The sequence below is a fragment of the Brachycentrus maculatus genome, unplaced genomic scaffold, assembly GCF_059751285.1.
Source record: "Brachycentrus maculatus isolate JH-2025_06_01 unplaced genomic scaffold, ASM5975128v1 h1tg000144l, whole genome shotgun sequence".
NCBI lineage: Eukaryota > Metazoa > Arthropoda > Insecta > Trichoptera > Brachycentridae > Brachycentrus > Brachycentrus maculatus.
This window is the reverse complement of record NW_028280897.1, coordinates 2,617,070-2,689,158: the sequence shown is the minus strand read 5'-3', so window position 1 is coordinate 2,689,158 and position 72,089 is coordinate 2,617,070. Positions and strand designations below refer to the sequence as shown.

Here is a 72,089-nt window from a genome sequence, read left to right as displayed (position 1 = left end):
AAGAACTGGATAATCTGTCGTGTACAGACATTGGCCAGAGTCAAGCCATCCAAGTGTAGTTCCTGGCGAATGGACTCGTTAGTGCGTCTAGCTGTCCATGGAATTCGGATCATGCGCCTCCAACACCACATTTCTAAAGCGTCAATTTTTCTCCTTTCTTTTCTGCTGCTTTTTTGAAATGCATAAATGAAAATTGAATAAACAACTTACATATGTATTATGTTTAGTAGATAAAATGGAAATCATGGATCATGTAGAAAGACTCAACTGTTAATATGCAAGACATGTTGCAAGACCCCACAAGATGCACCCCTAAAATTCTCAGACGGAGACCTCGGGATAATAAAAGAGGCGTCGGAAGACCTCAAAAAATATGGTACGACAACATAGCCGCTGTGGGGGGTAGAAATTGGCTGCAAAGAAGGAAAAATGGAAGGATGGCCAACCCCAAGGTAGACAGACGACTCATGGACAGACCACCAAAGAGATAGATTGACTGCTGGGAATCGACATCGCAGGAGGCAAACCCTTCTTAAAAACAGGCCGCAAAGCCTACACCAAGAAAAAGAAGAAGTTTGTACTTATATGTGATATGAACCTTCGAGGCTTGCACACATACCTAAAAATATGGTAAATTTATTTTTATTCAATTTTATTACGTAACAAACCGATACGTTCACTAAAGTGGTATTGTTTTCAAAGAAAATTGTCCAATAAATCATTATTATCATCTAATAAAAACGCGATTATATATTTTTTGTAAGATAACGCGCACATAGAAATTTTTTTGATTATAACTGAATATGAAGGCGAATGGATTGCAATTTAGAGATACTTTTTTAAATTTGGTGCCAGAGGCGAATACTGGGTGTAAAGTGGTATGACGTCAGGAATGAGGATGTGAGGAGAAGAACCCATCAGAGCCTCATACTGGAAGTCCTGAAGAGGAGAAGGGGGACATGATTGGGAAATTTCCTTATAATGCAAAATAAAGTTTTATTTACGTTTTGATTAAGTTTTTTCTTTGTTCAAATTGTTGTTTTCACCCTGTTTATTTGAACAGAGCGCATTTGGACACACTGAAAACATTGTGAATAAAAAACGGCAATGAGTAAAATAAAAAATTGAAACAAATTCTCCGGCGTCTGGAAGCTAATAATCACCTTAAAATTCAAAGCAAGATATCCAAATAATGCTCTATAAATTTTGACTTTAATTGATGTACTTAAAATATCAACCAATGTCCCGTATTTATTGCCATACCTAGGATTCTCGGAATAGGAGAGAACATATCGCTCACTCCTTTCAAGAACGTCATAAATCAAACAATAAATAATAAATCATAAGTGAAACATGGAGTTGTCAAAAGAAGGATGAAAGTAGACTGAATGCAGTCAAAATGCGATCTCTCAGAAGAATATGCGACAAAACGATGCATGATAGATGTACGAATAGTGAAATAAGGAAGGAATGCAAAGCTGAGATAAGCATTATCGATAAAATTAAGAAAGGTGTGTTGAGATGGTTTGGACATGTAGAACGAATGAGTGAGGAAAGAACGGTAAAATAAATTTATGAGGCGAATGTTAGCGGGAAAAGAAGCAGAGGAAGACCGAGAAAAACATGGCGCGATCAGGTATGCCAAATACTTGAAAGTGGTCAGGTTTAGGAGTCGTAGGAGATGGATGAACGTGGAAGAGGCGAAGAATGTTTGCAAGGACAGAGTGGTGTGGCGCTCTATTCTCTCTGCCTACCCCTGTGGGGAAGCGGCGTGATGGTTAATTAGTTTTTTTTTTTTTTTTTCATAAATCAAAAAACTTGATTTTTCAGGAGAACGTTTTTAAAGTTTAAAAATATAATACAATGTATTAAAAATAAATATCAAGCCACTTATTGAACTTTTTACTGTGCAACAGATCTTTTTAGGTAAAAGCTGTAGGTTATTTTCACCATTTGAAAAATATTAGGATATTTGAAAAAAAAATTAAACAGTACCTTTTCTTCAAAATGCAAAAACAACACATTCTGTCCTGTAGCGGGTAAATATTAAGTTAAAATATGCATCTTTTGCTGGGATATTGTACATTTTCTGGGCATTCCGAAAACATACACAACTGAAAATTGATGATTTTTGATTTATGACCTTCTCGAAAGGAGAGAGCGATATGTAGTTAGTGTTCGAATGACTATACTGAAAAATAATATGTTGTCGTGTGTGCCGGGTAGGTATTTAAAAATTGATGAGTGACAGTAACTCGGGACTATCAATCATATTATAGAATATTTTAAAAAGAAATACTTAATCGAATAAAACTCTTCTGACACACAATCTCGTTAATTTCAATTCATTTAAATTTTTTTTTTTTATTTCTAGGAATATTTCTAATAATATATATTTCTAATAATAAAACTCTTTTTATTCCTAGGAATATTTGATTTAAAATTAATACACCTGAGGAATTTATTTTGGACTCTTTCAATTCCTAAGTAAGGGTAATATAATAAAGTTAGTGATTGTGTTTATTTAGTAAAACTTTGTATGAGAAACAAATTTTAGTTGTCGATCGCGCAATATTATTAGTATATATTCAGAATGTCAATTAATGTGGACAAATAAGCCAACATTGATCCAAGAGTCGTATTTGTCTTTCTATTCAATGGGGGTCTAATTTGAATATTATACTGAATAATTACGTTCATCATTTGACGATTCTCTTGGAATCAATGTAAATAATTAACGCTTCAAATATAAATGTTTTATATGTTAATTATCATTAAGAGGCGAACATAGGGGAAATGGTTGTACCATGTTGTTCTAGGAAATGCAAACCAAGAACAGAAAAGGAGATTATCGATCATCAAAATTAGATACCAATGAATAAGTAAAAGTATTTTGATGTTCGACTCGACATTGTCAGTGCTGCGCTGATAACTAACATTGTGCGTCGACATTGATCTTTCATTTATCCCCTTTTCCTCCCTAACGTACCTCTTCCAGGTATTTTTACAAATTAACAAATGTGTAATTTTGTAATTGAAATAGTACTAGTACTTATTTTGTCATTCTCTTATATGTGTATGACTTGATGTAACAGTTCTGTAAAATTCCCAAATACAGCAAGAAACTAACACACATCAATCTCAATCTCGCTACAATTTTCATACTCTTTTGCAAAATTGTCCAAACAGTTTAAACAACCATGGTGATATTACACAGTCCTGTTTAGCGACTTTTGATATCGGAAACCACGATTTATCTCTCTTATTTCTTATTTCTCATTTATAAAATTGTTGATTTACAGTTTGAACAACCATGGTGACATTACACAACCCTGTTTTGCGTCTTTTAATATCTGAAACGACTGTAATGGCCCCATTAATTATCAAACTATCTGTGCTGCCCTCGTAAAGGGAAACAAATATAAGTGTCAATTTATAATTTACTCCGTATTTATCAAGCATATCCAGGGTGAAAATAGACTGAATGCAGTTGAAATGCGATCACCAGACAAATGTGCGACAAAACGATGTGTGATGGATGTTCAAATGGTGATATAAGGAACGAATATAAGGGTGAGATAAGCATTACCAATAAAATTAAGAAAGATGTGTTGATATGGTTTGGAGATGTGAATCAATTGAGTGAAGAAAGAATCGTAAAACAAATATATAAGGCAAATGATATGATAAATGTTTGGTTGAGGAAGCAGAAGAAAACCGAGGAAAACTTGGTAAGATCAAGTATTTCAAATACTTGTGCGTGGTCAGGTCAGGAGACGGAATCATTGGTGGGTTTGTATTTTTGAGGAGATGCATGAATTTTGGAAGACAGAGTGGTGTGGTGTTATATTCTCTTTACCTATGATGGTTAGTTAGGTAGTTTTATATATTTTGCCATGCAATATTTTACAAAAAGGATGAATCATCCTGTCTAGTGTTATTTATTAGCTACTTCTCAATTAAAAAAAAAAATCTCGACCAAATTAAAATGATAATAAAAAAGGAAATTCAAGTACACCAACCTCCTCTTTTGCGGTGGAATATCTATGTAATTAATACATAATTATTATTATGTTGCGAGAACTCGTATCTCTTTGATAAAATACATTCACGATCCAGTATTATTAATCGTATTCGGTGCAGAAATATACATAGATGACTAAATTGTAGAATGTTCTAGAATTTAATGGTTCATTTAATGTTTAATCTTTCTTATCTTTTTTATAAAATCCGAAGCAGAATTAGATACACCCAAAAGATTCCAGCCCTGACCGCTTTCAAGTATTCGGAATACATGATCATGCCTAGTTTTCGTAGGTTTTCTTCTGCTTATATTACGAAATATATTCACCTTATAAATTTATTTTACTGTTCTTTCTTTACTCATTTCTCTACTCGATTCATTAGTTTGAAAATGCTCTAACTAGGCGAAACAATTGTTAGAATATTAATTTTGATGTGTTTTTAATAAAATATAACTAAGTGGACTCTAAAAATCTGTGATTGATTAAAAAATTGATTCATAAAACTCGATAGACCTTTATTCATATTATCGAAAATATCTCAGCCTTGCGTTTTTTCCTTACATCACCATTGGAACATCTATCATACAACTCTTTGCCGTTGTTGGTAAACAATTTTTTATAATTGTGGCGATTTTATTTTGTATGCCTTTAAATATATTTCATTTAGTTTTTAGTATGTTTGAAAAAATATGGATTTCTTTCCTGTACTTTTAATATATATGCTCGGTAAAACAGTTAATAGATTTCAAAATAACGGTAAAAGTATAATTTTTGAGGTGATAAAGAGCGAACGGACGACGAAAAAATGACAAATTAAGAAGTATACTTTGTAAATATGAACTGGAGAACAGAATGGACGGACAAAAAGACTTGGCACGACCAGATCAATTAGAGCTTTCAGTTTAGTCGCGTCAAAAGTCTACGAGACTGATGCTTGAATGTAAAAGAGGCTAAGCATTAAATATAAAATTAAGAATGGTGTGTTGAGAAGATTTTGGCATGAAAATCGAATGAGTGAAGATAAAATAGTAAAAAATATATATAATGGTAGAAACTGAGCCATTTCGTCGTAACGTAACCCGTTACGATGCGAGCATTCAGGCAGTCAGTACAGCGAGCCGAGCGCTCCATCCATAATTTCGGATGCTCACTGATGCTCGCCGCGAGCGATGTTACGACGTTACATTACAACGAAGTTCTCCGGTCAGTCCCTACCATAAGGCGAATACTGTTGGTTATATACGTGAACGAAGACCGACAAAATTGGCATGATCAAGTGATTCAAATACTTGGGCGTGGACAGGTCAGGGCGGGTACGTATAAAGAGATGCATGAATTTGGAAGAGGCGAAGAATATTTTCAAAGACAGAATAGAGTGGCGTTGTATTTTCTGTGCCTACCCCTATGTAGAAACGGCGCGATGTTCTATTTAAGCAACCAATGACCATGTAAATATCCAGACTTACATATTTTCGATTTGATAATAATCTTTATGTAAATTGCTCCTATGATAACAATCTGGCATTTATATAAATTACCATCGATAAAAAACATTTTTGAGTGTCGAATATCTACGGAAGAGAAAATTAATCAAGTTTCCCTTTGTAACGTCTATTATGTGAATGATTAGTATGCATGTACGTTGTACGTTACGTGTAGCTCATATGTAGCTCTGTACGCACTATTATCGAACGGACTAGTTCATAGATAGGAAACCCCACCAGGATATTCCAATTACCACCCCATAGATGGCACTCAGGCCTTTGTCACATTGAAGGGAAAGATACCATAAGTGCAAATAGTGACATTTGCTCTAAAATGTATCCGTGATATAAGTTTTGTAGTACATTATTTTTTGACATCTCAACAAAGATAAAGAAGAATAAGGAAATGGAAATGAATTGGAGATTTAACATATTACTTTTTGACATCTCAAAATGGATAAAGAAGAATACGGAAGTCTGGGCATATACGGGGTTTAAGATCGTCATATCTGGTTTAAGTGATCACTTTACACACATGTAACATTCATCAATCCTACTCATGATTAACAAACACACTATATATATATATATATATATATATATATATATATATATATATATATATATATATATATATATATATATGTATATATATATATATATATATCTATATATTCTGTTTAAATTCGAAACCCATCCATTATGAGATGAAAGAAACTTTTTTATTTAGTGGTTACTCAATGCTTACTACCAATAAAAAAGTGGTTAAAAACAAAGTATAAAGTTTATAAAATGTGCCACAACGAATCTGCGAAAAACATTCAAGAAATTTTATTTTAGCTCTAAAAAAACAGATATTTTCCCAACAAACCTAACGAGCGTTAGGTTCGTTGAATTTTTTTATAATTTATATTTGAAGCACTAACTTTGTGATTCTCCATTTTACAATTAAAATGTTACTTTATTTTAAAATCACTATGAATATTTAATTATAACATAATTATAATGTCTACCGGTTTCGAAGCTAACCGCTTCTTTAGAGTCCTGATTAAGAAACGGTTAGCTTCGAAACCGGTAGACATTATAATTAAGTTATAATAAAATGTTTATAGTTACTTTAAAACGAAGTTAAAGTTTACAATATACATTATAGATTTATAGATTTTTTAATTATATATTTTTTTATTACTAAAATTGATTCGGTATTCCCACATCCTCATCTCCCGAGACGAATTGCGAGGCTTCCCTGTATTATACATGTTAATTTATCGTACTTAGCAATAGGTAGACGTATTTCTTCGCCTGATAACCTAGAAACGAATTAGATCCTCTGGGATACAAAGAACAGACCGTTCGAGAAAACTGTGTGTGGCTTCTCAATTAGCACATATAAAATTACCCACATGAGAGATGCGAGTAGGTACTCCCTGATACATACGTTTTTGTAGAATAATACGTAATAAAATGAAACTTTTTCCTTAGAAAAACCTTCATGTTCTTTTTTTAAGAAATACATTCAATCACAACACTATGAGCGTGTCAAAATACTTGTTCACAGATTTAGGTTTTCTTCAATAAGGAGTTATTATTAATAACTCGTATTTTGGAACATGTATTTGGATTCACTCAATAAATACAAGCTACATAAAAAAATTAAATATCATGTCTTCAGGCGTTTCCTAGTATGTAAAAATAATCCGGGGTTCATACCTCACATACAAATAAAAGGATCTTTGCTTAGTTAAAGTTTTCTCAATCCAACAAAGATGGCTGTTGTGAACTCAAATGTACTCCATATGTGTCATAAAATTGATATAGAACTTCCAAGGACTTGAGTAGTGTGGTTATCGATCATGTGTAGAATGGTGAATGGTTAGTTAAACAAGTGTAAAATGATCACTAAACCAGCCTATGACAGGTCGTAAGCCATGCAAATTCCCAGAATTCTATATTCTTCATCATCTATGTTGAGATGTCAGTATTTAGACACACTCAACATGATATGTTAACTTTATTCTGGCATCGATAGCTCGTTTTTCTATTTTGGTAGATAACTCTAAGTTTGACTCCAACACCTTACATAATAAATTGACCACCATTCTTAGAAATGTTTTTTCAGATAATCATATACGTAGTGAAGAGATGAGTAATGCCTAAGTGTTTTACCTACATGTTCTTTATATCTTAGCAGTGCTTCTCAAATGTTTTATTTATTTGGGCCTTTCTTTTATCGCCCAATGTGCATTGTATTTTTGCATGTCAAGCAATTCTTTTACCTGTAATTAATCTGTCAAAACGTAAAAAAATATATTTTAGTTCATATCTTTATAATTCAAATCCATAATATTCCGGATCAAATCCATAATATTCGCCACATTCTACAGCAGAGCCAGGAATTTAACAGTTCTCTGGCGATGTGTTTTGTAGACTATGAGAAAGCGTTTGATAGCCCGCACAGGCCCACACTCTGGAAAGTACTGGAAGCTTATGGGGTGCCTGCGAAATTAGTGGAGCTAATTAAGTCCCTTCACCTCAATAGTGAATGCCGTATGAGAGTTGACGATGTTGTCACGGATTGGTTTGGGGTCTCTACCGGAGTCAGACAAGGCTGCGTCCTTGCACCGTTTCTTTTCATCATCCTCATGGATTTCATTCTTCGAAAGTCATTACCATCTGACCGAGGTATATCCATCTCCCCCTCCCGGAAACTCTGCGACCTAGAGTACGCAGATGATGCTGTTTTAATTGATAACTCCGTCGAGGGTCTTCAATTGATCGTCGACAGGGTAAATAGGTACTCTACGCACATGGGGCTTACAATAAATGTTGCAAAAACCCATGTGTTGTGCAACAGCTCATGCCTAGATGCCCAACAACCCTTGACGTTGAGTAACCAGCGCATCGAAAGGGTCGAGAGTTTCAAGTACTTGGGAGTGTACGCGACTGAAAATGGCAGCCTTCAAAAGGAACTGGGAGTGCGATTAGGACTCGCTGGGTCCGCATTCAACAGTATGAAGGCTGTCTGGAGATCGGATTTATACTCGGTGAAAACCAAATGCCGCCTATACAATGCCTGCATTGCTCCTGTTCTCTTATACGGCTGTGAAACATGGCACCTTACAAGGGCCCAGAGCAGCCGTGTACTAAGCTTTGACTGTGCCTAAAACAGGTGTTTGCGGAGAATCTTAGGCGTGCGGTGGTTTGACTTTGTGAGGAATGAAGAGATAAGGCGTAGGACGCAGCAAATCTTGGTCACAACTGTCGTCAAAAAAAGGCGATTCAGTTGGCTTGGCCATGTACTCCGCATGCCTCCTGAGAGCCTTAATCAAGCTTGCCTCTTTTACAAGGCATCAGGTTCGCGCCGCCCAGGACGACCACTGCTGACAATTCGTCGGCAGTTCTCGTCAGAACTTCACGACGCGGATCTGACTTGGGAGGATGCAAGGGAGCTGGCAGCCGACAGAAAAGCCTGGAGACAGTTTGTGGACTCCATATGCTCCACCTAGGGAGCGGATATGGTTATTATTATTATTATTATCTTTATAATTTCATAACCCTTTACTCCGCTTTCTGTCCCCTTATATTTTCTCGTATTTCATTAGGTTTTTAATACATTTTATGTTTTTTAATCATGTTACAGCTTTTTGCGAGGCATATTTATGATATTTATCAAGAGAATGTGGTAATAGAAGCAGAGGAAGACATGTTTGGCATGATCAAATATTTCAAATACTTGAAAGTGGTCAGGTCAGGAGTCGGAATCATCGTAGTGTATATATGAGAAGCTGTATTTATGTGGAAGAAGTGAAGCTTGTGTGCAAAGATTGGTGTGGCGTTCTATTCTCTCTGCCTACCCCTGCGGAGATGTAGCGTGGTGTTTAGTTAGTTTTTTTTGTTAGTTTATCAAAATAATGAAATTAATTGACATTGTAGATGTTTTGAAAAGAGTGATGGTTTTAAAATGTGTATCTTTCATATGTGCATACATATCGAGCCGAAAAGGTTTTTTTTTTTGTGAATGCGAGTCTAAAAGAGAGTCCCAGAGGACTCTAGAACAGCCTAGTGGTCAGCGAAATACTCTCACTTCCGTTTTTGATAAAAAAATCATGAAACAACCCATCGAAATGATGAAAATGAAATAAAACCTGTGTTGAAAAAACCGAAATAAGTAATTTAATAAAACGATGTGTTCCAGCTTACCGTGAGATGTTATCACCTGACGAAATATGACGATAGACTTAAAAATGTCATTTCATTAATTCAATGAGTTATGTCATTATTTATTTATTTTCTTTTTCTATAAAAAAATCATGTTTCGTCCGTTCATCTAACAAGAAAGAAATTCATTCGAATAAAAATAACAATATTTCTCATTTAAATATGTAAAAAGTACATGTATAATTCGTTGTTACAATTTAATTTCTAGTTTTAATTCAACATTGATAATCGGATTAAATAATCGATAAAAAAACGAGTTACAGCATGAAATTTGTATCTATTTTTTAGATTTTAGATTCGATCATTTAAAGCTGAACGCGTTAATCAGGACACAAACTTGCTTGTGTATTTCTAGCTCCTAATATATTTGACATTTAAAAAAAGTTACGATTACCACTCGAATCGCGTAATCGAGAAAGTTACATCTCTAGTTCCAATTACACTTCGCGACTCCTTTCTGCCTTTTTTTATATATTTTTCTTAAATAAAGAAATATCTAAAGGCAGCGTGTCCCACAGTTCGTCAAACACCGGATCACACTGTAGCTCGTATACTCCGTCCATACACTAATAAGTTACTATAGACATATAAAATAAAAAAAAGTAAATTGGTGTTGGTGGACTTTACTTTCTCTGTTCAGCCGAAAAGAAGAGATGTTGACCGTTAACTTTTAACATTTCGCGAGCTCCTTGCATGTGTTATGCAACAGATCAGAGTTGATTCAGAGATTCTCAATTTAAATTTATTTCTCCACATCAAAAACAAAAAAGATAAATCGTTTAATTAAAAATATTCACAGAGTGAAGAAATATTCGAACACGAATACTGTATGTATAATATTTAACATCGTAAGAGGTTGTTTTTAATTTTATTTTAAAAAGGAATCTTAAGATTCTAGAAGCAGTTGATTTTACGCATTGCCCTTTTTGCATTTGTTAACGATTTTGTCATTTTAGAATTACAAAATTGTTTTGTGAAATTTAATTGAAGATAATCTCCATTAAGTTTTTTATTCGTTCATCAGTTTGTATTATTATTCTAATAATTTAAAAAAGGAATTATGGGTTTATGATAGCTGTTGTATGGTATAACTAATTAAGACTAAAATTTTCTAATTTCAGGAATTGATTCGGCAGTCACTTTGTGATAAAATTTTCCATTTTTAATTTAAGTTTAACTTAGTAAATACCACTATTTTTTATATCCTAAATTTGGAATAAGCTTCACATACGGTCTTTGAAAACGATGAGAAATGCATCGAAATACGTGTTGCAATAGATTTTGAGAAAAAGTGGTATTTACTAAGTAAAATTAAAAAACAAATTAAATAATCAAATTTTTAAATAACGAGAGAATACAACGTTGATGTCAATATTCAATTTTAACTTGAAATTTTCATCCGAAAATCTTATCAACGTTTGAGCTTCATCCGAGTTGAAGATGATATTGAAATCACCACTCGTCAACATTTTGTCCAGCACTTTCCCAACAATGCTGCACCTTCAACAGTAAAAAATAATAAGCTAATGTACTGTATAATATGCAAGCGTCTACTGATTCATATGCTACGTAATAACACAGTCTTGGCTGTCTATTACGTATGTGATGGAGAGAACAGAAACGATTCTCCGACTCTTTCCTTTCAACTGGTTGAATTCCGAAAAGGGGAAACGTTTGACTTTTTGGTCTGATCCAATTTGCCTTGCTGCACTCAAATAGTTTCACTTCAAAATATTATTTAATTACTTGTGTGTGCAATAACGACATTGTGACTCTAGGATATGGAGAATGTATGTGTTAAATACTTGGGTTTCCGTGTGTATACTATAAATGTAGGAACATATTACATTATATTGTAGGTTGGTAGGGGAAAAATAATGTATTCCAAACACGCAGGATACCCATAAATTAGGTTTCTGTATGCGGTACTAACGTATACAGATTTCTAACGAGCGATAATTCAATATGAAAAACTTATAACAATGCCTAATTAAATTAGGGAAAGAATTTTTATATTTTAAAACATATTTTTATGGCTTATGTAAGAAAAATAACACGAATGAGGCCGTTTATTACCCTGGATGACGTTATAAATATTTCAATGTTTTAATTCGGATGTTTCGGAATGGGGTTCCGACACAGTCGCTAATAGATTGTCAATGTTTTACTTAGTATTTCTCATTTACTACAAAGTGACTGCCGAATCAATTAATGAAAAGATTGTCAATGCTTTGAAATAAACAACCTCTTAAATGCGTTCAAATCTCTTTTTTACAAATCTGTGTTAATTTTCAGCCTATGACAGGTCAGAAGCCCTGGAAATACCCAGATCATATTGATATTATATAAAGGCTATCTATTGAAATTAATATTTTTTAAATACACAAAATCATACAATTTATTTTTTTATTATTAAATCTTACAGATGTTATATGTTATATTTGAATACAAGCCATTTTTTTATCATAAAATTGTGCGGTAAAATAAGGCAGTAAAAAAACATTTCAGGTGACTGAAAATTTAAGAAAGGTACAGAAAACTGGGCTTAAGTAGAGTTGTATCTTTGTTGAATTAGACAATAACAATTTGGAGTCAGAATAAGTATGGAAAAGAGTGTTTTGAACAATTCTCAAGTATTCTTAAAAACTCGTTTTAAAGTAAATTAAATTGCTTTAAAACTTTGTTGTTTTTACAAACTCGGCATTTGAGTTTATAAAATAATTTGCTTTGTTTATTTTTTATATGAATGTTCATTTTATTACACTGTTAAAACCCTTTTAAACATGTAAAAATATATGAAATATATATAAATTAAACGTATTTTTTCAGTCAATTTTCACACATACATAAAAGCATGCCTCCAGAACACTACGCACTACACTACATTATAGTTTAAATTATGGTAACCGGGTTTTATAATTCTATCCCTTACTTACATCCAATGGGCACTTTACCGTATTGATGTAGTGTTATCTTGATCGATATATGGAGGCAAGGTGATCACTCCCGCGCTATAGGTACCAGTCCAGGGTGGTATTAAAATAAATATTAGAGTGAAAAATTAATGATATTCATTTTTAACCCAGCTGAAAATCGTTCCTGAGGCCTCCAGCGCGGCAGCTGCTTGCAATTATCATATATGGCCATTTTTAAGACTGGGAGAATTTTAAATAATATACTGGACATTTTATGTATTTTTATAAATGTATTCCCATTTTTAATCTTCTTACGTAGAAAAAAAATCCTTTAGCCACTCTCATTAATTCATCTCCTTTCCTTTTCCTTCCTTCAAATTCTACTTTTTATACCATACCCTTACCCTTTTACTCCCTTCCTCACACACACACACACACCCCCACTCTTTTTTTATTTATTTTTTATCTCTTAATGTTTTAATAGTTATTATATCATAAATGTGGAATTGTTTAAGTGGCTCTATTTTAATTCATGTAACTATTTGTGTTAATGTAATGCAATGTTTATTACGGTTAATGTTCCTTTTTTTATATTATATATATATATATATATATATATATATATATATATATATATATATATATATATATATATATATATATATATATATATATATATATCAGATCTACCACCAAATGTCGCATGCGTCGCACTGAATAAAACAAAATACATCAGATAGAAAAAATATAATATTCTGAGCTGTTAGAACCAGATAGATAGATAGATAGAAAAATATTATAAAGATTAATTAAGAATAAACTTTTATTGTCACTTTAATTAAAAAGCAACACATTGTTTATTTTATTATTATACACCCACTTTACATATTATTTACACCCAATTTACAAAGAAAAAATATTATATTATAAAACGTTATATATATATATATATATATATATATATATATATATATATATATATATATATATATATATATATATATATATATATATATATATATATATATATATATATATATATATATATATATATATATACATATAATATTATATTTAAAAAAAAAGTTAAGGCTTTGACCAGCGCTGACGTAGAGTTTTGGTGTGAGTGCGCAGAAGGCAGTGCGCGGTGCATAATACAAGCAGAAGGAGGTTTTGGTCATGATTGACACATTTATACATTTATACACTTATACATATACACACATGGACATTCGTCTACAATATTTGTACTCTTTCTTTTTATACCTCTTACGTTAACAATTTTTGTGTGCACGGTCATCACTGCGGTTTATTTGTATCGTGAATAATTGTAAAACGGTTCAGAAAAGGATATTAGGAAAATCTTGAAAAAATATAGAGTTACACACCCAATTAGTGTCAGTATGCCAATAACTGTACTGAATCGTGAAAAATGTATTCGAAACGTGCTGTTTTTTTTTCACTGCTGAAGTAATTGTTATTGTGATAAACATTTTGATTTTGTTCAAATCCTTGCTCATTAATCTGGGTTGACTTAAATCAGCTTATGACAGGTCCTTAGCCCTTATAAATACCCTGACTTCTTGGTTTTTCTTTATCTTTGCTGAGAGTATTTATATGTATGAAGACTAATATTAACAACATTTTGAGTGTGTCCAGATACTTGTTCACAAATCTGGATTATCTCCAATTATAGGAGTTATTTTCATATTATATTTGAAATCTCATCAAAGATGAAGAATGATATTTCATCTCACCAATAGATGTCTCTAGTGAAGTTCTAGTGATTTAATTTGCGTAGTGATTAATATTTATAGTGATTTGAAAACAAGTAAGTTATAAAATGTGAAATTTCCAAGTTAGTGCTTCAAATATGAATTATATTATAATTATGATATATTTAATCTACTTTATTAATAAAAACCTTTATTCTGTGATGAGTTTCTTTCTGGTGAGCGCGCACATTCATATTCATTCACTAACACAAGGAGAGGGGTGCTCTCAATACCGAGACATTCATCCTTCTACGTACGCAAACACACACAGAATTGTGCACACACACACACATACTCGTGCAAACACTCTCCCACACACGAGATCCAAGAAGGCTTAAATAAGAAATGAGACCACAAATGAAATCAGTTTGGTCATTTTGTTCACTCAGGAAAAATGGAATCATTTATTGTAAGTTATGCTTCATAATATTCTCAATATTGCGAATGGATATGTATTGTTTCTCAAACGTGCGTTTGTTAAGGCGTCTCTTTCTCTAACACGGATGTCCAGCTTGATAATTTTGCGAAAATTTGCTGTTAACGCCATAAAACATTTTCATCTAATAAAAATGCAATCTTAATAAATATTTCTCGAATTTGAGAGTTTCTGAGAAATTAACATTTCATTTGACAGTTTTTTAACGATTGAGACCCTAGATAACTAAACTATAATTATAGAAACATAGTAACTAAACATTCGTCAGGCGTACTACGCAATTGAAAACGTGAAAATTAAAAGTAAACTATTTAAAAATTAATACTTTTAATTAATTAAAAGTATTAATTTAAAATAGTAACCGGTTACATGACTTTAAGTTTGGTATATTAGGAATAGTCCGCCTCTGTAGTGTAATGGTCAGCACGCTCGGCTACCGTTCTGGTGGTCCCGGGTTCGATTCCCAGGGGGGTTAAATAAATATAAGTGATTTTTTCACTGTAATATTTATTCAATATTACCCTGGACTGGTACCTGAAGCGGAGGGCTAATCACCTTTCCTTCGTGTGTAAAAAAAAACGATCAAGATAACACTGTGTTCATATGAAGCAGTGCCCTATGCACCATTGGGGTGCGGATAAGGGTTTTATTATTATTATTATATTAGGAATGAATGTAAGAGACATTTAATAATAAATCACTGTTCCGTAAACAAAGCCTGGCGGGTCCGGGTGGCAGGGAAGCAAGTGCGCTTGACTTTTTCGAAGAAGGGCGTCGTCGCGTGGACGAATGTTTAGTTATCTAGGGTTAACCTTGATGTTTGGAGATGAAGCATGGAGTTGGCATAAGAAGGGTCAAAGTAGACTGAATGCATTTTTAATGCGATCTCTCAGACAAATGTGTGGAAAAAACAATGTACGATTGAACAGGTGACGAAATAAGGAATTAATGAAGTTGTATTAAGAGCAGGGTAGGCCGAGGAAAATCTGGCTTGGTCGAGTGTTTCAAGTATTTGAAAGTGGTCAGGTTATCAGAGGAATAATTGGCGGGTAAGTACGAGGAGACGCATGAATGGAGAATAAGTGAAGATTGTTGGCTAAGATAGATTTGTGTGGCGTTCAATTTTCACAGCCTACCCCTGCGGGGAGGCGACGTAGTGATAAAACTTCCAATATTATACATGGGTGTCATAACTTGAGATGAATCATCCATCGTTTTTTAACGAAAGAAATGGGTCTGAGTATCCCAGGGCTTAAGACCTGGCATTTAACTGACTTAAATGACATCCTTAATTTTTTCTTCAACTTTTATCCGCAACCCAATGGTGCATAGGGCACTGCATATAAACCCAGTGTTATCTTGATCGTTAACACATGAAGGAAAAGTGATCAGCCCTCCGCTTAAATATCCTTTTACTACAAATTATCCTCATACTACTTCACAAATTTTTCGCCGTCAGCAAAAATTCCAAATCTATCATATAACAACTAACATACGAAATAAATCCAACAACAATGCAAAATGACATCTTTCAAAAAGTATAAAAAGTATAAAGTATGTTTAATAATGAAAAGAAAAGTAAACGTCACACAAGTGTATAAAGTGATCACTTAAGTTAGCCAACTGCCAGGTCGTAAGCCCTGGGATGCTCAGACTTCCATCTTCTTTCTTATGAAAACGATAGATGTTTCATCTCTAGACAGGCGCCGTGGCGTAGATGGGTAAATGCTTGACTGCGAAACTCGCGTCGCGGGTTCAATTCCCGCCAATTGCAAAATAAATTCAAGAAAGATTTGTGTTCAATCTGTCTTTTGTACCCATCATCAATCCAACCCTCTACACATAGAGGCTTTGTGGGTCATTCCTTAAAAAAAGTGGAGGCTTCTGTAATATACAACTATGGGAGATATATTTGCCTATTTATAATATTAAAAAATTATAAAAAATTCATGACAAACTAGCAATACATTTAATTACTTTCACTTATTTTTTTATAATGTATGATTACCAAAGCATCTAATTAATAAATCAATTATATTTATCATCATGCTGCTTCCCCGCAGGGGTAGGCAGAGCTAATCGAACGTCACACGTTGTTGAAAGGAGTGAGCGATATGTAACTATGAAGTGTTACAAAATTGATGTCGGCACATCAATTAGATAAAATCTCATCTCGCCGGTACAAACATACCGCTTGATCAGTTAATGCTGATCAAATAAATAATAAATAAATAGTTAATGCTAATCAGATAAATCAAAATATAATATTTTTTAGCAAATAAAAATCTATCAGCGAAGGCTAAACTGGCAGTACACAACGGAGTCCTGGTTCCAACCCTTATGTATGGAAGCGAAGCATGGAGGTAACAAAATAAGGATGAAAGCAGACTGAATACAGTCGAATTGCGATCCCTCAGACGAATGTGTGGCAAAACAACTGTTATGTTTGATAGATGTTCGAATGACGAAATAAGGAAAGAATGTAAGGCTGAGATAAGCATTATCGATAACATTAAGAAAGGTGTGGTGTTGAGATGGACATGTGGAACGTATGAGTGGGGAAAGAACGGTTAAATAAATTTATGAGATAAATGTAGTTGAAAAAAGAAGCAGAAGAAGACCGAGGAAAACATCGGAGGCACAATCAGGTATGTAAAATACTTGAAAGCGGCCGGGTCAGGAGTCGAAGTAATCGTCGGGTATGTATGAGGAGATGCATGAATGTGGAAGAGGCAAAGAATGTTTGCAAAGACAGAGTGGTGTGGCGTTCGATTCTCTTTGCCTATCCCTGCGGGGAAGCGTCGCGATGGTTAGTTAATTAGTTAGTTCTAAATATGTGTTACTAGGTAGCTCTAAGTGAGTGACTGGTTTCTATGATAGACAAATCTAACATCCGCTTGCAAGACTATGTGAATATGCACACGATTACGGCTATGTTGTTGTTACCAATATGTCACTTATATTCCTTACACTTGGAAATCACAAAAACACTTTTTTGAGTTTTCCATGGTTGAGAGTTGGGAAGTATTCCTTCACATGTCGAATAATTATGGTATTTTGTTCTCAGGTAACTCTTTTTGTACTGGCGATGGTTTATAGTGCATCAACCATTCCAGTCGACCTATCGAGCGAGCTTTCGGAGACACGTCAGTCCTCAGAAGACCTGTCGGTAATTCCTATAGTCAACTCCAGCGATATCAGCAATACTACAGAACAAAACTTGTAAGACATTATTCTTTACTCTTTATAAATATAACCTTTCATTGCTCATATATTTTAAGAAGAACAGTCCTTAACCTTTCCCTTCCGCTGCTAAAATAAAACGCGCGTCCCGGTGTTGGGTAGTCACTACACAATAAAAAATTAGCGATTTTAAATCGGAAAAATACGGACATTCATAGCTTATCATTTTAATTAATTATAAATGAAGTCAAAAATTTATAAAAATATAAATTATAATACAATGATTAAAGAAAACACTTGTTTTTTACCACTTGAGTTTTATTATAGACTACATGTTTCAGAAGTTAAACTTCCATCATTCAGGTCTGTATAATAACTAAAATATAAAATATAAAATTGTTCTATAAATAAGGAGAGGGGAAAATAAGGGGAAGGGGTTACTTTCCCCTCTCCTTATTTATAGAACAATTTTATATTTTATTTTTTAGTTATAATACAGACCTGAATGATGGAAGTTTAACTTCTGAAACATGTAGTCTATAATAAAAGTCAAGTGGTAAAAAACAAGTGTTTTCTTTAATCATTATAACATGTCTTACAACAAAGTTAATGCCGAAACAATAAATAAAATAAATTATAATAATTATAATAATTTAGATCTATTAATTTCTGAAAACATTAAAAAACCATCTAGCAACGCTCACGGAACAAGCATAGGTCCACTCTTGTCGAAAGCTCTTTCCTGTCATTTCCCTTCTATTTGAAGCAGAATAGTCCTAATTCATTAAAACATAAACTTTGATGTGTCAACATTCCTCGTTCGATACGATTAATGTAGACTTAAAAAGACTTGTCGGTAATTTCTGCAGTCGACTCCAGCTATTTTTATTTATTTATTTAAACTTTATGTACAGAAAAGAAAAAAAGTACATTTGCGGACTTATAGCTGAAAAGCAATATCTTCCGACCAACCACCAACAGACTAGTGATATTGATCAAAACGTTGAATACCACACATAGCTGTTTGCAATCAGAGGGTAGATATGAAATTAATATTATTAAACCATATTCGCTCCCTAGGTGGAGCATATGGAGTCCACAAACTGTCTCCAGGCTTTTCTGTCAGCTTCCAGCTCCCTTGCATCCTCCCAAGTCAGATCCGCGTCCCGAAGTTCTGACGAGAACTGCCGACGAATTGTCAGCAGTGGTCGTCCTGGGCGGCGCGAATCTGATGCCTTGTAAAATAGGCAAGCTTGATGGCGGCTCTCAGGAGGCATGCGGAGTACATGGTCAAGCCTAATGAATCGCCTTTTCTTGACGGCAGTTGTGACCAAGATTTGCTGCGTCCAACGCCTTATCTCTTCATTCCTCACAAAGTCAAACCACCGCACGCCTAAAATTCTCCGCAGACACCTATTCTCGAAGCTCATGAACCAATTTAGAAACGGCTGCTCTGGGCCCTTGTAAGATATAAAATACAAATTACAAATTGACATTTTCAAAACCATATATTACAAGGATGATAATAAGGAGGGCAAAGGAAAAGGGCAGTTTAGGGAAGGAGATAGAGGGAGAAACTAAGGGAGGAAGTTTGATGGATTTCATGAATACTACTGAACAAAACTTGCAAATTGAGAATGTTTGCCATTTCTTTTCTATTTTAAGTACCTTCATTCCCATACGAGTTTTTGGAACCATCTATGGTTGAATTGAATACGTTTTTTAATTAGATGTAAACAAATCCTATGTAAACAAACCCAGGTAAGTGAACAAAGATTATTGAAACAAAAGTCGAAACGATATATCTTACATGATCCTTAAATATATTTAGAAACGTATGAAAGTCATTTATTTGCATCTGTTGTGGGTTTCAATATTCCCACAGGTCTTTAACCCTTTCCAGGGAAAATAAACAGTGGTGAGAGACAATTTACATTGTCATCACATTGTACGTTTATTTTATAAATTTTATACTCAAAATGTTGTGAAACTGAAATACAACTTCAAAATTTTTATTAAATTCCATTTTTCTCGAAGCCTTTGTCTTTGTCCGCCTCCGTAGTGTGATGGTCAGCACGCTCGGCTACCGTTCTGGAGGTCCTGGGTTCGATTCCCAGGGGGGGTAAAATAAATATAAGTGATTTTTTCACTGTAATATTAAATTAATATTACCCTGGACTGGTACCTGAAGCGGAGGGCTGATCACCTTTCCTTCATGTGTAAACGATCAAGATAACACTGCGTTTATATGAAGCAGTGCCCTATGCACCATTTGGGTGCGGACAAGGGTTTTATTATTATTATTTCTCGAAGCATTCGTATTCCCAACTCGTATATATGTAAGTACTTACGTTCGATTTATTTTACTCTTTGACTCTCCTATTTGAACTTGTAAATTTGACTCTCCCATTTGAACTTGTAAATTTGACTTTCCTATTTGAACTTTTAAATTTACGGATGGATAACGCAGATAGACAAAGTTCACACTGTTTGGTTTCGTCGTTTTGACAACTTTGCATTTGTTCGGTAATGTGGTGCTGTAAGCCATTAAATGTTGTGTTTGCGTTGGGTGTTATTTTTCGCGCGCCAAATCTGTTTTTCCATCTACAATGGAAAAGGAAAAATTCCAATTTTGTGTATAGACGACGTATCGAATGTTTATGGGAGATAAGAAAATTAATATTTGTTTGGCGAAAACATAGTTTGTTTAGGGATGGGAGTCATGTAAAATTGTTTGGGGAGTAATTATCTAATATTGACACCGGAAAACAAAAAAAAAACATTATTAAGACATTTAAAATATTAAATAATATACATTTTCAACATTTTGAGTGTGTCTCACTCAAAATCTGGATTATCTCCAATTACAGGAGCTATTTTCATATTATTTTTTGACATCTCATCAAAGATGAAGAAGGATATGGAAGTCTGGGCATTTACTGGGCTGACGACATAAGAATTTGAGTAGTGTGGTTGTCAATAATGGGTAGAATTGGTGTATGTTACAGGTGTGTAAAGTGATCACTTAAACCAGCCTATGACGGTCGTCAGCCCCGTCTTCATCTATGATGAGATGTCAATAAGAATATGGAAATAATAAACACTTATTTAAAATTTCCATGATTTTTTTTCAAAATCGCTACCTTGAGAAACTATAAATATTTTATTATACCTTTTTTAATTACAAGATTCATCTGGTCCAATGATTCGTTAATCGTTATTTTTAAACAGTCAATAAGTGGTATGGACATTTGGAGCGAATGGATAACGAGAGAATGTCTATGAAAACTTATTTGGCGAATGTGAACGGGAGAAAAGAACAAAGACGACCGGAAAAGACCATCAATCGGAACCTAAAATCTGGTGATGTCAAAAGTCTACGTAATCGAAGGGCATGTATGACTCGATGTGTGGATGTAACAGAAGCTAGTAGTGCATTTTACGACAGACGAGCGTGGTGTGCCATCTTGTCTGCCTAACCCTGCGGGGAAACGCCGAGATGGTAGTGCTAGTACATAGTAGTAGTTAATTTCTGGAAGCTGTCAAAAACGTGCTTTTGAAACTATGATTAAGTGATCACTTTACACACGTGAAACAATCACCATTCTACCCATGATTGACAACCACACCTTTCCAATTTTCGATCTCCATAACATAACATATATCATTAATCTCTTATAATACGGGTGGAAATCTTCAATACAAAACGTAAATTCCAATGTATTGAATAACGTATGTATTTAAAAAAAATTCTACCATAAGTAGATTTACGTTTTTCGATGCATTCCACATCATTTTCAAACATCGTAATGCGATATGCATCGAAACACGTGTCTCGATAGATCTTAAGCAATAGTGGTATTTACTTAGTAAAACTGAAATTAAAAAAAGATGGATATTACCAAAAAAGGGCTGCCGAATCAATTAATGAAAAGGTTGAATACAGTGTTTACGATATTTTTATTTTCAGATACGTTATCAAGGCGTACGTTTATGAAGTGGGAATTCTGACAGACGTAGGAGATAATGACACAATAAGCAATACGACGTAAGTACAGATATTTCTTTGTATAGGGTTACCCAAACCACAAATGTCTTTTTGAATATTGTGTAATATTTTCAGAGCTAAAATATTTTAATCCGCCCTGAGTCCGACTTATGTGAAAACTATATATTATTATATACAACCTATTGTCAATTTAATAAAATGTATAATTAAAAATTAAACACTTATATAATACCGCTTAATGACACTCATTTAGTGATACAAGTGTTAGATTTTTTTTAAAGTAATGAATATGTCATTCCATAAATTTAAAGCCGAATTTTTAAATAAATGGATCATATTTGATAACCATTCTTGCATATAATTTTGATGCAATATTTTTTTTATCCCTAAACTTGTAACTTTCATAATTTAATAGATATTAAGTATTTAAAAAATGTATAATAAGATCCACAAAACTCTTTGTCAGTATTGACACTAGTTGTGAAATTCCCTAAGGGGAATATTAAGTATGAAGTACTATTTTTATTCCTAGAAATTTCGTACGATTTTGATATTTCTTACATGATGCACTCTCAAAACAATTTTTAATTTGATACCATTACAGTCCCTCCCAAGATATAAGTATTTACTTGTTACGTGACCTCGTTTAACGCCCTTTCGTTAAACGAGGTAATGTAACAAGATTCGATTGAAGACATTTAGTTTTTTATCTATAATTTTTTAACACTCTCCCTATCATTCATCGTTCACATTGTGTAATACCACTTTAAAAACAAATACCAAAAGGTGAACGATGGATGAAAAGGAGAGTGTTATATTTTCATACCAAAAAGTAAATAATGCTTTTATTATACAAAATATATCATTATTTTCTTCACATAATAATTGATTGATTAGTCACATCTTTGTAAGCATCCTTCAAGATGGAATTTATGAAAATGGCGCTATTTAAACTATCAAATATTATTTTGTATATTAAAAAGCATTGTTGATATTGTGTAATATAGCTTTTAAGTGGTATTACACTAAGTAACCGACAAGGAGATTGTTATTATTTTAACATGTAGCTTAGGACTGATCACAATCCCTTCGTTCAATTAACGATTAATAAAACACAGCATCAATAGAACGTACTGCACCATTGGGCGCGGACGAGGGAATGAATAAAAAGGGAAGGAAAATAATTAACCCTCTGCCGGGCGAACGGTTTACATTGCAGATCAAATTAACGATATTAACACAAACACGAAAAGCGCTCTCCGGCGGAATTTGTGCAAACCCAGATAAGACAGGAGAGCGACGACATATTTGGTATATATGCAGATAAGTTATAAAAATGTAAAATAAAAAAATGATTATTTGCATTATCAGCTAAAATTAATATGCATACTTTTGTATACACACAAATATTTTTTTGATACGACTAATTACATATTTTACTTAGTTAAAAAAAATATATATGGATAATATTATTAACAAAATTTCGCGTTTTTGTCCAAACTCCGAAGATTTCTAAGTTCTGAATCAAATTTATGATAGGTCTAACTATTTTCAAATTCCGTTAATTGATTAGGCACTCTCTTTGCGGTAATATCTATTAATTTTTAATTTCAGTTTTACTTGGTAAATACCACTATTAAATCTTAAAATCTATTGTGACACGTTACATTGCATCATTTTCAAACAGTACATTATTTAAAAATTCCTTAACAAATATAATTCGTTACATTCGTACACAATATTCGCGATGCCTTACGTCGGAATACCATGTGGGATCATACTGTATGTGCAAAGTATTGGCACTCATTATCACCACATCCGTAATAGGAGAAGGAGTCTCCTTGGTAGCACAATGTTCTATGATAGCGAGAGTGCTAATTTCCAACAAGCCTAATTGATCATTATTACCAATTCATGGCTAAACGACCCTGGCGGTTGAGATGTTGTGACAACAATGATATTATGGCGTTCCATTACTGAACCCGTTTCGCTACAAAAGCTGCTCAAAGTACGAGTTCATACGTATGAACTTATGTGCAAAAAATAATCTAATACAAGTAAAAGTGGAACCTCGAATATCCGGAATGATGGAGGATAATCAAAGTTTTTCAAATCAAATTGGACATTTTTCCAACAATTTTCAATCAATGTTTTACTTAGTAAATACGTGTTTCAATGCATTCCGCATCGTGTCACAGTAGATTTTAAGAAAAAGTGGTATTTTGAGTTAAACATTAATTAAAAATGGATAGATTTTACCACAAAATAACTGCCGAATCAATTAATCAAATTGAACTATTTACACATCAAACTTGATGTTTAACAAATTAAATTCGATATTTAATTATTTTTTTCGGAATTCACTTTGTGGTAAGACTTGATGAAATTTAAAAGAAAACAATTGTTTTTTACCACTGGAGCTATATTTATTTTATTTTGATAACTAGTTTCGGAAGCTATGCTTCCGCCTTCAGGTCTAAAAATAAAATATTTAGACCTAATGATGAAACCATAGCTTCCGAAACTAGTCGTTAAAAACAAAGATTTTCTTTTAAATGTAATTAAATTGGATGTTTGACAAATTAAATTGGACATTATACAATACAAATTGGACATTATATTTGTTTTTAAGTTGTGTTAACTTCAATCCCATGTCCCATATAATGGAAATTACTCATCGGGAATTATATATATGACTTGTGTATGTAATGAATTTAAATAAATAAATAAAATAAATGTATGTTCTTAAAACACACTATCTGCTGCTGGATTCACGCTTAAAATAGAGATTAACATCTCTGAAAAAAAGTGATAACATTTAACCATACTGTATACATCGAAATGAGATCAAAAGATGCCGCACTTGTCATGCGTAAAAATAACTTACACGCAATTTACGACTGAAAAGGTAAAATTACGCTTCCCGCCCAACACCGCCAGTCGAGTGAAACGGTAAAATTACCCTTCCCGCAGATAGTGTGTTTTAACATTGGGAGTGGACATGGTTAAGTAGTAAGTGATATTTTTTGACATCTTAACATAGATGAAGAAGAATATGGAAGTCTGTGCATTTACGGGGCTTACGACCGTCATAGACTGGTTAAAGTGACCACTTTACACACGTGTAACATTCACCAATTCTACCCATCAATGATCACTTAAAGCAGCCTATGACAGTCGTAACTTCCACATTCTTCTTCATCTAGGTTGAGAAGTCATCAAAATAAAATGATTCAATTGGAGATAATCCAGATTTGTAAACAAGTGTTTGTAAACAATTTGTAAACAGTGTTTGTAAAAAGTGTTTGTAAAATTTGTAAACAATTTGTAAACAGATTTGTAAACACACTCAAAATGTTGTAATTAAGTATGTGCCTAAGTTCTAAGTAGTTATTTTGTATTTTTTAGTGACGAACGGGTGGATCTGTCATTCTTCAACCCGGAAAGTATCAACGGGACAATTGTCAACTTCGGGAATATTCCCATCCCGGTCCAGACCAATGTTAGCGGGCAAGTTATAACGGGAATAGCGCCTGTAGACTTTGATTCCTTCATCACTTCGAATTCCACCAACTTTACTGAAATCTTAGCTGGTAAGTCATTTCAGGAATCTCTTTCTTAATTCCATATGAGAAATTTGCTTTTAACTATACTCTAATAAGGATGAAAGTGAGCTTAATACGAGATAGATACTACATCAATTTCTCAACTAGTGGTGTCACAATCAGCCATACTTCCAAACGTATTGAAAATCGTACTCACATGTTGAATGTTCCGAGACCATTGTATACAAACAGGTTTCAAGAATTAATGCAATATGGATGTTAAATAATAAGCAGGATGGTGAATGTTACACAAGTGTATAAAGTGATTGCTTAACCCAGCCAAATGCCAGGTCGTAAGCACTGGAATGCTAAGACCATATTCTTTCAAGAGAAATGATAGATATTTTAAATCAAGTTGAGATACCCATTATAAGGATGAAAGTATGTAATGTGTGAGGGATGGATATAAGATGGGTAGTAATAATTATTAATTAGATTAAAGTTTTGTAGGTACTGACATTTCTTGATGGAAATGCAGTTATTTGAATAAAATAACAACTAAATTTGTAATTTGTTCACGTGAATTTTATTTGACCAGCAGACATGTTGGTTACGATGAAATCCGGTTGCTGGTCAAATAAAATTAGAGGTAAAATAACTGTGAACATTTTTAAAAATGATTTATTTGGCAGTATAAATAATTTAAAAAAAAAACTAGATGTAAAATAATTGTGAACAGACTTGTAGTTGTTATTTTATTTTATATTTATATATATTTTTTCATATTCTTCGTTTATTATATAGGCTTACCTTTTGGAGATAATCTATCTCATCTGATTCCCGCCGGCTCCATCATTGGTCCATGGGATGCTTTGGATATCTTCAATTCGACTGGAGCGCCGGTGGATGCAGCAGAAGTCACAAGCGGAAGACCAAGTAATGATGAAGAGAAGCAAGAAGGAATCATGCCTATCATTCCCTATATCTCTTCGGGAATTGATTCTCTTTTATCTCAATTACCAGCGAATAATTTTACCTTACATAGTGATACCAATACTCCAATAAGTCAACAAAATTAGTTACGAGAATATTGAAATAAAGACAAATTATTATATTTTGTATATCAAAATCATTGTTAAGTTTATGGTGTGGTAATGGAACACTCTCCTTATCGTTCATCGTTCGCTTTGTGTAATACCACTTATTCTTTTTTAAGTTATATTAAATATAGTGAACGTTGAATGATAAGAGTGTTATAAATTTATATTGTATATTATTTTATTTTTGAAGGCAGTTAAAAACATGCTTTTTTGAAATGCCGCTTTTTGGACGCAATGACAACGACATCCATTTAACATAACAGAAACACACATAGGTTCATGGCGATCAACGTGCTTCTTGACAGAATTATATATATTTATATATATATATATATATATATATTTATATATATATTTTTTTTTTTGTAAAGTTAAAAAATCAGCATAAATGAAACACAGCGGTGATTGTTATTAACTTTATTGTAAATAAAAAAGGTTTCAACCTACTACACATACATGTATATTATTTTATAATTGGTTTACTTGAAAGCTTGGTAGCTCGTTATAGTAAGTGTAAAATGTGATAACTCCGACAGATTATTTTAGACATATATTGGAACTGTAGAAAAATCACATAAATAGGTGGCAGGATGTTGGGAGCAAACACAGAAAACTCCAAAACATTTTTTTAGCTTTTACCCAAAAAAAAAAAATTTTTTCACATGCCTTCAATATTTGCGATCTCTATCCCAAGCATGTTGCATTAGAGGCGGTATTTGTTGAAATATTTTTAGGCTAGTCTTTTTTACGACTAAGGTACCAACATTCCTAAAAATGCAAATGTTGTTGTGTTTGAGATGGGTTGTGATTACTATCGCGTGCTAGGAGGCAAAGTTTATAAGATCGACCCTACTACGCCACAACTTTATTCCAATTTCCAAACTCTTACTGCTTTATTCAAAGTAATTTATCTTTTAAAAGCCTTTTTACCCCAATGCCAGTGCCATCTGTTGATTTTTTTACCTCAATTGCAGTGCCATCTGTTGAAAAACTGAATTTTTACCCTAATGGCAGTGCTATCTGTTAAAAGTAATGGAATATTTTTGCCAGTAGTAATTAGAATGATTAATCACTTTTCCTTCATTTTCCACGTTAAGATTGTTAATTTGAGTATTTCTTTTTGGAGGTGGCTTTGTTTGCTTCCAATATCCTCATTTACAAGAAACGTTGTATTCAAATATTGCATATGAAAATAAAGTAGTTTTAAATCGTTGTTTGTTCAAAAATCACATTGGTCAAGAATATAATAAATAGAATTTAGTATTATTTTACATAACAAAAATAATTTAGCAATAATAAATCACAGTAATTTAAACCGACAAGTGCTCGCGTGTAGACGAATCGACTGCAGACTCAGTTTTAACTAAAAATGATCTTCTTACCCTTTCGTTAGATAAACTAACTCTCAAATGGAGGGAAACTAACTAAAATATATACTTTAAATCCTGAATGTAATGAGAGGTATATTTACCTATAATACTGTAAAAATAATTTTACAAATCTCGATTTTCTATGGCAGATTTATTATCATAAAGGCCCGATTCACAAATCCTGTTAAAATTTGACCTTGAAATGAAATCCTTACTCCCCTTTTCCAGTTAAAACTAAGTCTCAAAATGATTTTTGATTTCAAAATATACTTATATCTCAAATAACTGTATTTAAAAAGAATTTTGAAATAGACACATTTCGTTACATGAGAGAATAGAAAGATATATAATGTCTTGAGAAGGAGAGAGAGAGTTTTACTTTCCCACGACACGGAATAGAGCGACACTTAACTAATCAACATCAAGGTCCGGAACCACAAAAGATGCATTTTTTCTCGTTTTCTCAAAAATATCGAATAATGGATATATCGTAGTCATACAGGTGAAAGTGACCAAGTGCATTTTTTACAAAAACGTGATCATTGACTTTTTGATATCTTACTGGCTTAATATTGCCCTGAAAAAAACCCAAAGGATTTTTAACTTGGAAGTATAATATATTGACTAGTTTAAAATGACTACTTGAATTGATGTTTATTTTCTTGTCCAACAAAAGTGACTTCAATGGCCCTCCTGAATATTTTACGTTTTGTTAGTTGGTCACTTTCTCCTATATGATTACGATATATCTCACATTTTAGTCATCACTAACCATTTGCATCAGTGCGTATTACCAATTGAAGCACCAATAAATGACAGCAAATATTGAACAATTTTGTTTTGATAGACATATTTTTTGAGATGCTCTCTCTCTGTCTCTGATACTAAATCTCTATTCTGTATACCTTTTTTTAAAGTTTCACTTCTATCACGTGTAAGATGCAGGTTTTGCAAGTATTTAAAAAAATCATCAATATTTTATGTAAATCAGGATTAAATTCATTTTTAACTACTCTATTAAAATTTGACTTAATGGGTTTGAGCTGAGTTGTCTTACGAAATGTATTTCATCTGTAGTTTTGATTCTAGTTGGGGTCGATTTGACCACACGCCTTATTGAAGGTTAAATAAATAATTGAGGGAAAACAGACATAGAATTAGCTTAATTATCGCTTAATATTAAAGTATTAATTAAAGATAAATACTGCTTATGTATGTATAACATAATTACCTAAATTTGTGTTTTATTAAATATTTTGGTCTTGTAACGTACCGATGCAAAGAAAGATTCCAGCCAAGAATTTTATTTTCTACCACATTTATATTTGTATGCGCTTTTTACAAGCTTTTACTTTACTTCACCTGTTAGTTATTGCCCACTTAAAAGCTCAATACCCTCTTATATTGGGGTTAGCTGAGAATACAGTATTTATATTTTAAAACTGAAAAATGACGTCAGACCAGAGCTTATTTTTAAACAAGACCATTTTATATTACACTATTTAATATATACACTCATCGCCAATCGACAAAATGACATTTAGCGTGTCACACGAGTTTCGTGTCCGTTTACCATCCACGCGAAATCACAAACAAAATAGTTAACTGTAGTGGATTCACAGCGAAAGGAGTATTATCATTTAAAATAAAAACAATTGCATATTTTTTATGGAAGTGTTGAAAAAGTTTTTCCTCTTGTGTAAAATCAACCACTTAACCTAAACACTTATGTGAATTTATCGTATACGATTCGATTTTCATGGTACGATATAAGATATCTACATACCAAATTTATTTAACGCACACAAATATATTCTAAGTACCCCATATCGCTCACTCCTTTCAAGAACGTCATAAATCAAAAATCATCCATTTTCAGTTGTGCATGTTTTCTGAATGCCTAGAAAATTTACTTTATCCCAGCAAAAGCGGCATATTTTTAACTTAATATTTACCCGCTACAGGGCAGAAAGTGTTGTTTTTACATTTTGAAGAAAAGTCCTAAATATGTTTGAAATAGAGGTTTTACCTAAAAAGATCTGTTGAACAGTGAAAAGTTCAAAAATATGATTGATATTTGTTTCTCGTTCTCGTTATATGATTGATATAAACGTTCTCCTGAAAAATCAAGTTTTTAGATTTATGACGTTCTTGAAAGGAGTGAGCGATATATGTTTATATATATAAATATATATATATATATATATTTATATTTATATATATATATATATATATATATATATATATATATATATATATATATATATATATATATATATATATATATATATATATATATATATATATATATATATATATATATATACACACATAAACATATATGCGATCTTTCAGACAAATGTGCGAAAACGATGAGTATGTAATAGATGTTCAGATGGAAAGCATGCGTGTCTGAGATAGGTATTATCGCTGAGATTAATGAACGAGTGTGGAGATGTGGAACCAGTAGTGAGGAAAAAACGGTAAATTAAATTTACTGGGTGAATGAAGATTGAAATAGGGGCAGAGGAAGACTGAGGAAAACTTGGCGTATTCAAGTATTTTATGTACTTGAAAAGGGTACGGCCCGGAGTCTGTGAGAATAATCTGTGGGTATGTATAACATGAATGAGTCGAATAATGTTTACAAAAACAGAGTGGTATGGCGTTCTATTCTCTATGCCTACCCCTGTTAGGAAGTGGTGTGATGTTTAGTTAGTTTTGTATATGATTTCAAAATTAATATATATTTTGGAATATTTTATATGTATGCATTACTTTGTTCACCCAAATTAAGTTTTTATTCAATCTTCAACAAAATACAATTAAGATCATTCTCTTCTAAACATATAACCCTCTAGTGTAACATTGTTTCAACTACTTTCTCTCTGAATCCACTATAAAACAGATTTCTTCTTATGTGGAAAGTAATCTTTCTTTTACTACAGTTAGTAAATAAACGCTGGTACACTAATGGGTCAACTAAAAGGATTAATTCATAACACATTAAACCTGTCCGGGAGTATGGCCGTACATGTACGGCCGATACAAAACATGATTTATAACATGATTAATATCAAAACATAATTTACTGCAAAATTATCCTTATAAGTTTCAATAATTCATGTTGTCTGGTGTAAATAAAAAAATGTTATTAAAAGGTAATATGTTGTTTGTAGAATCGACTATGATATAAAATTGTAAAAAAAAGTAAAAAAAAACATGAGATAGAGGAAACTTACCCCCGGACAAGTTAATAAGTGTCAATGTATCATTAAACCGACCCCTTTACAGGGAGGTATTTCGGACACCTTAGGATTCGGGAACAACAAAAAAAATTTAGCCTAATCGAAACTGTTTTCAACTCTTAACCTATTGATTTACTTTGGCTTAAAAGTCATAGCCAAAGTAAACGGTCTTTCGCGCTACGTGGTAGGGGTCATTTACTATGGTAATGTGAAATATCTATGGGATCAAAAAAAGTAGCAAAAATCATCCATTATGCCAAGCCAGAGATGAGCGGCAGGTAAGCAGTACACTATGTAAGCGGAGGCGGCCTGCAATTTGAACTAAAGGTAAGGTGTGCTCTTTCGATCTCGCTTAACCTGTCCGGGAGTACGGCCATACGTAATTTTCTTCAAAGGAGTATGGCCTTACATGTACGGCCATACGAAATTTTCCTCAAAGGAGTATAGCCGTACATGTACGGCCGATAAAAAACATGATTTATGTCAAAATTATCGATGTTCCGATAAATCATATATACTAGTATAATTTTAAAAAAATATTCATGAAAATATGTTGCTTATAGCATCGTATTTGATGTGATAAAATTATAAAAAGATTTAAAAAAAATAGCAAAAAAACTTACTCCCAGATACAGTTTTGTCCGCAGAAACTCACTAACGGACAGGTTAAAACCACAATTCACTCTGGGTCAGCATAATTTAAAATATTTGAAATACTTATCATAAAATTTTGTCTCTTTTTACTGATGTGGTTTTTTTTTATCAGTACACTTAAAATGGTTATATTTTTGTGAAATTATTCTATATATTTTTACAGTGATTGAAGCTTTATCAATAATATTATTCATTAACTAACGGAGAAGAAATTTTATCCCAATTAGTAAAAAAAACTGAACATACGTATTTATTCCTATAATTAGTTCAAATAATTTAACTTTACTATATAGAATCTGAGAAATAAATTTTTAATTACATTTTTACCCCCTCACCACACGAAATATAATTAACGATAATATTAACATTTAATTTTGTAATATAAACCTTAAATACTTATTTTTTAATTATATTTCCATAATTTACCCTGAAACTATGGTAATTTTTAAAATCCCATATGGGCGTATGAAAAATCCTTACAACAACAAATAAAAAAAAAACTATGTCCAGTGTCTGCCTTATCTTTTACTTTTTTGCCAAAAGCTGAAACAATCGCAACCAAATTCGTTTTGTTTACAACTTTACATATATTATACTTTCAACGACAATAACGGAATTAGGAAAACTTAAACATTATCAAGATTATCTATGCTTTGTTTTGTTTTAGTAACGTCGATTTGATAGTTGGATATTCTTAAATTGCTATTTACCTTTGCTTACCGATATTACATGAATAAATAATAAAAAATCCAACACGCACGTTACGAAAATTTTACGAAATTGACAAATTATGCCGAGTTGCAATTTTTACATTGTTTTTATTTTATTTTATAAACATAAGTAAACTTTTGTCAGCGTCTTTGTATTCCTTTGCAGATGTTATTTCACTGTTAAATTAGATACCTAAAACCAGTACCCAATAGTGCATAAGGAACTGCATCAGATGAATGCAATTTTGAATACTCATTTGATATGACTGTGGAAGTTTTGTGAGGTATTTTATCTGTTATTTAAATAGACAAGATATGTTGACAAGATATGGTGGTTTCGTGAATAAAGAAGGGTGGAATTTCGCTATTCGTAAATGATTCGTTTTACTGCATAAATTATATTACGAAAATTTTTCTAAATATCGAATGATACTGTTTTAGCTTAGTCAAAAAATTAACTTACACACCGATGATAGTTCTTGCAAAGGTGGATATGATGGTCAACTATTGAGAATTTAGACAAACAACGGCATTTTTATATATGGTATATTTTTTTTATATACAGCATTTCATCAAACAGTTGGTCTTCCTGTGGAGTGTTGCAACATTGAAACGTCATACTCGTATGCTCACCGAGTGCTGTGAGGAGAAAAGTCCGAAATACGGAATAGATGGAGTGTCGAATTTTGTAGCAAAAAGTTGTACGTATCATGAAGCGAACGAATAGCGAGTTTCCCCCTTTTAACTAATCGGGATAAAACGATCTCTCCGTATATATCTATATACACATATTTACAGCCACAACTTTATATATACATAACTACTTTGGTATTAATTGAGACAAAAATATTAAATTTATAACTTATGATAGAAATATACTTTGATAGAATAATGCTATGATATATAGAATAGGAATATACGACAGATTTGTATATTGGGAGGGGTAAAGCTACGGATTGGTCGGGGAGTTGTGGGTATATGGGGCTATTATCTACCACAATTAATGTTAAAAAAAATTCATAATAATTTTTAATAAAACTTTGTATGATGACTTTTTAGATTATCTATAGTAACTGATTTTAAAGATGAATAAATATTAAGTAAAAATTTGTTAAACAATGACTTGTTATGTTGCTGCGTAGAGACTGGATACTTGATTTAAAAAAAAAGAGTATATTTCAGTACTTGTGTAAGTGTTGGTCAGTATTTGTGATTACACTTTTAACAGTAACAGATATAGAATAGCCCCAATAGACTACATAATATTATTGTTCTTCCTTTATATTATTAATTATTATCAGTCGTGACGTCTAGGGGTAGTAAATATTCACATTAAACGTTACGACGTTTCATCCCTCTGTGTACATCATCGGCAAAAAGGCAAATCGATAAAACCCTTTGAAATTCCCGCTTTAGCCAGATTTCGATTTCCTTTTTCCTGGGATATAAATCAACCTTTCTGACGGCGATGTATCACGAAGAGCATCATTAAACATATGTTTTATATATAAATAGTTACTACTAATGACTACTATCAATATCGTAATTAGATTCAATTGAATTGAACGTACAAACATTAACCTTATTAAAAAGCAAAGTGAGCGAGACATTTTGTCGAAGTGAGCAGAAATATTCATCAGCTTTCATGACATTCGAACATTGGCACCTTAGCATCCCTCGACACATGTGACAGCACTATCCTATGTACCAAGTACTTGGTACTGACGATAAGAACTAATAACATCAAGGAGAATACAGCACATTGTAGCGCTTGTGATTCACCGGCCATCTATCGTGTCGTATGAGGACTACCATCTACCGTAGTGTTACTGAAGCAAGCCTCAGGTCTAGCGGTAAGGTAGCTCCAAGAGTTCCTGTGAAGAGGACATATTGCAAAATGTAAAATGCTACTAATAAAGGTATTCCTTATTAATCCCTTGTTATCCTTAGCTAACAACCCACATCTGTGGATAACAAAACTCTGAGATAACAACCAACATCTATGGATAATAAAGCTGATGGGACTAAAGGTCCTTATAAACCAAGGTGAATTATTAAGCAGGCCTGGTCTCAAATAAAACGTATGGAAGTAAAGTGCGGAGTTTGCAAAATAAGGATAAAAGTAGATTAAAAACCATGTATGATATATGTTCAATGGTAAAATAAGGAAAGAATGCAAGGCTGAGATGAACGTTATCGATAAAATAAAGAAAGGTTTGTTGAGACTCCTTGAGCAGTAAAGAAAGAACGGTAAAATAAATTTATGAGGCAAATAAAGTTGGAAAAAGAAGCAAGGACGAAAAGAAAAAGAAGTATTTTAAATACTTAAAAGTGGTCAGGTCAAGAGTCAGAATAATCGACAGGTATGTATGAGGAGATGCATGAACGTTGAAGAGATAAAGATTGTTCGATTGGTGTAGCGTTTATCATTTCTGCCTACCTCTGCGAGGAGTCAGCGTGTTAGTTAAATTAGATGTTTCTTGTTCTTTATACAGTTTTCTTCTTCCTTAATTTTTATTATAATAATCCAACATTTTACAGAGGTTGATGTGTTGAAACAGATGGTTGTATGGCGTTGTCTGAGAGCTCCATTACTAGGGATAGCCAGAGTAAAAAAGTGTATGAAAAAAAGACAATATATAAGGATCAACAAGTGTCTCTGAATAATATGATTTATTACTGTTTTCAAATCAAAATAATTTATTTTGTTTTACCCTAACCGCGAATAAGCGAAATTGTGGATAAAGAAGGATCAATTTACAATTTAAAACATGCAGTTACCTGTTGGCCTTCAGCTCTGGAGCCCCTTGTCTGAATCCTTCCGGCACAGGGAATGCTGGAGTGCTGCAGAATGTCGACGGAGGAAACCTGAAATGGTATTCAAGAAGTAGTATAGAGTTTCTAAAAGTCGGCCAACAAGTAAGGTTGGTAAAGCATAGCACGTACATCCCCAGAGGCGTTCTGTCCATATTGAGACACTAGGTTGAGGTAACTCATCGGGATATTGGCCACCCTCGCATCCTCGGCTTCATAAGGAACAGTCATGCTCGGAGCTATGTTCCATACCACGTAAGCCGGAGCTCCCTGCAACGAACGATATTACTCAATATATATTCATAATGTATAAAAATTATTTATTCGGCACTTTGATCAATGTCATTCTTTCTTCTAACGAAAAAAAATCATGGAATCCAGGGAACAATTGATTCATGTTGTTTTGGCAGTCCAAATTAAGTAAAATCATCGTTATTTAAATCAGTATCACTTTGGATTATCTTTGTGACTTACAGTAGCATTTTTTACTACAACAACAAAGTCGATATTTTGTTCAAATTTGTTGGGTTAACTACTGCCAAAATGTTTCAATGGAGATTTTATACCAAATACGATGACAAAATTGTAAAAAATTAAGGATTTTTAACTACTTACAGCCAGATTGTTTACTCGTTCTGGTGCCATAAATCTTCTCTGCGTGGGATTAAGTCCAAAAACAGTAGTTTCTTCCCAATCAGCTCCCCTTCGACGACGGCCTGTGGTGGATCTACCTCTAGTTAGGCAGTCCACTTCTTCAGGATCTTCACACAGAGACTTGCGCGGAGTCATTGCAGTCATGTCCAAGAACTCACGGTGACCCTGGGAAAATAACTACATTAAAATGTCTTGCAACAAAAAACGAACAAAGCTAAGAATTTGATAACAACATCGCTTGACGCAGCTAAGATAACTTGATTATGTTGATTGACACTAAATAATATGATTCGAACAACATCGCAGAAAACAGCAAAGTATTTTTAAATAAACATATGAAATCGCACGAGCTACCTTAAAAAATAAACAACACATGATGTGTTGGTACACAATTGTATAATTTTGGTAGTCTGTCTATATCAGAGTTAGAATTGGTTTAAGTAAACCCGCCGGAAGATCGCGCGTCGCAATGATTCATGGGATTCTTAGCAAACATAGCTCTGATCATTGCCAAGGATTTGAACTGGAATGGTCTATAAGACCCCGACAACTAATAATTACATAAGCCCATTATTTTTAATATAATGTTAAAAACAATAATCGTTCTGGTTAAGATAAAACTTGGTATTTATTCTAACTAACGTTTTAAGATCTTTTTAAGCTTTAAAAAAAGATTTGATAGAAGTGTGAAGATTTTCTCATGCACGGTTCAGTTGAATACACGAGTTCATACTTTGTAAATGCAGGTGCAGAAACAGTACCGTATCGATTGTTAGTCATTAGATTGTCGGATGATACTATCGATCACTCCAGTTTGTTGAATTTGTGAAGCAACAAAAGGACCCAAGCCGAATTAAAATAATGGAAAAATGATATTCACGACAAGATGAAATGGAATTCTTTAAGATGTACCCTAGACGAATTGAAATAGTGGAAGAAGGATATTCAAGACAGGATAAAATGAAAGTCCTTAAGATGTACCCTAGACGGATTGAAATAGTGGAACAAGGATATTCAAGACAGGATGAAACGGAATTCTTCAAGATGTACCGTATCTGAATTGACATGGTGAAAGAAGGATATTTAAGACAGGATAAAATAGAAATCTTTACAAGACAGGATTTAGTGGATATACCCTAGATGAATGAAATAGCGGAAGAAGGATATTCAAGACAGGATGAATTGGAAGTGTTTAATATGTACCTGTTTCTTCGGAGTGCAGCACTTCGGCACCTCCCCGTAGCGTCGCAGCGTGGTGTGAGGAGCCAGGCTGACCACGGCTCGGCCTTTGGCACCAGGTGCTGTGACGTAGCTCTGCTTCTCGCGAGCCGCCCCTTCCGGCAGATCCTCGCGGATGATCATGGGCGGCCGCGGCTCATAGCTCGAGCCGGGAGCGCTATCCAGCGTGTCAACCACCTCGTTTCCGGGAGTGAAGTTGGAAAACAAGTCCTACAAATGAAAAATCAAATCAAGATCTTCATTTAGTAGCGTGATATCAGGTCATAAAGTACGAATCGAGGAGAGTCGTTAGACATCGCATAGCTTGAAACTGGTTGATTATATGTTAACAAAAGTTATATGTGTGTAGGAATGATGGTAAGGAAAAAAGGAGAATTCACTTCAAAGTTTTCAACATATGGTAGCAACATCTGTCATCTCCAACTAAAATACGAAAGCCAATATTCCAAATCTGTATACATGGTACACAACTTAATGCAATATACATAGTATAATGGAGGTAGAATGGTGAACGTTGCACAGTGTATAAAGTGATCATTTAATCCAGCCAGGGCCAGATCAGTAAGCCCTGGGGTGTTTAGACTTCCATATTCCCTAAGAATTTAGATAAAGGCATGGTCCATGTAGCGATACCCATAATGTATATAACTCATGGTATTTAGACTTACCTTCATGTTGATTTTCATGGAGAAATCGTTGTTCATGTAAGAATCACGGTTGAATAACGCGATGGATTTCCGCTTGTTGAATACCAAGATGAGTAAGAATATGACAAGCAGAATGAATATGGCCACTGCCAAAAATCCAATCACAAGCTGAGTATTCGTTTCTACAAAGAAGAAATTAGCATTAGATGGGATTTAAAATGTTCAAGAACCGGTTCGCCCTTTAGCTACTACCCCTACCCCCCCAATAAAAAAATATTTTTTTACATTTATTCATTTATTTGTTTTTATTCTGCACATAAACAGAATATTCTTATAACAGCTGAGAATGCTCCAAATGCTGAAGCGTATAAGTTTCACAACATTCTTTGTACTTAGTCAAAATAAAATATGGAACAAAGGCAAAATAAAGGAATGGGTAAATGATCAATAGTTAATTTTATGAAAATTGTAAAATGTTTATATTCTTAATTTTTTTATTTTTTTGTGTGTCTTTATTAGGTTAAAATCGTTAAAAGCAATAAAAAATTTATTAAAAAAGAACTCCACCGACAAGACACACAAGGTGGCTTGGTGGGTCTCTAACTAAACATGTATAAATTGTGATTTAAATAAATGTATACAAATAAAAAAAAAACAAAAAAAGTGCCATAACTTATCTGAATTTTTCCAGTATTTTTTTTCTTCATATTTTTAATATTTTTTTTCTCCTCGTGGGGTTCAAATATTTTTATTACCAAGTAAACCGAGTGTGCTCCGATACATGATATCAATCGGAATATTGTGTGACAACAAAGGGTTAAGAACCTGGGTTAAGCACCACTGCTTAAATATATATATTTTTTTTAAATAAAAAAAAATACAATGTATATAAATACCTGTGCCACTTTTTGCCCAATCTTTTTCTAACAACTTAAGTTCTAGAATATCTTCAAAATTCTTTTGCTCTGTTTCATCGGTCGAGTTACTTTCTACCAGTTCTGTAACAATGAAAATTTATCAAACATAAATTTTTATTTAATAAAAAAAATCAGGAGAGATTGTATTTAATATTGAGAAGTAAGGACTTCTTAAATCTCACGATGCCACTGAGTGAAAATGTCTTGATCGTTTGCTCAATAGATGAAGGTCATACATAATGATACCCAGTCTCTTTTTTAATTTTTGTTTTATTTGCCACCGAAATATAAAGATAAGTACAAAACATTTAGTGTAGACCTAGCAAATGAAAACGTATTTATGAGAGAAAGTGTGTAAAAACATGCGTGAAGTGTGTAAAAAAAAGAAATTTATAATTCCAAATTAGAACCACGATTATCAGAAGTATTAAATACTTCGTCAGTTATAAATTACTAGGTTAAACCATCAATGTGTTAATGTGGCTAATCTGGTTGAATGGTAAAGAAAGAAGGGAGATAGTACAGATTTCAAATATGTGTAATTTTACATGTGAAGCAATGAAAATATGTGTTACAAACAATTCAATCGAAATATTGAGAATTCTTTTAACAAAAAGTTATCTTGAAGCATGTGTTCATGTTAAGTAGAACAGATGGCGCTGCCATCGCATTGAAAAAAAAAACATTTTGAAAAACAATCTTCTTTCCCTTAGATTCTTACAAATCACGCGCGAAGTATTAGGAGATTAAATATTTTGAACAAAATACATATTTTTTTTATTAATTTAGATTAATATATCTTTGAGAAATGTGAAAGTTATATATTTATCGGTAGGCATTACATGTCAGAGGCTATTAGCGATGATGTGATGTGTAAAAAAGATAAAATCAACTTGCCTGAAGTGAAGTACACCTCGCTTAGCATGATCCATTCAGACTGAAAGTAGAGCCTGACGCGAACGTATTTGCAGATACGGCCTCCGCTGAAAGGGATAGAGATGTTCCTGGCGTTTTCATGCGTTCGGTCAGGTTGGTGAATGTAGATCACCGGATCCCCATTATAGAACTTGCCCCCAACACTAAAGTATACAACGGCAGTACGAAATATCTAGAAAAAGTAAAAAAAATGTAATGAAAAAAGAGAAAATGAGAATTTCAGTAAAATCTCGATTTAACCAGAGGCGTGCATTCTATGTAGACAGAAAATAATGCCTACCATGGATAACTCGCGTTCCGTATAGAAAAACGACTGGTGCCTTACCCTTACCCAACCCTGACTGTCTACTCTAAATTAAAAACTCTTTGCACGACATTGCATTTAACGGACCTCTACTTAACGAACTTCGGATATAACGTAAAAAATCCGGTCAAATTATTCGTCAGATAACGAAGTTCAGCTATGTATATTAAACGCATTTTAGTAATTTTAGAGAGTTGATTATATAATTAAAACAGCGATTTTAAAAAGTGCAAAGGAAACTTGATTTCTTAAAACTTGATTAAAATGATGCCAAATTTATCAAAACAAAACACAGAATTTAAAACGTAGTGGTATTTGCCATGTAGACTATGATTGAAAAATGGATAGATATTAATAACCACATAATGACTTATCAATTAAAAAAAAATTAAAAAAACTTTTTACTGATACCTAAAAATAGACAATTCAAGATGGATATGGATGTCAGGGTATTAAAAAGGCTTACAACCTGTCATAGAAGGTAAGTTAAAAAGCTTAGTGTTAAAATTAAAGAGTATGATTTTGGATATTAAAACGTTTGTAATATACGTCGAAATAAATTACCTGCACATTTCGACTGTAGTAGTTATTGGTGTAAAGGTCCACTTGAGTCATGTTCCGGATTCCGTCGAAATTGAAAGTGATTTCGAAATAATCAGAAGAAAACGACGAATTCCTCCACGCCACCCATCCACTGCCTGCAAATGAACGAATTTAAGGGTCTAATAATTCAAATAAAAGAAAACAAACGGGATGGAAGAACGGACATTAACACCTTCACCGCTGCTGGTCTCCTGTGATAAAAAATATAATTTGTTTCGATTATGCGAACCGTCGATGTTGCGTACCTCGAATTTAAAAGTTTCCTACTTTTTAGGTGAAACTCTTAGACAGCAATTCAATAATTGATAATTGGACAATAATTGAGAGTGAAATTTCAAGGACGAGTCACGCTTTTGAAGCATACTTCGTTTCATGAGAGCGAAGAAAGATATAACGTAGAGAGAAGGAGAAAGAGAGATATGCATTCCGACGTCACGGGAGTGGAGCAAGACAGCGACGTATATAAAACGATACAAAGCAATAAAAATCTTATTCTTTTGATTTTTAGCGACACTATCTAAGTGTCGCACATGCATGCTTTGTTCTACAACGTACAAGTCAGACGTGATATATAAACAACTTAGGTATCACGTGTTTTGTAAGTTACATTTATTATTGTGTTTGAACGAACCCGACCATCAACAACTTTATTCGTAACAACGAAAGATGCAATTTTTTCTCGTTATCTCGAAAATATCGAATCGCGGAGATGTTTTTTAACTACCACAAACTATTCATATCAGTTTTGCCAATTTAACACTGCCTTAATTCTTAAGATTTTTTAAAAATAAAGCTACAGTTTGAAAAATATTTATTAAATATGATCCGGATCGGTTTGAAGTAGAATGCTACAGCGAGTGTTTTGCCTACTATTTTCACCGTGAATTACATGAAATTGTAGTAACTTTAAACAAAAACAGTAAAATCACTCACCAATAGGAAGAGGCTTTAAAATTCAAAGTTAGAGCCTAAGTAAGAACGTGATAAGCGGTGATGGATAAGCCGTTAGATAGATATAAAAATCACTTGGACGTTAGGTCATTAAATAAAGCGTAGAATGAGTAGATTTAGATATCGATACAGCATCAAACCAACTCATCGTTTGCATATATGTCAATATGATCAAAACAAACATACATACACATTCAGGTATAAGAAAATCGCAAGTACATAAGATATTGAAATTGCAGCAATGGGCGCAGATTGTATATAGGGACGCACGCTATGGCAGTACAGGAATATATACATATAGCGCTACTGAGGAGTACATCTTACCTCTAGCATAGCCAATGTCGATCAGGAAGAAGTCGGCTCCTACTTGCCCGTCTGTGAGACGTCCCAAACCCCCTTCCCCGCCCATCCCGTCGTATTCCCGGTCAGTGTGGTCTCCCAGATCCGCAGAACTCGGAGGAGCTGAGTAGCTGACCACGCCGTCTGAAACGTGGTTCTAATGTAGCGGTCTATGAGACACCCTGACTTCAAAGACAAAGAAAGGTAAAAAGGTATTTAAACGTTTATTTGTTGAAGTGAAACTTTTTGGGCAAATTGACCTAGATCAAACAAAAACGTGAAACGCTTCCCCTTTTCAGAATTCAACAGAATTTCAGAATTCGACTTTTACGAAGGAAAGAGTCGATGAATCGTTTCCACTCTCTCACATTTCGCATAAATATCACCTATTTCAGTACTTGAAAGTCCATTGCATTGGCTTCATGTACATTTATATTCATATATTTTGATGACATATGTAGATTTGTATTAATTTTTAAAACCTAATTTTTTAATAATGTGAAAGTTATTGAATTTTTTTAAAAACCATTGTATCATAATTAATGTATCCGATTCGATTATATCAATTTGTTTTTCAAAAAATAGTGACATTTGTTGGGATTTACAGTAAGCATTGCATTACCAGAATACTACAAGCGTTCATTTCACATTTTTGTCTGATCAGGCTAATGTATTCTACCACTCCTGAAAAGGTTTTTCTTCAAGATACGTTTTTCAATATACGCGATTTTCTCAGTTTTGATACCCTTTCAACTTTTGTCGTCTAAAGTAGAATATAATGAAAATAAGTGTAATCTTACCGTCATCGTCGCAACCGTAATACTCCAGCCTGAGGCAGATAGTCCTGAGACGTAAGCTGTAAGGGAAAAGTCGGATGTTGGTAGCGTGGACCGGTGGCGTGAAGCTGTGCTGGACCACGCTCAGAGTATCCGAGTTGCCGGTGAAGACCTGTAACCATTTGGACTAGTTATATGCAGAGTAAATGATTTTGGAATACTCTCCTTATCTTTTCTTGAATGTTTATAAAAAACTTTATAAAATAAAACAACTTTGTTTTAACCACTCTTTATTGGTCTTAACCTTGTTATCCTTAGGGTTTATGTACTAATTCTAAAACATTGAAATACTCATAGTTAGTTTATAGTTAATTACCCTTCCCTTACGATACCAAAAACTTCCAGGCACTCCGTACACCATATGAAAATGTGATTTAGAAAAACTCTCCATATCATTCATCGTTCACTTGGTGTAATACCACTTAAAACATTTTTAATACCACTTAAAACTTTAAAACAAAGTGAACCACGAATGATAAGGAGAATGTTATATTACAATACCTTTAAAATAAGATTTTTGGCCTAGATTCCAAACATGCAGTTAATTTAGTTTTGCAGTTAATATTTCTAGAAAATATTTGGAAATCGATTGTTTTTTATTTATAAAAAATTAAAGAATGTAAAAATATATAAAGACATGTTAAAAAATGAAAATAATTATGAACGTAACATAACTTAAAAGACCATTAGAAATAGCATTCTCATTTAGTTTAAAGATCATATTTTTTTTTGAATCTAGGCCCAATACCCTATACCCAATGTATGGTAATAAAGCATGGAGTTGGCAGAAGCAGGATGTGTAGCAAAACGACGTATAATTGATATTCGAATGGCGAAATTAGGAAATAATGCAATGCTGAGATAAGTATTATCAATAAAATTAATAATGATTTTGGACACGTGGATCAAATGAGTGAGGTAAAAATGAAAGGTTTGAAGAAGAAATAATAAATGCAACCTAAATTAAAAAAATCACACAGTTGTAACTCAATGTTTAAAAATACCATTCGAATGTAGGAAAAAGGAGCAGAGGAAGACAGAAAAAAACTTGGCACCATCAGGTATGCCAAATACTTGAAAGAGTTGAAATAATCGGCGGGTTTGTATGAAGAGATGTATGAACGTGGAAGAGGCGAAGAATGTTTGCAAAGACACGGTGCTTAGTTAGTTTTTTAACAAAATGTTTAAATCTCAAGCCGCCGAGGCTTGAGATTTATACGAGGGCCAAAAGTTGTATGGAATAATAAAAAAAAATCTTTATGTGCAATCCGAAATGCAATTTTTTATACCCCTTTGTCAATGATAAGACAAAGGGGTATAAAAAGAATGTTTAGAATGACAGAGTTGTGTGGCATTCTATTCTCTCTGCCTACCTCTACGGGGAAGCAGCGTGATGGCCAGTTAAAAATACCTTGAGAATAATAAAATGAGATTGTTAATTAGTTAGGTTAGGTTAGGTAAGGTTAAGTTTAAGTTAGGTTAGGTAAGGTTATGAAAGGTAAATTAGTTTTTTTTGACATCTCATCAAAGATGAAGAAGAATATGGAAGTCTGGGCATTTACGGGGCTGACGACCGTCATAGGCTGGTTTAAGTGATCCTTTTACACACATATAACATTCACCAATTCTACCCATTATTGACAACCACACTACTCTTCTTGGAAGTTCAATATATATGAATCAATTTTGAAACATTGTTCTTGAATCACTAGACTTCACTAGAGACATATTTTGGTGAGATGAAAAGCAGCTTTTTCTTTGAGCAGAAACTCTTTTATTAGTACTTATGTGAGGTCCGAATCCTGGATTATAATCGCATACATGAGAAACGCCAGAAAATAACATTTTTATTTTTTTTATTTTATTTATTGATTTGGCGTTTAATTTGCAGAACTCCATTTTGATTTATGTATTAATTTTAAATCAAACACAGATTTTTTGAGTCTACCAAGTTGTATTTTATAAATAAAAATTTATACTGTGACAATTGTTTCGCCTTATTAGGGCATAATCAAACGAAAGTGAAGATCAAATGGACTACGGTCCTTATGTAGCTATACAATTCTAAGTGACAGTTTTAACACGTGCAGCAATAATTTATGGGAGACAACAGTAGCTAATGGGGGATGTATATAAATACAATTTTTAATGTGTTTTTTGTTAGTAAAATACAACTAAGTAGACTCAAAAAATCTGCGTTTGATTTAAAATTAATACATTTATTATTTTAGCTTACAATTTGACCAGATAATTTATTAACATATTAAGTAAATTAGTTGGTTATTCAAAGGGCCCGGTACTCACCATCTTGAATTGTTGGGTAATTTATCCAAAATAAAACAAGGTTTTTGTTGGATTGAATTCTACATTTATTTATGTATATCTGAATACGCGTTTCGTCTTCTTAGGATATTATCAAACAATATTTCGGATATATTACCCAACGATTCAATATGGAATTCTACCAACTGTCTGCAGTTACAATAAATAAATAAAAAAACTCACCATCTTCCCGTCCCAGCGGTGGTAGGTGCGCCACTGGCCGATGGAGCTGCGCCAGTACTCGATGGTGTACTCCTCGGCGTACTCCACGCCCCGGCCGCCGCCGTGCCGGCCCTGCGTGGCCACGGCCGTGACCAGCCGCGGGCCGCCGAAGGCCACCTCGATGTACTCGCGACTGCCCTCCTCCACCTGGCCCTTGGGGCACCAGCCGCCCCCCAGGTGCTCTTTGTTCAGCCTGGGAACAATCATGATACTCAATAGAAATAGAAAACGTCAACCTTTTTTTAGATGGGAATTGCATTTATTATTTACCTTGCTTATTATTCAGAGTACCTGTACAATCTTTATTCAGAGTACTTCGGCTGTCCAAACTCAAAACACAGTAAGTAACACTTTTTGAAGTACGTTTTTATTAACATTTTTGGAATAAGTAGATTCTACTTAGTTCAAAAATGCAAAAAAAAACGTACTACAAAAAAAGTCCCTTACTGTGTTTTAAGTTTGGACAGCCGACTTGTCCTTCGAACTAATTATGTACGGAGTTCACCTATGTTTCGAATGGCTACTGTGTACAACTCATGTTTTAGCCAAGTTGACATTTTCAATTTACGGAAAATCTGTGTTTAAAGTCGAATGGTGAGCATATTGTCCTCTTAGGATCTTTAAAAACTATGCTTCTCTGCATTGTATGTATGTCCTACTAGTATCAACATCTCACACATACACACACACTTCACACATGCACATTTTCTCTCATAAATACGTGTTCATTTGCTAGATCTACACTAAATACTTTGTACTAATCTTAATTTCTCTGTGGTCAACTATAATTGGCTTGTTTTATGTATATCTTTTAATGTTCTGTTTTACAAATGCTGCTGTTGCTAACCCGAATAATAAAATGAAAATAATAATATTGTACACATTAAGTGGATTTTTGTTTCTTCTAAGTAATTCAAAACGTTTTTACTTGAATCTGTGTTGGGAACAGAAGGGATAATCTAGTGAAATATGAAGCTTTCTTAGACTTAGTTGATGAAATAAAATTGCTTTGCAAGAGAAGTCTGTCAGGAAGCCTAGACGTTTCTGTATCAGATCCGGTTGTAAGAACTTAATGTTACAATCAATGCTTACTTTGCGATTGAATTCGAAATTTCGTTTTCTCAATATTTGAATAGTATTTTGAATGTTATCTTTTAACGTTGTCGACATCCAAATATCACAAAAATGCTCAAATAAAATTCCGGCAATCACGTCTAAAACCGCTTATGCACTACACGGAATTTCACCGTCCGGCAGTCCGGTTAGCTTGATCGAATTTACGCGCAACGTGTTCACGCACCGATCCGAAGAAAGATGGACAAAAGCACAAGCCAATCTAAGCCAATCATCCGTTTTATATGCTTACTGACGTGCCGGACGGTAAAAGTCCGTGTATTGCACAAACGCCCTAAGTGTATAAAATAAATGCGTCATCATAGTACCTGGCAGTGTGTGGTCCAACGTTAGAAACATAAGATGAAGAAGCTGTGAGAGACTGGTCACCAATTTCTCCCGATTCGACTCCCAGTGGCGATGCGCAAGATTCTGGAATAATAAAAAAATCATACAAAAATACAATAACAAAGAGCAGGCATATAATTAAAAAAAACTATATATTTCTTGAATGTTTTTCTCAAATACTTTGTGGCTCATTTTATAAACTTTATAAAATTAAATAACTTTTTTTAAACACTTTTTTATTATAATTACACTTTAACCTACCGGTTTCGACAAGAACCTTGTCATCATCAGGGTTTATTAAATTCTAAAACATTCAACTATAAAGTCTTATATCACCGTGAGAATAGTAATTTTGGATAACTTATTAAGTGGAATTAATTTCCTCTCCTTGTAAAAAATGTACCTTCTCTGATAACTTTTAAGAAACGTCTGAGACACTTCTATCTATCATTAGAATCCTAACTGTCCATTAAACCTCATCCCTAAACTTTTCCCTCTGCCTCCTACCCTAAACACCATTTTTCGGTCGCCTTCCTTATTATCACCAATATGTAATTTCCATAAATATTCAATATAATATAAAGTTCATTAAAATAATATCTTCATTATTATGTCGGGTTGCGGTCCCGTGGTTAGTGTCGCGGACTCTTAAGTCACTCTACCACAATTTGATACCTATTTCTAATAATGAGCCGCTCAGGCTCACAGAAATATAAATAAATTGAAATATTTGTGTAGTTAATAACTACACAAACCACAAAAAAAAAAATTTAAAAAAATATTTTTTTTGACATTTCATCAAAGATGAAGAAGAATATGGAAGTCTGGGCATTTATGGGGCTGACGACCGTCATAGACTGGTTTAAGTGATCACTTTACACACGTGTAACATTCACCAATTCTACCCATTATTGACAACCTCACTACTCAAATTCTTGGAATATTTGGACAAAATGTTGTAAAAAAAATTAAATTGATTATTTCTTATGTTCAAGCACTATCTACCCTCTGATTGCAAACAGCTACATCTACAGCTACAGCTACACTACAGCTACATCAAACGTTTTGACCAATATCACTAGTCTGATTTTGGTTGGATGGAAGATATTACTTTTTAGCAATAAGCCCGCCAATGTACATATTTGTTTTCTGAACATGAAGTTTAAATAAATAAATACAGTGGAATTTTCATAAAATATTAACTCGAGGACGATCGATGTTTCAAATTAAAACGGTCTCTACCAAATAAAAAACTTACTTAACCCTTTCAATACTGTAGGGGCATATTGTCCCAGAGAATTTCTAATAATTACTAAAAAAAAAAATAATGCCTACCAAAAATTGATTACTAAAATAAATCCCATTGAAAAATAATGCTTACATTCCCAAAAATTCATTGGAATCTGGGATTTTAGTACTGTACGGTCGTAGGCTCATAAAAAGTCCAAACTTGTCTGTCTGCTTTGTTGCTGTCTATTTTTTTATTTTCTAAAAAATTTGGTCAGTCTAGATGTTGCTGACAAACAGTAGACACGTGTCACGCTTATTACTAACTGTGTTTTTATATGTGCTGTGCTCGGAATTGCCAAGTAAGCTTTTTATAATTTTATTTTACGTATTTAGTGTACAGCAATAGTTTTTATGAGTTTTATGAGTGCAACATATATTTTATATGCTCCGCTATTTTGATATCGTAAAATACTGTTGGGACGCATACGACCCACTAACTAATACTACTGGGATAATATGTCTCAATTATTATTTTGACATAATCAATATAAATATCATCATTTATTTAAATATTTGTTTTCTCGTCAAACTAAATTAGCAATAAATATTCTGTGCTATAAATATAACATGAATTATGAAAATAATAAAAAAATCGTATCGAAAGGGTTAAATCAAAGATCACAAGAAGAAAGGAGCTTGTATTTCAATGACACCCTTTTTTTAGACACATGCAAGATCATTGGATTATTTAACATACACGTAATCTCATCTGCTATCGCTTCTTCAAATGGTAAAAGCTTTCTCAAACCAATCATAGATGACTCCTTAGGATGAACATAAATATAAAATTTCGTGAGACTTGTGAAATATGTATGAGTTCCAAAATTTTTATTTGTGTGGTTGTCAGTCATGGTAAAATGGTGAATGTTACACGGATGTAAAGTTATCTCTAAACCAGCCTATGACCCGTCATAAGTCATGTAAATATCTAGAATTCCATATGCTTCTTAAACCATGTTTAAAATAGCTCCTTAGTGCAGAAACTGAGATGTGTGAACAAGGATTTAGACACACTTAAAGATATTGTGATTAAAATAACTCAATTCTTTCATTCAAACCCTCACTTGCACCCAATGGTGCATAGGGCACTGCATCATGTATTATTTTGATCGTTAACACATGAAAAAAAGGTGATCAGACTTCCCCTTCAGATACCAGTCTAGGATTATATTTAATAAATATTAGAATGGAAAAATTACTAATATTTTTTTGACCCCCCCCCCTCCGGGATTCGAACCCAGGACCTCTAGTAAGGTAGCTGATTACACTACGGAAGTGGACTTAAAATAACTGGTAATTCTATGTAATTATATATGTTAGTTGGTCTACCCTTAAAGTTTTTTTTTTACAATATTACAATTATGCAAACTTAGGTGACACAATTAATGACTCGATGTTTGAATAGGAAACCAAAGCGCGTTATTTAAAAGGGTCGATCCGGTCTAAAATTTCACACATATCATGGAATATTATCAAATAAACCATAGATTCGTGCAAAGATTGCGGCCAATACTTTCCAAAATTCGAGTTCTAATATTCAGAGCCACCTGCGTGTAAGAGAACGCGGTTTGCAGAAATTAGCGTCGATAAATAAAATTAATAATTCTTATATACGACTGCCAACGAATGACATTTAACCCTTCGCTACCTCGTACTTAAACAAAACTGTGAACTATATACAATATTATCTATATCAGGCATGGGCAACCATTCCACCAAAATTAAAACCAAATTATCATTCTGTCTCCGAGTCGAGGGTCGAACCAACTAATTTAACATTAGGTAATATTAAATTTGAAAAAAAACACTTTTTATTGATTGATTTGGCAGTCATTATGTGATCAAATGAATACATTTTTAATTTAAGCTTTACTTCCTAAATACCACTATTTCTTAAAATGCATAGTGACACGTGTCTCGATGCATTCCGCATCATTTTCAAACACTGTATGGGGAAAATGATTTTAAGAAATAGTGGTATTTCTTAAGCAAAACTTAAATTAAAAATGGATGGATATTACCACAAGGTGATTGTCGAATCAATTAATACACAAAAAATAAAGCCACTTGAGACCTACCCAAACTCCTTTGCCTCACCTACTTAAGTAGATAGTGTTTTAGTATTAATCAGTCTTGATAAAGAAGCGGTTAGCCTCGAAATCGGTAGACATTATAATTAAGTTATAACGAAATATTTATAGTGATTTTAAAACAAACATTTTAATTCCAAAAAAAATAGATTAAAAATCACTTATATTTATTTTAAACCCTCTGGGACTGCAACCCGAGACCTCTGGCACAGTAGACAAACGTGGACATACTAAGTTAACTTTTTTTTCACTGTCTTATTTTTATATGCATATATGAGATATTTATGTAGGTAATATAATAAAATTCATTAAAAACGTTCACCGCCAAAAAACATTCAGTTTCATCGTACTAGGGGCAAGATGAAATACAATACAATTCGTTGTGCGAATCTCATAATAGACGAACACAAAGTTCATTGTAAGCAGTGTTCGTTGTGCGAGTCATTCGTTCTTTGAGTCATCACTGTAGCGCGATAATGGTGATATAAAAGGTTATTTTTATCTGTTTTCGTCAAAAAGCTGTCGGAAAATTTGGTTGGCATTTTTCGTACTAGTCGGAATTTTCATTTCACCCTCTGAACTGTCACGTATCGAGGGCAGCGCATGACGTAGTTCTACGTTCAAAATACACAACCCTGCCATGCGCTTATGACTTTTAAAAGCAAAATAAAACGATCTCACAAAAACGAATTGTACGAAAGAAATTAATTTAAAAGTCAGAACATCTGTGGTTTCAAATAATTAAAGCGCCTTGATTAAGCTCCATTTAAATTTGTAATTAAATTATCGCGGAAAATAATGAGAAAAGTGAAATTTTAAGAGAAAAATTTGAGAAAGAAATCAAAGCTCGATTTGATATTTCTTTGACCCCTTCCGCACTCTAACAGAGATAGAATATAATCTCACTCACTCAGATAGTGTATATGGCTCTTCGACGGATTGAATCTGTGTTAACTTGATCGCTTACTTCATGAAACCAAGATTCTCGAATAAAGAAGTAGAACATATTTGACTTATTTTTTTTTTGAAAATGTTAGTAATATTAATATATAACTATTCACCGAGACTTTTATGTCTACCGGTTACGAGACGTACCCGTCTCTTCGTCAGGACAATCACTACCACAGCATGCAAACAATTGTTTACCAACCACAAAGTAAATGCTTTAAATATTAATAAAATTGAGAATAATATATTTGACAATCAGATAAAACCACAGTATAAAAAGGATAAAGTGAAAGTTTAAAAAAATTAAAAATTAAAATATGTTAGTAATGTAAAATTAAATGTTAGTAGTATTAAACCATTCACCGAGATTTTTTGTTTACTGGTTTCATATCGACCCCTGACCGGATCACTTTCAAGTATTTGAAATACTTGATCATGACGTTGACGTTTGATCAAGTTTTCCTCGTTCTTCCTCTGTTTCTATTACCAACCAAATTTGCCTCATAAATTTCTTTAAACTATCCTTTCTTCATTCATACATTCCACATGTCTAAACCATCTCAACACACCTTTCTTAATTTCATTAATTCTTAATTTTATCGATGATACTTCTCTCAGCCTCGCATTCTTGCTTTATATCACCATTCGAACATCTATCATACAACGTTTTGCCGCATATTCGTCTGAGAGACTATATTCAATCTTCCGTACACTTCACTTCCGTACATTGCTTTATTAATTTCTAAAATCTCAAAATAATGTTATGAATTTCATTTTTTATTAGAAGTTGATATTTTTAATGCCATTTTCTCGACCAAACAATTTTCCAAATCCATTGTTGTGACTAAACATATTCTTGCATTAAGCTCTTCATACATTATAAGCAAAAACCTGGCAACCAATTAATTTAATAATTCATTACTACCGATAAACTTTCGGGAACAAATGTAATTATAGAATAATTAATTTTCAACTTGTTCGCTGATAAAATACTCTGAAATTTGCTGTGCAACACACTCCTTGTGCTTGGCTCGATATAAAGATTTTCCTTAAGCTTCGTTCGGTAAATAATTGAATAAAGACTTCCTCGAGATGAGAACAATTAATAATTCAGTGCCAGCCAATAATTTACCTCGGCTTTTATCACATTAAATATTGAATCAATGAGCCGTTATGCCAGGAAACCAGCTCGTCGAGGATTTTAAACGCTTACTTCACTATGTACTTCGAAAGCTTTTGGGACTTGCAAGCACCGCATTCGACAGTATGAAGGCTGTCTAGAATCAGAGGTGATCTGGAGAAAACCGAATGCCGCTAACTCAATACCTGCTTATACCTTTTCTCCTATACGGCTATGAAAACGGAGGGCGGTAAGATCCAGACAAATGATGTGGAATCAGTAGATCAGTTAGCCCAAGTGATCCCCTCATTTAGGCCGTGTGACTATGGTGTTTAAATCGAATAATGGCCCATGTAATCTTGGGCAATATATATATATATATATATATATATATATATATATATATATATATATATATATATATATATATATATATATATATATATATATATATATATATATATACATTTAACATTATTTTCTAAACACATAAAAGATGTCCATCAAAGGATATATACAACTTCCAAAATTTGAGTAGTGTGGTTATAAATCATGGGTAGAATGGTAAATGATACAAGGTGATCACTTAAACCAGTTTATGACAGGCCGCTAGCTCAGTAAGTACCCAGACTTTAATATTAAATTACGAGAGAACATGGTTTGTCGACGGTAATGCCTGATCTGATTGTAGACTGACCTTTGTTAGTATTCAAATTTTACTTAATTTTTTCATTAAAAAAATCCTATTGAATTTGATGTTGAAATCACCACTCAAAATTATTGGCTTTTTTAAAACCCCTTGTTAGATATTTGAAATTGGAGTTGTAACGTTGATAGAATTTTATTATTTTAAAACCATTTTAATAAATATATACAATACGCTATTTTTTAGAGTACCGATACATTACGTCGATATTGAATGTCAGCCCTTTAAAATATAAAGGAATAGTCTTTTGTATGTATTTCGTCAAAATGAAAACACGACAGATAACAAACTGATATTGGCAGGTATTGCAAAGAATATGTTTTCTTAATATTTTCATTTCAATAAATTGAATTCGCAATTGAGCGATTTCGTAAAGGAGAAAACAATGATATCTTGTTTCATCTAAACTTTGTTAGAAATCATTATATATAATATATTAATTTTAATATAAGGTAATTATGAACAAACAATCGGTTGATGCGATAATTTATATATTTATATTATTTTTTGACATCTCATCAAAGATGAAGAAGAATATGGAAGTCTGGGCATTTACGGGGCTTACGACCGTCATAGGCTGGTTTAAGTGATCACTTTACACACGTGTAACATTCACCAATTCTACCCATTATTGACAACCACACTACTCAAATTCTTGGAAGTTCTATATATATGAACCAATTTAGAAACCTTGTTCATGAATCACTAGAACTTCACTAGAGACATCTATTGGTGAGATGTAAAGAAGCTTTTTATTAAGCAGAAACTCTTATATTAATGTTACACGTGTGTAAAGTGATCACTTAAACCAGCCTATGACGGTCGTAAGCCCCGTAAATGCCCAGACTTCCATATTCTTCTTCATCTTTGATGAGATGTCAAAAAATAATATGAAAATAACTCCTGTAATTGGAGATAATCCAGATTTTGTGAACAAGTATTTGGACACACTCAAAATGTTGTAAATATATATTTATGTATAAAAAAACTAACTAACTAATGAGCCAAACACTTTAACCACGCATTCTTCTTCTCTTTCACTATTTCTTTGACATCATCTCCCACCACGCATCGCCCTTTTTTCTTCCTTGTATATATATATATATATATATATATATATATATATATATATTTATTCATATATATATATATATATGTATATATATATACATATATTTACACATATATATATATATATATATATATATATATATATATATATATATATATACATATATATATACATATATTTACATATATATACATATATTTACATATATATATACATATATATATATATATATATATATATATATATATATATATATATATATATATATATATATATATATATATATATATATATATATATATATATATATATATATATATGTATATGTATAATAAAAAGGCAGAAACAAGGCGATTGAGATGGTATGGGCACATATGACGTAGAGAACCTGGCATATTGTGAACCAGGTATTCGGTATGAATCTTCCTCTGAAGGAATACCAAACAAAAAATAATGGTACAGAAAGATAACATGATTCGAAGGCATGGTTCAAAATTCAGTCTGTTCCCAGCATTCACTCTGCTTTCATTATCATTTACCTTAGAAAACATATTTTCATCCCTAGAAAACCTTTCTAATAAACGAAATCATCTATCAATTGTTTCAATCGTTAAAAAAAAATACTGTGGTTGTGTATAACTTTCATGACAGCTGAAATTCGTGAATTCGGCAACAAGCCATTAATTTATACGCCATTTTAAGGAAATGGTAAAGTACCTCCATTCTCCACGTCTCTTTGTGCCATATGAAACTTGGTAAATTAAATAGTGAATTTCAACATCTGGGCGCCGTGTGAGATCGGTAAATAAGCGAGAATGGTTAACGATATGGGTTCAATTCATTGTGTTGCGCGACGTTCAATAATTACAATTTTAAGTAGTATTGTCGATTCCGCCGGCTGGAAAGTTAGATTACAATATTAAAGCGTTTCTCCCGGTGGGTTCGGGGCGAGTCCTAAGTCTACTAGGGCCTTATAATATTATATAAGGTTTATCCGAGCTGGAGAGCCGAGGCTGTGCAATCCGTAGAGCCATAATAATTGTTGTAGCACGGAGCTGAGCTCATGAATTATGATTAAGGTTCTGTATGCGAGGGTCGGTCCCTGGCTATGGGTATGGACTGGGGCGGTACTCGGTGCCCGTATCCATAGACAGGTACACTACACGCAGGGCTGCCACACGCCAAACGCATTCCAGCGATAAATGATGCGGAACGCATCCAAACATGTGTTACAATAGATTTTAATAAGTGGTTAATAGTAAAACCAATTAAAACATATTATTTTTTAATAAAACATATTATCACTTAAACCAGCCTACGACGGTCGTCAACCCCGTAAATACCCAGACTTCCATATTCTTTGACACACTCAAAATGTTGTAAATTAAAGCATAAATAAAAAAATGAAAACCAACATAAAATATTCAAATTTATAGATAAAACTCAACTTTACTTTATTCGACCAATTATATTTCTACTTTATTGAATTGAATTTTACTTAAATACCCACCAGTATTGTACCCCTAGACATGATAATATTTAATAATAGCAATTATTGTTAGTATTATATGTAGGGACATTTAGTAAATATTTTTAGTCTGTGTTTGATAATGTCTTAATAAGACGAAACTTGTCACATATTATCATATATATGGAAATACAAGTAGATTTCAATCCAATAACCGTGTTTTATTTTAGAAATATTATACAACAATTTTTAAATGAAATTCTACCAACTGCCTGCACGGCTGTCCAAACTTAAAACACAGTAAGGGAGATTTTTTTTAAAAACGTGTTTTGTTGCATTTTTGGACCAAGCAGATTTTACTGAGTCCAAAAATGCAAAAAAAAACTTTCACATACTTTATTATTTAATTTTACCCTGGATTGGTCCCTGAAGCACAATATTCATCACCTTGCCTTCGTGTAAGTAACGACCAAGATAACGCTGCGTCAATGTGATGCAATGCCCTATGCACAACTGGGTGCGGTTAAGGGTTAGAAAAAGAAGAGGAATAAATTAAAAAACTTATTTTGTTCTAGAAATAGTTGATATTTTTTATTGCTCTTTTTGCATTTTTTTGTTATTTCAGGATTGGAAATTGGATATTTGAATACACTTTTCCAATAAATATGTTTTTCTAGTGTCGGAGAAGTGGCAACCCTAATTCGGCAGCACAGTCTCGCAGTGTTATGGCCCTCGGCGCGGAATCTCAGCGAGATTGTTTGCAATAATTGATGGAGTTGCTTGATTTTGCCGCTTCTAAGGCATGTCAAACCCGGCAACAGGGCAGCGAGAATTCGCGTCATATCGACGCTGGAAGGCGGGAAGGCGGGAAGGGCGAATTGCCAGAGCGAATTATTTACGGGAAAATCCAAACTGCAGCCTGAATAAAAAATATAGATTTATACTACCGTACGCGAGTGGATTTTATACTTTTAGCTGTTTTCATAAAATAAAAATATATTTCTCAAGCCATGTAAATGTCCAGACTTCCATATTCTTCTTCATCTATGTTGAGATGCCAAAAAAATAATGTGAAAAATTACTACTAATTGGAGACAATCCAGATTTGTGAACAAGTATCTGGAAATACTCAAAATGTTATAAATAAAAATTTAAATTGGTACTACCATACCCGAGTGGATTTTATACTTTTAGCTGTTTTCATAAAATTAAAATATTATGTTTTACTACCGTACGCGAGTGGATTTTACACTTTTCGCTGTTTTCATTAAATAATAATATAAATTTGTACTAACGTACGCGAGCGAATTTTAAACGATTCCTGACCCAGCCGCTTTCAAGAATTTGACATGCCTAAACATGCCAAATTTTCTTCGGTCTTCCCCGAGCTTCTATTACCAAATACATTCGCCTCACAAATTTGTTTAAATGTGAAATTAGTTGCAGAGAAAGACCATGGAAAACATGGCTTAATCAACTTGTTCAATTACTTGAAATCGGTCAGGTCAGGGCGGAATAGTTGGCGGAATCGTATGAAGCGATGGATGAATGCGGAAGAGGCGGAGAGTGTTTGTAAAGACATTTGTTACGTTATTTTCTCATTTTTGCTGAAAAACACATTTTTGCAGTAAAGAAACGCTTGAATCATGTTCGCTTTCCCGCGATAATGTTATTTCCGACAATTTTACTTGCATAATTATTTTTCTCTTGCAAGTTGACACCGCAATTAACATATAGTTAACCCTCTGTAGTACTAGTGTATTCAGATACTTTCATCTGACTTAATGAAGCAGTACATTAGAAAACGTCTCATAAAATAATTTTCTGAACATGAAAGTAATTACATTTTTCAGTACATTATTCTACAATAAATACAAATTGAGTCATTGCAAGGTGAATTATTAAGGAGTCCTGGTTTCAACTCAGTGAAACATAATGTTGGCATAATAAGGAAGAAAATAGACTGAATGCAGTAAAAATGTATGAAACATGTTTCAATGGAGGTTAATATAAATATTACCATGTTTCACCTTCTCACACGGAATTAAAATGCCTTCACTTCAACCAGCGCATAAATCTTCAATCTCTCACGCTACTTTATAACATTCTTCACAGCCCTAATACACCTAAATATCTGGCCAAAATTTGTATATACCTCTCAGATCACTTCTATCACTTCGTTTTTCCCAAAAAATAACACTTTCTATTCCTCGCCATAACACAACATTTTTCAATAATCCCTTTGTGTCCAAGCGGCTAGACTATGGAACGAATTACCTCTCCTTGTAAAAAATGCACCTTCTCTAATAACTTTTGAGAAAGTCTAAAATATATATATTTCTCGTTAGAATCCTAACTGTCCATCAAACCTCCTCCCTTAGTTTTTCCCTCTACCTCCTACCCTAGAATCCCCTTTTCGTTTGCCCTCTTTATTATCAACTTTCGTAATTTATAATTTATTATTAGATTAAAACCAATATTTTTAGCTTTTCCACTTTTTTATTTGACCAGCGACCGGGTTTCGTCGTTACCGACATCATCAGACTGGTCTGATGATGTCGGTAACGACGAAACCCGGTCGCTGGTCAAATAAAAAAGTGGAAAAGCTAAAAATATTGGTTTTAATCTAATAATAAATTAAAAATGCAATTCCATCACGAAGTGTCAGTGGATAATATAAATCTATTCGTAATTTATGTTTTTTTTTCTGTTTATTTGTAATTTATATTTTTTTAAATGTTCAAGTACCATCTACCCTCTGACTGCAAACAGCTATATATGGTATCAAACGTATTGATCAATATCACTAGTCTGTTTTTGGTCGGTTGGAAGATGTTGTTTTCTAGCAATAAGCCCGCCAATGTACATATTTATTTTCTGTACATGATGTTTAAATAAATAAATATATGAAGAATACCATTTGTTCGACTTAAATAAGCTTTTTCGATAATATTTAGAAAAACGTGTTGAGATAGTTTGGGCATGTGAATCGAATGATTGAAGAAAGAAGAATGTTGGAAGTATTAGTATAGTATTAGTATAGTATAGTTATTAGTATTAGTATAGTATAGTTATCTTCTTTTTCTTCTCCTTCTTCTTATTTTTCGAGATCCTAAGGGTCTTTTCTTGGGATGTTGACTCCCAGCTGTCTTTCCACCTTTTTGGATGTCTGTCTGGAGGTCTGCGTCCTTCAGGAATTCCTTGAAGGGCGATACGTATAAGTCTGTCATCTGACATTCTGTTTACATGATCATTCCAGTATCGCATTCGTTGTCGTCCCCACCTCATGATATCCTCCGTCCTACACATGCTCCTGATGTCGGTATTTCTTACTCGGTCTCATAACGTGTTACCGGTTATGGATCGGAGAGTCTTCATCTCGGAGGTTCCAAGTCGAGATTTTGTTCTAGAAGTATCTACTCTTCAAGTTTTCAAATGCTTGAAAGTGGTCAGGACATACTGGAGATTACGGGTCTGATTCCCAGGGAGAGGGGTGGAAATATCAAAATAAATAGAATATTTTTTTCACTCTTATACTTATGTTCAGGGTAAAACTGATCGTATTATCTTTATAAAATTATTTTTCATAAAAATTTGCTTCGTATACAAAATGTGAAGAGGTGGGGGTTGGAGACGTTTAATATTGTGTGTAGTAATCAAATTAGTTTTATTTCGCGTTTGTACAAGGTTTTTTTTTCATACAAGGAATTTCAAATACTCCATTTATTTTGAGCATGCCAGCTCTTTGGATAAAGTCGAAAAAATGTGCTGGTAGAAAAAAATAATTATCCGCCTCCGTAGTGTTTAGCTACCGTAGCTGCCGTGCTGGAGGTCTGGGGTTCGATTCCCAGGAGGGATGAAAACAAATATTACTAATTTTACACTCTTGTAATTATTTAATTTCACAGTGGACTGGTCCCTGAAGCACAAGATTTATCACCTTACCTTCGTGTAAGTAACGATCAAGATAACACTGCGTCAATATGATGCAGTGCTCTATGCACAACTGGGCGCGATCAAGGGTTAGAAGAAGAAGAATAATTAAATAAAACTTTTTTGTTCTAAAAACTGTTGATTTTTTTATTGCTCTTTTTGCAGAATTTATTTGGCGAAAACGTCTCTTCATTAAATGATTTATTTTATTTATGAATAAATTTAATAAATTTTATTATTTTATAAATTTTCATTGATTATTATTCTAAGAAATAAACAATGGGTTTGTGGTGGCTAAAGTATGATGCTAATAGTGTAGACTGATTTTGTTAAAATAACAAGTTATTTTTTGTCATCTCATCAAAGATGAAGAAGAATATGAAAGTCTGGGCATTTACGGGGCTGACGACCGTCATAGGCTGGTTTAAGTGATCACTTTAACACAAATAAAAACACTACTTAGTGACTATCGGTTTTGAATTTAATATTCCAACATTGGGTTAAATGTAAACTACTATTTTTTTTAAAAACATATGTACATAAGTCTTATATACATATATAATATGAGTAATTTCCATATCTCATTTTGGGACATAGGATTAAGGTAAACAAGATGGAACACATATAATAAAGTAACAATTTTTTTAATAACCAAAACTAATACTAATACATGGCAAAATATAAAAACAATAAACATGAGTAATAAATAGGCATAAGAAGCATATTTAAAAGAAATAAATGGAAAAACATAGGGTGAGAAGCATATTTAAAATGAACAAATGAGAAAATATAACAAATGGGATAATATAAAAAAAACTAAGGTAAAAACAAAATAATAAAATATGACTAATCACTACTTGTGGTATATATCTTTCGATATGTCAACTATGAATGGTTGTTCCGAGACCAGTTGTCATGAATTAGTGTTTTTAAGTGGTATTACACTAAGGATAAGGAGAGTGTTCTAGAATGTATTTTCGAGGTTTATTAGGTATTTAATTATTCGCTTAATTATTTGACGATAAAAACAAGATATATGGGTTTACATATATTCATATATAAATTGCTTTTAGATAGATACAAGAATTCAATTTGTCTGCTCAGCGTTGTGTACAGCGGGATCCAATCAGCTTCCTAAATATAATACAAAACCGGAGATACACTCGTATTGCGTGTGTTGGTATGCACATTTGTATGGAGGTATCTAGCATTAGGTATGTTTTATAGATCGAGAAGTAAATATGGAGCTCCGTCGCCGTGTTATGATAAAACTTAATTGGAAATGATATCTGATACATGAAAACTGGAACTCGACTCCACTCGTTTTGTTGGGGGCCTTCCATATACGTACGCGTACGGTGGAACCTCTTATAACGAGCATACAAAAATGTGAAAAAGTCGCTCCCTTAACGAGCGACATTTCGTATAGCAAGTAAGAGAGAAAGGCCAAGTCCCTTTTTCGCGACATTTAATTGTGAGCCAGGACTTCAGCTCCAGGATTTTATAAAAAAATATTAATTAAAAAATAAAAAAAATAATTTAAACCCTTATCTGCACCCTTATGGTGCATAGGGCACTGCATCATATAAACGCAGTGTAATCTTGAACGTTAACACATGAAGGAAAGGTGATTAGCCCTCCTTTTCAGGTACCAGTCTACGGTCATATTGAATTAATATTAGTGTGAAAAAATCACTACTATTTATTTGACCCCCCTGGGAATCGAACTTGGGAGCTCTGGAACGGTAGCGGAGTAATGGATTCAATATCTTATATCAATCAAGATTTGTCACATAGCTGATTTATTTGTCTTATTCGTCTCGTAATATTTTCTAAATATGACACCACTAAAACTGATTATTGCCTCATCAATTTTTGTTAATTGTGCACCTTCTTTTGCACATTCTTTTTCCAATAATTTTTTTTTTATTTGGACATACCCACACTAAATGAGGGACATCTTGTGATGACGTCACATCACATTCACAATTGGAATATTTCCGCGCTAGTCAAAACAATTTTTTTTTTCGCTTGGCAAGTAATATTCTGGAAATGCTTGTTATGAGGGGTTCCACCGTATATGGCACCCGGCGTGCCTCCATTCACGTAACATATTACATATTCATGAATACATTTGGTACTCATTATGGGTAGATGAATGTATACAACCAATAAAGTATCACAATTGGCATATTTATCTAAAATTTGCATTGGGAATACGATTTACGCTCGGGACGACCGATGTAGAAAAACACGGCATAGGGTAGCGCGATCAATTATTGACAACCGACCAATCATTGGCACTCGACCAAATGTAATTATTATTCTTTCTCTTATATATATCGCTCACTCCTTTCAACAACGTCATATATCAAAAAACTTGATTTTGCAGGAGATCGTTTTTAAAGTTTAAAAATTTAATGAAAAATGAATATCAAGCCACTTATTGAACTTTTTACTGTGCAACAGATCTTTTTAGGTAAAACCTGAAGGTGTCCATTTGAAAAATATTTAGTATTATAAAAAATTATCAAACAAAACCTTTTCTTCAAAATGCAAAAACAACACATTCTGCCCTGTAGCGGGTAAATATTAAGTTTAAAATATGCCGCTTTTGCTGGGATATAGTACATTTTCTGGGTATTCCGAAAACATACTCAACTGAAAATTGACGATTTTTGATTTATGACGTTGGTGAAAGAGTGAGAGATATGTCTGTTTTCCCCACCAAATGCTACTAAGGACACTATACCAGAATGATTCTGAGTTATTAATTTATTTGTTATCATAGTTAATAATGTGTGCTTTCGGGGTTTTCCCATCTTGCGGGCAAATTTAACATTTTTTTATAAAATTATTTGATTTGTGATAAATATATCATGAGTCATGCTTTGATGTATGACATGGCCGAATGATACGATCTATTTCAAATCTTCTCATCTCCATGCATTGTAACGGTATAACTATCTAAGGATATATTTTAATGTTTCCATTGTTTTCAAAAAATATATAAATTTTGACACCTCACTAGACAAAACCTATTACTAGGCATTCGTTAACATTATAATGATTGTTAGTTAATTTATTATTTTAAATCATCCTGTATTTTTTGTCATAATTACAAATTTCAAAACACATAATTACAAATCGCAATAATATGCCCAAATGGTTTTTTCCGTGCCGAGGACACATTTTAAAATACTAATAATAATACGTACAGTAAAAACTTACCTATCATTTACAAAATTATAATAAAGGAAAATAGTTTATATATAATAAGAAAATATTTCTAATCTACTCTCTTCCATTTATCTAATTTTGAATAGCTCTTTTATAAAATATAAATATTTTATATTTTAAATCAATGTTAACTTTGTGGTATGGTGATATAACACTCTCCTTATCATTCATCAATTACATTGTATAAAATACACATTTTTTAAAAGTGGTATTATTCAACGATCAATGATAAGGAAAGTGTTGTTTTATACAAAGTTTCGGGCTACCACCACAAAACCATTTTATAATCCTGAAATGATAAAATATTCAACAAATGAAAAGCTTAAAATCTTCTTTTTCTTATTCTAATTTTTATTCCCACCCAATAATGTACTACGCACTGCATCGTATTGACGCAGTGTTATCTGGATCGTTAATTATAGAAGGCAAGGCGATCACTCCTACGCTTCCAGGGTTATATTAAGTTAAATAAAAATTAAATCCTTATCCGTACCCCAGTAGTGCATAGGGCACTGCATCATATAAACGCAGTGTTGTCTTGATCGTTGACGTATGAAGGAAAGGTGATCAGCCTTTCGCTTTAGATACCAGTCCAGGGTAATATTGAATAAACATTAGAGTGAAAAAATCACTTGTATTTACTTAACCACCCCTCCCCCTTGGAAATCGAACCCGGGACCTCCAGCACGATAGCTAACCATAAATAACATATGTATACGTAAAATCAACTATATCTAGAACCTAAAAAAAATCACTTCTTACGGTCAATGGGGAGTTCACGTTCACGGTAAGTGAGGAGTTTTCACTATATAGGGGTAAAAAACCACTAAAAAAAGATAAAGAAGAAGAAAAAAAGGAAGGGGAGTTTGATGTAGTGCGTATAATATAGTTGGATTTGGTAGGAATGTTATCCAAATGCACCAAGAGGACTTCACTCATATATCGATCGGTATTGACTCTCTGTCGACAGTCTGTGGAATGTATCAGTATGTAGGGGGTAGCTACCCTTCGCGCCATGACTTGCCTGGGACCGGTCGGACGCAGGGGGGGGTGAGGACTGAGGAGAGGGGGAGGGGTGGATGGCGCTTACTGACTGCAAAAGTTTCGGCAATCGATCATCGTCACATCGTATTTGGGAAATTAAAAAGTATAGCTGTAACCGTCTGTGACAAACGACCGATGTGCTCAGCGCCGAGAACTAAAAGTACCTACCCGGGTGTTTCGGAAACGCATTGTCCACGGCAGGTATTTCAATCAGGAGATCACCGAAATAAGTACGGGATGACTCGGACAAGTGTGCAAATTTATTATTACAGTGGAACCTCTCATAGCGAGTTTAATTCGTTCCAGCATCTTACTCGTTAAGCGAAAAAAAAATCCATACAAATGTATGTAAATACGATAATGAGTTTCAGGCCAAAAGAAAACTCAATATTTTATTTTGTTTTTTTTTAGGTTCAAATAAAATTACTTTTAAATTGTTAAGGAGTGCAAAAACTTGGAATTAATTTTTTTTTCAAAGTTAGTAAAAAAGTGAATTTCTGAAAAATAATTCATCTCTTTTTAACTATAATACTGTTTTAAGACATTTATTTTTGCCGATACTTTGGCGAAAATGTGTCGAAGCATTATCATTGAATAAATTTGTAGCACGAATAGCCACCTCCTTATTATGGTGATGCTTCTTAATGTACGATGCAACATTTTCCCATGCTTTCAAAGCTCTTCGATGGTCAGCTCTTGGTTGTACTCTTTCACAAGCTCTTCAATATCGTTGTTATCCACCTCGAGTCCCATGATATTGGCTAATAACACAATCACGTTGAGTGTAGACTCCACAGTTTCTGTTTCAAAATTACATTTGACAACGCTCTCTGGCCAAAGTTTTTTCCAAGCAGAAGTAAGGGTCCACTCGGTAAACCTCCTTCCAAAGCCGCGAAAGTCCCGGTTCACAAGTGAATATCATGAAAAAGGGACTTGCCCTTCCTCTGTTACTCGCTATGTGAAACATCGCTCGCTATGCGAATTACTCGTTATGTGAGGTTCCACTGTATTTCGAAAGCACATAGGTTTCAGGATCAATTTTTAATTATTTTTTTTGATATCACAATGAATGTAGATGATGAAGAATATGGAAGTTAGGGCATTTACAGAACATCATTATTTCAAAAGCCCAAAGGTTTTAGGATCAATTTTAAAAAAATAAAAATTTGTTCATCAACATGGATGAAGAAGAATATAGAAGTCTGCGAATTTACAGCATATCTGGAAATTTATCACTATTTCGAAAGCGCAGAAGGCTCTGTTTATTTTGACATCTCAACATGGATGAAGAAGAATGTGGAACTCTGGGTATGTACTGGAATTATGACCTGTCATAGGTTGGTTAAGTGATCACTCCAAACTACACTTTGGAGGAGGACAAAGCCCCTCAAATCTTCTAAAGCTGTTCACCGATTGCTTAAATGTTTGTCACAATGTTGCATTCAAATACGTACGTGTTGAATGTACATAAGCCAGGTTTTTTGCTGTTGAAAAACGGTATCTTTACCATAATGGCAGCTCCATCTGTTGAATTGAACAGCAATAAATTGTTCGTGGAATTGATGCAAACTACTACACGGAATTACTTATAAGGAATATTACGCACATAATTTTTCTGTAATTAAGATATTTTTCAAATTATACAGAGAATTGAATTACCATACTCGTACAAGCTTGTAAAGCTTTTGATGCGCGCCACTGGATTTTTTTAAAAACTGTTTACCTGCGTAAAACTTTGAGCGTTGTTAACTTTGCTAAAATTCTGATGAATTATGTATTAAAAATAATAGATTTTTAATTCAAAGTTATTATAACTGAGTTACAAGGGTATGTGCGCGAACCATCTGTTTTCTTGCATTAAATTGAAAAAGAAGACCTTCTGAAGGCTAACGTAACGAGTGAAAAAGTAATCTTTGAAGAAAACTTACTTAATGGAAACTCCAAAACACCAAAATTTGTTCGCTAAGTGGTTTTTGTCGAAAGGTAATGGGCTTTGATTTTTATTTTTTTCGTAAAATATCTTCCCATTTTGAGAAAAATGTGTAAGTTTAAATTTAAGAAGGAAACTTCCTCAAGTACATTTTTTTTCACATGGGAAATCAACAGCCCTTACAGCAATAATTATTATTCAATCTCGAATAATATGTATCTAATATAAAAGAATAATGGACCCAATTACCCATACCGTTATTCCCCTCTTTCAAGAATTACCAAATTACTTTTAAATTTCATTCACATTTTTACCTTAAATTTCGTTATATTACACCTTTGTAAAATTCACCAATTCTACTCATTATTGACAACTACACTACTCAAATTCTTGGAAGTTCTATATACATATATGAACCAATTTCGAAACATTGCTCTTACTAGAGACATTGGGAGATGAAAAAAGGCTTTTTATCAAACTAACTCCTATAATTTTGGTTAATTCAGATTTGTGAACAAGTGTTTGGACACACTCAAGATGTTGTATTTAACATCTTTAAAAATACCTGGTTAACTTGAATTAAGTAATATAGATGTTTTTTAAACGACGTTAAAGCTTAGTTTTGGAGAGGCACGGACTAGAATATTAAGTTTTATAGAAATGTCTAGTTAAAAAATTAAAATATAATATTTTTCGTAAAATATTGCATTGTTTTTATTACCTACAACTTTTTACAAATATTTCATTCTTATAATGCTGTGCCTTTCGAATAAGACTAAGCTCTTGTGCTTGGGGAGGGACATAAACCCAATATTTATTTAATGTACATAATAAGGGATTTAATAGAAAAAACCCTTTTTTGGTTTTCAAATTTTAAAAACAGGTTTTTTGTTGTTTTTATTATTTACAAAAAATTTTCAATTTCATTCTATTTCTGTGAGCCTGAGCGGCTTATTATTAGAAATAGGTATAAATTTTAGGTATATATGAGGATGTATGAGGAGATGCATGAACGTGGAAGAGGCGAAGAATGTTTGCAAGGACAGAGTGGTGCGGCGCTCTATTCTCTCTGCCTACCCCTGTGGGGAAGCAGCGTGATGGTTTTTAGTTTTTTTTTAGTTTTTAGGTATCAAATTTCGGTAGAGTGGGTCGAACCGTGAAACTTTGATTTAAGAGTCCGCGATACCAACCACGGGACCACAACCAGACACGCATACATCATTATAATACGCTTTTGAAGAAATTATCTTTTTTTTCTTTATTTGTGTAATTTTTTTGTAGATTAAAAAACACAATTTATCATACTTTATCGACTCCCTAAATGATACGATCATTTCGAGTAAAACAGAAAACATTTCGAATATAATGTGGATTCGTCCCTTTTTCAAATTTACTCTGGAAACTGATGAATAATTCAGCATTGTTGTTGTAAAAAAAACTTTTAACAAAGAGTTTGTATTAACAAACAAACCAAAAAACAACAATCCCTTGAAATTATCTTTCCCTGTTTAATTTGCGAAATATAACGTCGGACGATAAATTCGCGTATTTACATTCCGTTTATAACTTGACCATCAAGCCGCTATCCGTAGAGGTAGGCAGAAATAATAAAACGCCACAATAATGTCAACATATTTGTGAGACTTTTAATAATTATTTTTTTATGTCAGCTGTTTCCCCTTCCAGAGTATGGTCAAATTTCGTCTAAAATTACATATTTCTGGGAATGGTAATAAATTTACAAATTTAAAGCCAAAAGAATGAAAAAATACATATTTTATGGAGTTTCTCATGTATGGGATTATAATCCTGGATTCGGACCTCACTTTTAAAAAAAAATACCTTTTTTTTTGTTGTACAAAAAAACATATTTAAATAATACAAAATAGCTGGTAAATATACAAAAAATTTCAAATATAACGTTTCTACCTCTCTAATAAAGAAGATACATATATTTATTTTTAATATATTTCAAATGTAGAAAAAACCTTCAGGTTTTACCTAAAAAGATCTGTTGCACAGTAAAAAATTCAATAAGTGGTTTGATATTTATTTTTGATACATTGTGTTATATTTTTAAACTTTAAAATCGTTCTCCTGAAAAATCAAGTATTTTGATTTATGACGTTCTTGAAAGGAGTGAGCGACATGTGTTTAGAGAGGGAGTTTGTTTTACATACTAATAAAAGAGTTTCTGCTCAATAAAAACCTTATTTTCATCTCACCAATAGATATCTCTGGTGAAGTTATTCAAGAACAACGTTTCGAAATTGGTTTTTATATATAGAGCTTCTAAGAATTTGAGTAGTGTGGTTGTCAATAATGGGTAAAATCTGTGAGTATTATACGTCTGTAAAGTGATCACTTAAACCAGCCCCGTAAATGCCCAGACTTCCATATTCTTCTTCATCTTTGATAAGATGTCAAAAAAATATTTGAAAAAATTAAAATCAGTTAATATTCTTTAATGAATAGTTTTGGAACATCTGTATATCTCAACACACCTTTCTTAATATTATCGATAATGCTTATTTCTGCCTTGTATTCACATCACCATTCGAACGTCTATCATACATCGTTTTACATACACGCCGATTATTCTGACACTTGACCTAACCACACTCAAATATCAAAATTCTTGACCATGGTAAGTTTTCCTCGATCCTCCTTTGCTCCTGCTTCTAACTATTATCTTTTCACTATTCAAGTCACATATTTAATACGGAATAATAAGATTAGCCAAGGAAAATTATTCGAATATTATTTATTCAAAAGAGCACTACAAATATACTGAAAAGACAATTTCATTCTGTGCAATCTACCGCCATACTGCCCCAAGGGAGAAATGCAATGTATACGGATTAAATCGATTTTAATTTTCTAGTGTCATTGTATTATTATCGAGTTTCCTGTCATTTGTATGCAGAAAACAGCGTAGGATCTGCATTCTAATGCTGATATTCTATTTTAATCTGAGTGTCTCCGTAAGGGTGAACTGGGTGCCTTGTAAGTGGAGAGACCCAGATTTGAAAACAAGACTTTGTACACACACACAGTGTTGTGAAAACAAGTAATAAAAAAAAAACTAATTACTAAAATATATTGTCAAATTATAATTAGGTTATCTGGGTGCTTTCTAAATGCAGAGACCTAGATTTATCAACAATACTTTTTCTTCACACAACGTGTGTAAAAAAAACTAATTACGAAAATTACTGGACAAATTATCGTAAGGGTGATCTGAGTACCTTGTAAGCAGAGAGATCCAGATTTGAGAACAAGGCTTTGTACACATACACAGTGTTGTGAAAACTAGACTAAAAACTTTCTTTATTATTAAAAACTGGTCAAATTATAAGATTCATAAAAATTGAAAATCATGTTTCAGTGTCTCCCGGTATGTGAAATAATTGAATGTATGTACAATATATTTAAATGCATGCAAGATGATTTTGTATACTTTTAAAATAAGGGTATCTGTTTAAAAAGCGTACTTTTGAGTACGCTTTTATTCAACAGATACCCGTGGATTTTATTAAACAGATACCCATGCTTTTTATTAAACCATGGATTCTGTCGAGAACTCACACCAGAAATGACATGTGAATTATATGAAGTGCCAAGAACTTGTATGTGAAGGAACGTGTCAATCGAAAGATATTATATACAACAGTAAAATTTGAGAAGTGTTGTTGTAAATCATGGATAGAATAGTAAATATTACACGTGTATGAAGTTATCATTCAAACCAGCCCATGACAGGTCGTAAGCTCTGTAAATACCAATAATTCCAAATTTTCCTTCGTCTATACTGAGATAAAAAGAAAAAAGTACATTTAAATGGTAAAAATCATTTATCAAAAAAAATTGTATGATTGTCAATCATGGATAGAATACTTGGATTGAGTCACTTATAGCAGCCTAAGACAGGTCCTAAGCCTTGTTAATACTCAGACTTCCATATAGTTTTTTTTTATCTATGTTGAAAAATCAAAATGTTTATATATTTTGTTTTTTTCTTTATCGTCTCAAACGATAGGATATTTTCCACCCCATATTTATTTATTATAATGTCTTTATAATGTTTTCATGAAATAATTGCTTTCTGTGTTCGAAATTGGTTTTTTGTGAATTTTTCAGACATTTAAAAATACTTTTTACTATAAATATCATAAATATTTTTCAATTGTAATCACAATTATTTTTGACACTTCACGGCTCAAGGGCCATACAAAAAATAGTATTTGTTAAAACAAAATTGAAAGCAATTATTTCATACCAAATTGGTGTTTTATATTTTTGATCATAAAATACAGAAATGTTATATTTTTATTATTTTATAAAACTTTAACTTAAAATAACTAATCATTGAAATAATGATTGGATATTATGATATCCAAAAATAAACCAAACCAAATTAAACATATATTTTTGAAACTTAAATAGTATTTGATATTTTATTTTTAATCGTTTCATACGAAATAGGTGTTTCATATTTTTACTAGTATAAAACAGAATAAAAAAAAATACTAGAACTTGAAATAACTTATTTATTTCATGTCATTTAAATAATTATTAATATCCAAAAATAAATTAAATCATTGAGTTTAAAAATATTTTTCAATTGCGTTAGTGTTTTTTTTTATATTTCATAATTCAGAGACCATACTAAAAAATATTATCTTTTTAATTATTTCATACCAAATTGATGTTTTTAATTTGTACTTTGTATAAAATAGAATATAAAAAAAACTTTTGAAATAATTATTAATATCCTAAAATATACTAATTTATTAAATCCAAAAATAAATAAAATCATTGAATTTTAAAATATTTTGTAATTGTGTTGGCTATTATTTCTGACATTTCATAATTCAGAGACCATAGGTACTAAAAAAAATATAAATATATTTTTAATCATCTCATACAAAATGGTGCTTTATAATTTTGCTTGTACAATACAGAAATGTTGAAAAAATATAAATAAAAAAATTGTCATTTAAATATTTATTCATATCAAAAATACACAAAAAAATTGAGTTTATGTAACAAAAGCACTAAATGACAGCTTTTCTGGAACAAATCTGGAGTTCTACGTCGGACTTATCTATCAGTGTGATGACCTTTAAAAGAGCCAGGCAACCTAGATTATTTATTATTCGCGAGTATGCAAGTGATTTTTTCACTATTACAGTCCAAGGTAATATTTTCAATATTATCCTGAACTGGTACCTGAAGCGGAGGGCTGATCACCTTTCCTTCGTGTGTTAACGATAAGATGATGCAGTGCCCTATGCACCATCGGGTGTGGATGAGGGTTTGAAGAATGGAGAATAAATTTGGCTTACTTATGTGTAGGGGCTGCGTCGGGCGCAGCAGCAGCAGCACAAGGAGCAGGGCCCGCCTGCGCGGGGGCTGCGCCCGCCTACCGGCCAGGGGGCCCCCGGCCTGGCAGGCAGACACCCGCGAGCGCATGGCTCGCGGACTCCCGTGACGTCACTCCCGCCTCTCTCCCTGCGGGTCGAAGCTTCTTGCGGCCATGGCGTCTGTTGTAAAACGAACTTCTAGAAGAAAAATAAAAGAAAAGTAATGTTTAAATTTATATTTTAAATATTTAAATCAAACACTAATTTTTAGGGTCTACAGTAACAATTGTCACTTATTTAATTTTTTTTAAATACATAGATATACATTTAAAATATAAATAGTTTCATCATTACCAACATCATCAATCCAGTCTGATGATATCGGTAGCGATGAAATCCGGTCACTGGTCAAATAAAATATACGTGGAAAAAATATATTTGTATAATAGTTATATTTTTATTGACCAAGTAATTTGGTACAAAACTTAATTTATTTATTTATCATTCGTTTGATAATGCCCTAACAAGGCGAAACAATTGTCACAATATAATTTTTTATGTGTTTTTGTTAATAAAATACAACTTAGTAGACTTAAAAAATCTGTGTTTGATTGAAAATTGATACATAAAAATGCAAAACTTAAGTTTAAAAAGACTTAAAAACTTAAGTTTTAAAGTCAATAATTAAGTAGTATTACACAAAATGAACTTTGAATGACAAAAGAGTTATATACAAAATTAAAAATGTATTTTATAAATATATATATTTTTTAATGTATTGATTTTATGATACAGCTAGTTTTAAGTTGTGTTTTAGAACAAATATCAAATCGACCAAGTCACCCTGAAGTCGATTTGCCTTTATATCGTGTTCCACCCTTAACGACATTATTTTTTCTCATTCGGATAGCCGAGGTTCATTTAATCGAAATTCCACCGTAATAGAAATATGATGGCAGCAGAAA

The 72,089-nt window shown here is 32.9% G+C and overlaps 3 protein-coding genes and 1 long non-coding RNA gene across 4 annotated transcripts; 1 reads left to right on the top strand and 3 right to left on the bottom strand.

Annotated features, from left to right (window-relative positions):
• The first annotated feature begins 14,788 nt into the window (after positions 1-14,788).
• Positions 14,789-26,818, top strand: LOC148308913 (uncharacterized). Its single transcript, XM_088260917.1, has 5 exons — positions 14,789-14,826; positions 17,921-18,075; positions 22,007-22,084; positions 25,454-25,638; positions 26,395-26,818. The coding sequence occupies exons 1-5, from the start codon at positions 14,812-14,814 to the stop codon at positions 26,667-26,669; spliced, it is 708 nt and encodes a 235-aa protein (XP_088117043.1). The 5' UTR covers positions 14,789-14,811; the 3' UTR covers positions 26,670-26,818.
• A 6,596-nt stretch (positions 26,819-33,414) lies between these two features.
• Positions 33,415-35,744, bottom strand: LOC148308912 (uncharacterized). The gene is made up of 3 exons (XR_015837626.1): positions 35,619-35,744; positions 35,454-35,540; positions 33,415-34,546 (listed from the first exon to the last, which is right to left on the bottom strand). It is a non-coding gene; the product is annotated as an uncharacterized LOC148308912 (long non-coding RNA).
• Positions 35,745-36,089: 345 nt separating this feature from the next.
• On the bottom strand, positions 36,090-38,053 carry LOC148308911 (uncharacterized). Its single transcript, XM_088260956.1, has 3 exons — positions 38,048-38,053; positions 37,344-37,589; positions 36,090-36,305 (listed from the first exon to the last, which is right to left on the bottom strand). Exons 1-3 carry the CDS (start codon positions 38,051-38,053, stop codon positions 36,090-36,092), a joined length of 468 nt encoding a protein of 155 aa, XP_088117082.1.
• A 2,907-nt stretch (positions 38,054-40,960) lies between these two features.
• On the bottom strand, positions 40,961-71,233 carry LOC148308910 (discoidin domain-containing receptor tyrosine kinase B-like). The gene is made up of 6 exons (XM_088260955.1): positions 71,107-71,233; positions 46,899-47,001; positions 45,418-45,649; positions 42,877-43,024; positions 42,062-42,220; positions 40,961-40,977 (listed from the first exon to the last, which is right to left on the bottom strand). The coding sequence occupies exons 1-6, from the start codon at positions 71,231-71,233 to the stop codon at positions 40,961-40,963; spliced, it is 786 nt and encodes a 261-aa protein (XP_088117081.1).
• Positions 71,234-72,089: the final 856 nt, after the last annotated feature.

Bases quoted from the DNA above. Each gene is read 5' to 3' on its own strand.
- LOC148308913 (XM_088260917.1), top strand. The intron at 18,076-22,006 runs GTAAGACATTAT...TTTTATTTTCAG, and splicing joins AATACTACAGAACAAAACTT to ATACGTTATCAAGGCGTACG. The intron at 25,639-26,394 runs GTAAGTCATTTC...TTTATTATATAG, and splicing joins CTTTACTGAAATCTTAGCTG to GCTTACCTTTTGGAGATAAT.
- LOC148308911 (XM_088260956.1), bottom strand. The intron at 36,306-37,343 runs GTACATATTAAA...TTATTTTCCCAG, and splicing joins GCTGCACTCCGAAGAAACAG to GGTCACCGTGAGTTCTTGGA.
- LOC148308910 (XM_088260955.1), bottom strand. From the start codon at position 71,233: ATGCGCTCGCGGGTGTCTGCCTGCCAGGCCGGGGGCCCCCTGGCCGGT. The intron at 47,002-71,106 runs GTAAGCCAAATT...TTATTATTCCAG, and splicing joins GACGCAGCCCCTACACATAA to AATCTTGCGCATCGCCACTG. The intron at 43,025-45,417 runs GTGAGTTTTTTT...AAATGGTTACAG, and splicing joins ACCGCTGGGACGGGAAGATG to GTCTTCACCGGCAACTCGGA.